This window comes from Mytilus californianus, unplaced genomic scaffold (genome assembly GCF_021869535.1).
Source record: "Mytilus californianus isolate M0D057914Y unplaced genomic scaffold, xbMytCali1.0.p SCAF_18, whole genome shotgun sequence".
Taxonomy (NCBI): Eukaryota; Metazoa; Mollusca; class Bivalvia; order Mytilida; family Mytilidae; genus Mytilus; species Mytilus californianus.
The window spans coordinates 1023308-1095396 of record NW_026262666.1 but is presented as its reverse complement, the minus strand read 5'-3'; the positions used below and the strand labels follow the sequence as shown (position 1 = coordinate 1095396).

Genomic DNA, 72089 nt, shown 5'->3' with positions numbered 1-72089 from the left:
GGTGTTCCTAGGTTTGGAACCCCCCTTTTCAAAATGGCTGTATCCACACATTGTACTGACTCAACTTCCCTAATGTAAAATAATATACACAAATGACTTCTCTGAGCATGGTCCCTGGGTCTTACTTTACAAATGTATAGCTCAATTGGATCATGTAGTTTAAATTCTTTCAAATTTGTAAATTCATTTCATATGAGTTACCTCCCCTTCACTCAGTGAAATTTTTAAATTTTCTATCATCATGGAGGGGCATAAGGATTTTTTACAGACTTCAGGTTATTTATTTTTGAAGCCAAAAAAATTCAGTACATGTGTATAAGGACTTTATTTTTCGTGGGAATTTGATTCACCCTTATCAGAACTCTGGAATTAATGAGTAATTTTTCTGACTCAGTGAGTGAAAGCTTTATTCTTTTACACAAATTTTGGTAGCACCCCTTGCTAAAGCCCCTCATAATGCAAGATACCAGTGTTTTCATGGAGTAAGACTGAGTCATCATTATCTTAACTTGACTCACATGAATGTTAAAATAGATAACCAATATTTTCTGTGAAAAAAAGGTGTATCAATTTAATAAATTTTGGAGCATATTTTTTTTTAAGTTAAATTGAAGTTAAAATTTTGTCAAAAATGAAGATACTTCAAAATAACAAACAAAAGAATAATAATTCTAAAAAACTATATTTGAAAATTATGTGCCATCTTTATCTTGTTACATTTAAAATTTAGAATTGAAGAAAGAATGAATGAAAAAAACACCCTTGACTTTGTCAATTTGTAAATTTGTTAACATATCAATTACTTACCCACTTCTGTCCTGTCCTGGTAGTAAAAAACCCATCCTAGTAGAACTTCTATCCTGGGTCACCTGAGTTCATCCCCTGGTCTCTGGTTGGCTTGATGTTGTACATTTTTAGTTTTCAGTTTAGTGCTTTGTAGACTTTTGTCTGTAATTTCTTTTGGTTCCAACTTCCTGGATCACCTGAGTTCATCCTTGGTCTTTGATTGGGTTGGTGTTGTACATTTTTAGTTTTATTGTTTTGTTTATTTTTGTCCTTTCTTTTGGTTATGGGGAAGTCTGTCTTTCTTCATCCATACTTATAAAGGAATTAAATTTATTTTCGTCTGTGTGTTTTATCCCATTGACATTAATACCACATACTATTTCTTTATGACAAACTGACAAACATAGGACCAAAAAAAATAAAAAATACGGTATACCTATATTCTCTGTATAAACTCTGTAATGGAAACAGATAATAAAGATAAGTGATGTATTTGAGAAATTTGTTGTTAATTCCATCGAAGCAGATCTCTAATAAGCCAAGGTTTATGACTGAATCTGCCTCTGGCCCCCATCTGTAACAAAAATTAAATTTACAAATTAGTAGTGTTGGGGAATGTTGGCGTCACTTCTATCAAACAGGCCCTTTAACAATCTCAGAGTAGAATGATCTTGTTACTATTGTATAGCGTTACGAGAACTATATGCTACTCTCCCTAGTCTGCTACAACGGAGTCTATCCAAGGTCTATGACTGAAACATCCTCCCAGCTGCATCTGTAACGAAAATAAAATTCATAAATTAGTAGTGTTGGAGAACGTTGGCGTCACTTCTATCAAACAGGCCCTTTAACAATCTCAGAGTAGAATGATCTTGTTACTATTGTATAGCGTTACGAGAACTATATGCTACTCTCCCTAGTCTGCTACAACGGAGTCTATCCAAGGTCTATGACTGAAACATCCTCCCGGTGGCATCTGTAACAAAAATAAAATTTATAAATTAAATGTCTGTGGTAAACCTTAAAATGAAATAGAAATACATATAAAACATTACACATAAAAACATAAAATAAAATGGATCAACCAACCTTATTTCAATTCTTTGAAGTAACTTTACCCCCTGAAATGAAATATAAATATTTATTATACCTCAGTTATCATTTTCTATATAAAATAAGTACACAATATTTTGACTTATAAGCTTTGAACTATTGGACCAGTCAATAGCTTCCAACTATTGGACCTCGTTGAAACTATTTGACTGCAAGCTTCATTATATTTCGCGGGATTTCCAATGCAGCTATAATGGAGGATTTTGAAAATACCAGGGAGAGTAATTTTTTACCTATTGTATCTAGGGTTGACGTCAGTGCAAGACGTAGCCTTCGCATTTCAGAATATTTATGAAGTAAACGTTATGGTTGGGTTTCTGCTTTGTATATTACGATAGTTGATTTATCACAGCCATTTATTGTCTGTTGTCTTTTTTTTATATAATAAAACACTTACGGACTGGATATTTGTGGAAAAGTAAGTTTATTGTCCCCTCGGATACAACTATTGCCCTCGGCTACGCCTCAGGACAATAGTTGCACCATGAGGGACAATAGTTGCACCATAAGGGACAATAAACTTACTACTCCATTCATACACAGTCAATAAGTATACAATATGGATTACACATAAACATATAAAAAAAAAAAAGATTATTATATATAAAACAACTTTTTTATAGTTCTTTTAAGTAACTTTAAACCTTTATAGAAGTTTTTTTTACCTCACTTTACCATACAATTTGCAGGGAATAAGACTGCTGTCAAAAAACAATATCAGATTTTTACTTTCAAGGAAAATTCTCTCAAGCTAGTCAAAAATGGAAGCATAAAAATTTTCGTTTTACCTGTGAAAGAATATTTTATGGGGACCAAATTAGTCAGGGATGCTGTTATTTGTGGTTGCTTCCTTTTTATTAAATTTTGACATTTCTTTCCTTTAAAGATCTGACCATGCTGTACATGTGTGCAACCATCCACTACTATTGGTCAAATTAAATGTTGCATGCAATACAGACCAAAATAAGGTTCAATTTTTGTCTTGGAAAACAATAATATATCAGCTATGTTTTTAAGCTCAATTTTACAAAATTTACCCAAGTGGCTGCTTAAATCAAATTATTACTTCATTATTTCATTTTAATTAATGTTTAAAAAAAAATCCTGTTACCCTTTAAGGGATAAATATTTTAAATGTATTTTTTTTCAAACTTTAAAAAAAGAGTGGAAGCTGGCTAAAATACACAATATAATTAAATGTTTTTTATAACCATTTCAACCTCAAAGAAAAAGATAGTCTTTCCTTTTTCAAATTTGTTCGTTCATTTTTTGTTGAGGAACAGTGACAACCTCTTTGTCCAAAAAAGTTTACTCTAGTGCATAAACCCTCAGCCTTGCTATCAAAAGTAAAAAATATAAATTAATGGAATATTGAAATCAAATCTTCTCAACACTTGGAATAGATAAGCTGGGTTTTGATCAAACTCATTTAAACTCTGCAGACACTAAAAATAAGTCTACAGTCAAAGTCAATCAGATGTCTGGCAGTTATAATGCACTGAACATTTACATGAAACTAAGGAACATATGTTTCTATGTGAGACTTCATCTAAGAGATCAAAGCACTTAAAACTACCAACAATGATAGAGTGCTTTCCACGTCCTAAAACCCAGTCGGCAATAGTTCATTCAACTCTATTGAGTACCGGTACTTGTTTGTCAGAAGTCTCTGTGCATCAGTCAAAGTGCTGGCGAAATAGTCTCTATAGAGTAGAAATGAGTAAAATCTTTTAAATAAAAATTCTTTTTCACAAACTTAATTAATTGTATATTAACATTATTGAATAATATTTGCATTATGAAGTAGGATACACTTTTGACATGTTAGTGTGATGATGTGGGTCTCCATGCTGTGATGTTTTGTTAGAATGACATCCTACATCACTGCCTTATTTTTGTGGAAAATGAAAAAAAAAAGTGTTGACGTAAGCATGGCAAAGGGTTATGTTATGTAACCAATTTCTGTAATTCTTTATCTTCAGTTATCAATTATGAATATAAAAGACATTACAAATAGGAACAATTGAGAGAAGATATTCAGTTTCTTTTAAAAATGAAATTTTGCTTCATTTAAAAACTCATAAGAAAAAGCTATCAAAGTTACCTCCCATTGATAAAAGGTGATTTTCATCAAAACAACTTCCATTCACTTGTAAAAATTTGAATAAATTAAAGTACCGGTACCAGAGCAATTGAAAAATTAACAATGTTAAAGGCCAATGATAAAGTATTTAAAAAAAATAACAGGATTGAAATTTTTCTCTTGGTGTCATCTCATAGATTTTCAAAAATGTTTCGTTGCATCTGTTTTGTTTAAAAGAACATAAATTAGCAAATCTAAACTTTGAAGCCGTTAAAAATAATTCTGCTTGAAATTATGTAGTTTGATTTAGGCATTGCACAAGTTTTCATATCAACAGGTCTAAAAATTTGAGCATTCTTCAATTTATTTTTAAGGGTGGGCTTTGAGATATGAAAAAATACTTTCGTTGGGTTGCTGCTTCATTGATGTATACCTGCATCCCTTTTTTTCCTAATGAGGATCTAAGAAAAAATTATAGTGTCCTGATGCATAAATTTTAATCAACAAAAAAGTACTTACCATGTATAATTATAGACGAGGTTCTTACCACACTCTTTGGTGACTACAGAGATGGATATCTTACTGTACACATTGCTTACTCTTCAAGGTCATTGCTCAATTTTTGGGTTTCTGAAAAATATCGGTTTTGTATATAATATTTGAAAGGGTGGAAACTTATATTATTTCTGGTTCTTTAAAAAATTTCAATCTAAGACAGTCATCATGGTCATATGTTTTCTTTGATGCATCTCCTTTAATCATTGCTATCTTTCACTTTAATTCTAATACTGTAAATTTAGAAATTATTGCGATGTTTTTATTATACAGGATTTCTAAAATGACAAATTCGCAATAATAAATGCACGCAACAATTTCTGAATTTACAGTACATGTATATTTATCTCAAAAAGATATTAATATTGTCCCGTAAAAATAACTGATCAAAAATGTTTTTGCATGCAAGTATCATTAACTTTGATTATGGTTATTGTTCCATGACCTATGGCTGTTTATAAAAAGAAATTGTCTCAATAGCAATCATACCACATCATCTTATTAATACCAGTATTATTTATACTGTCAAACCCAGTCATTTGTTTTTTCTTTCTGCTTATAGGTTGAACCTCTGTAAATATAGACAATGCAATTTCCAAAAGAAAGGAACTCCTTTTAAGGATAAAAAAAAAAAATTACTATAAAGTTTCGTAAATAGACTGTTATCATGGAGAAATGTCTCGCTTTTTTGTAATTTCAATAATGCAAATGTTGAAATTAAAATAGCAACACTTTAACATGCAAGTTTGGCAATTATTCAAAGTAAATGAACCCTGACTGAAGGTACATGGCAAAGCAATTTCCATGGAAATGAGATGTACCAAAGCTAATACAACTGCATACCAAATACCATTGACTTATCATAAGTAGTTTCCTTTAAACAAACTTAACAAAAACTAATACATGTAAACTTAGCAAAATTTCAAAGTCAATAAACCATAACTGAGGGGGTGGGGTCAAATAATCTTGATGGTAATGAGATGTGCCAATGCTAATACAACTGCATACCAAATATCATTGACCTACCACTAGTGGTTCCCCATAAACAGACCTAATCACAAACTAATACATGAAAACTAAGCAAAAGTTTCAAAGTCAATAGACCATGACTGAGGGAGCAGGACCAAATAATCTCCATGGAAATGAGATATGTCATTGCTTATACAACTGCAGACCTATTATCATTAACCTACCACTAGTGGTTCCCCATAAACTAACCTAATCACAAACTAATACATGAAAACTAAGCAAAAATTACAAAGTCAATAGACCATAACTAAGGGGGCAGGGCCAAATAGTCTCCATGGAAATGAGATATGCCAATGCTTATACAACTGCAGACCTATTATCATTAACCTACCACTAGTGGTTCCCCATAAACTAGACCTTATCACAAACTAATACATTGTTGACGTCACCGCCGCCGAAAACAGCATACCTATGTCTCTCTTTTTTACTCTGTCAAGCTAGACAAAAATCATATCCTGGAATCTTAAGTTCATATGCACTGTTATTTTTTACAAAGTTGAAAACACAGGGCTGTGCAGTATATTTTCAACATGTTTATGCCTTTCAAAGCCTTTTTAATAAACAAGGTAATTAATATTGTACTTAAAAAAAAAATCATTTTAATGTTGAAAATTGATGAAGGGAAATGTAATATTCAACCAATACAAACCTTATAGATGAATGCAACTGGCCGATTCTTTTATATTGTTGTATATACTATACAGCCTAGGTTTTCTGTAGGTCTTCTTTAAGTTTCTGTGGTTTAACAATTCATCAAAATGAGAATGTTGTGGATAGTCTTTTAAATTCTCTGAAATACAAAATTCAATTTACTTTTCCATATATATATGCCTTTTTCAGCTGCACTGGTTTTTCTGTGATCAATTTGCTGTAACATTTTCAAAAGCATACACAAAAACATTATGATTGGTTTAAAAAAATCTTAAAAATGGAAATTAATCAATGATATAATGTTGTTTTTTTTTTTTGGTGTACAACCAATGAGATTACCCATAGTCCTTAGATTTTGAAAAGGAAAATTACATTTGTTGCGTAAACACAGCCAACTTTGCTAAATGATTATGATGAACTAAAACCAAAGGAAATTACATATTATAAGCTTTCCAAATAGATACCATGGTCCCAATTTATTATATTAGTAAACTCAAGGAGATGGTGTTTATAACCTCCTTGTTCAATTAAATGTCTTTTACTGACCTTTGTGGCATTTTAAATAGCTACTGAAAGTACAATTTCTTTGAAAAATATTGATTTTAGTTGAAATGATAGGACGTTTTTTCAGTGGAAACTCACTTTTGTCCTGACTGTATATACTCTGAGTCTAGCATTGTTGAAAATCTATATAATGGCGTATAGTGTCTGGTTTTCCTATCTAATACCAATTAAGATGACTTTAAGTTCCTAGAATCCAAGAACTGAAAAGAAACATTTAATATTAAAACAAGTCAATGAAAAAATGTTATACTTCTCAAATAAATAAACCAACTTGAAGAAATGGTTAAGAGTCATCATTGTGTTTCCCATCCAACCTTATTATGTATGAAAAATTTGTGAAATCTTTAATTCTTTAAAAGTAATTTTCTGGAACTAAAAGTTTGAAATCCAGAACAGAATACATTAAGGTTTATGACCCCTTCTGTAGCCATCTGAATTCGAAATTTTCAAACTGCAATAATATCAAAACAGCAAAGATAATGTACAGTAGAGATTAGCCATTTTGTACATATACCAAGGGGAAACTTCCAACAAAGCATTATTATTTATAGTTTCATTGCATTCGATAGAAAATGGGAATTTTGAGACAAATAAAACCAGATTTTTGTAGAAAATCCACAGACTTTAATACTGAGATTTTCGTTATAAAATTCTAAACACAGATTACTTACTTGTTTGTCCATGGTGTGCTAGCGTTTATTGTTTACAAAAAGTCCTAAATAACCTTTTAATTCCAAAAAAACTCGTGGTGAGTCATTAAAGTCTAGCGCACCCTAGAAGGTGTACTTGAATAGGTCCGTATATACATTTGTTTAAACCAACATCTTAATTTATAATTTTGTTTTAAGGAAATCATTGCTAGCACTGCATGCAATTATCGTCTATCAATCAAGCACCGAATTGTCAAATATTAGATTACAAGGGGAAAGGCTGTGGATTTTCTATAAAATTTCCATATGTTTAGCATTGAACATGTTGAATCAACAGAAGGGTACATAATCCTTAAAGTAAATAATTATTACTACATTAAATACCTTAAACTCGTCTTGAAACTTTAAACTTTTTCATGTCTTCAAAAATTTTAAGGAAATAATGCAAGTCTTTGTCCAAGTAAAGATCAAACTAATTTGAATTCAAATCCTAACCTGTAAGTCACATGATCATACGTACAGGTAAAAATCTTTTCACTTGAAATCTGCTCACTTCATACTTGAGTAACTGGCTGGGTAGAAAAGTATAATAAATGAAACCTGACACAAGGTGTTTCACAAAATATGTAACAGAATTTTGTTCAGATAATAAAGCATTCCCCTAAAGGGAAAATGAACAGTAAAATCTAAAAACATGAGGCTCCAATAACCTGCATAATTTTTGAAAATTTTGCATGATATTGTCGAAAGCATTTAAATGAGTACATATCTAAACACTGATATTTGGGTTAACTCAGTTAAAAAAAAAAGTTTTTACAATATGAACAAAGTTAATTTTGGACCCTTTGGGCCCTTATGTTGACCCATAGTAAAATGTGGCTAAAATAAAAAAAATCCAAAAACAGTTAAATTCAGCATATCAAAGAACCTCAACAATGCAATTTTTGATGACACTTTAGACCCCAATGTGGACCAATTTGAAACGGGGCCCAAAATCTGAATACAAGAGTAGATTCAGCATATTTTAAAAAGTTTGATTGATTGATTTTTGGTGTTTTGGTGTTAATATCAAGATCAGAATAATGTGATAAAGAAGAATAGTTATACACCAAACACAAATCAGAAAACGTTTTACTATCACGGGGGTCATAGGACAATTTCAAAGTCAGAGTGACCTTACTTTGGTAAATGATACACCCCAATCTCCATGTTGTATCAGCATAACAAAATTAGTCTACCTAAGTTCTATGGTACAAAAATTATGAGTGACCTGACTTTTGGATATGACACATCCTTGAAGCCCATGATGCAACTGCATACCAAGTTTGGTTAACGTTAGTTGAATAGTATAAAAGTAACCTGACACAGACGGACAGACACATATTACTAAATTAGATATGTGTAAGCTGTTCATCTACAGTAGAGACATTATGATCCATTATAATATCCACCAAATCTGTGACTGTTGTGTGGGACCATAATCAGTTCTTTGAATAGCTATTTCCAATATAGAAACAAAGTTGTTATTGGTTGCTTGCAGAAAAAAATCTTATATAAACTTGATGCACCTCATGATAATGTTGGTCAACTTCTAATTCCTCCCACAGTTTAGAATAAAAGTAGATGTTTGGGATGTGTTATAGAGAAAGATCGTGTATTTTTAAAACCTATGGTTTCTTCTTTTAAACAAAATTCTTATTTTCATCCATAAATGGTGTAAAGTAAAAGATTAAAAGAGTAAGACTCTTAAATGAAGATCTAGAGCTGTTACAGTCATTTCCATTGCAGTCTTGGATACAGGTTTTTTGGTAATAATCTTGGAATGTCACCGATTTTATTTCTAATATTTGAGTAACAGACACAGTTGAAATCAATTTGAAGATTTTTTTTGCTCTTATAGTCACATTAATGATTTTGACATTATATAGGCATCTGTTGAAGATCATATCAAGATCTCTTCCTATTGTTTTTGTTTTGTTATGATGTGTCTCATTGGCATATACTCCACATCTCTTTTTAAACTTATTCATTCATTGACAAGTTGTTATTTCAATTTTGAAACTTAAAGAATCGTAGCAAGCATGCTCATGTACCCCATGCCCCCACATTGTCACTGAACAAACAAAATCTCACCAGAATCCTAAGTTCAAAGACTCGTCACTCCTACAAAAGATAAGTTCTTGTAGATATACACATCTACATATTATGTCCTATTTAACTACAAAGTTTCATGAAATTCTGTTATGTGGATTCAGATGAGTTGCTACAACTAACTGTTGCAGTAGTATATTTAGACCAAAATTCTAAGTTCAAAGGGGCATAACTCTAAGAAGAATAAAAATTGAATCATAATTTTCTGTCATTTTGCACATCTATTTACTACGGTATGTCCTTAACAGTAACCTACACAGTTTGATTTTGATATGGTCTCAGAGGGGTGGGATGCAAGAACAGGACTGATGAATAGACAGACAGACTGACACGTCACAGACAGATCTACTTTCAATATTATTATTTTCTTTACACTTTCACCTCAGCATCACTTGTGCCTATGTGTTTTTTATTCATTGTATTATATGTAATTCTAAATATTTCATGAAATTTTTGTCTTAAGTATATTCATCTTATACCCTATAGCGGTTATGACAAAATGGATTAGTAAAAACTGACTGTTGTCAATGTAACGAAAATAAGATACAGTCTGTGTTTGAGGCAATATATGTCAAAAATGAAAATTCTAAAACAGAATATGAAAGTAAATTTTACTAGCTAAAATGAAAGATACAACAATGAAAAAATTATATAATTTGTCCATCACATTCAATTGTAGTACAGTACAGTCTTAAGTTTCTTCTTCAGTCATGGTACATTTAAAATTCATTTATGCCATGTCAAGTTTTTTGTCTCTTTTGATCAGGAGGAGATAATCCATTCTCTTCTTCATCATCATCATCATCATCATCATGATGATGATCTTCTTCATCATTTTCTTCATCATCTTTATTTTTTTCTGCAGACTTTTCACCTATTTAAAATTTTACTTAACATATTATATAGGTAAATATAAAAAAAAAATCTTTATTAAAAATCTATATCTTTGCAATTATATATATATTTAATAGATATATGGAGATGTGGTATGAGTGCCAATGGCAATGATACAACTCTCCATCCAAGTCACAATTTGTAAAAGTCAACCATTATAGGTCAAAGTACGGTCTTCATTTTACCATGTTAATTGTCCATTATCAATACTGCGAACTCTTGCCAATTTCGCATGAGATGCCAGTCTTTTGTCCAGCAATACTAAATTCTTTTAAAAGAATAATCACCCAAATTAAAAACAGTATTTTCTTCCATGAAAAGGGTTCCATGAATAACCTGTTTGCTTGTATTTATTTATTAGACCTTTGTGTACACAGTTGCGGATCCAGAGGGGGGATCCAGGGGGTGGACCCTCCCTTTTTTTTTAACAATCAATGCTTTGGAATGGGGACATATGGTTGGGTCACCCCCTTTTATCCTGGGTTGGAACCCCCTTTTAAAATGGCTGGATCCACCCCTGCTACAACGTATATAAAATGATAAAATACTAATTCATTTGTTATATATCTGTATTTTTTTTTAAATCAAGCATCATTAATTTAGTCATGAATTTAAAAATTAATCAAAATAAAGAACTTAAGTTGAATAGTTAACATGATTCTGTAATTTTTTTTATAGATTTAATTAACGTTTCAAATGTGCTCGACTTCAACACACTGTATGAGGGTCATGATGGATGGTACATTCATGACAAATAAAAGTAAAAATTCATGTCAAACGATGTTAACGGTAATTTTTGGTGCATGACAATAAAATGTACACTTTCTTTTAGACGATAAAAAAAACGACTAATCAGTTTAAATTTAAAAAAAAAGTCAGGGACACAAATTCGTCAGACAAAATAAATTTATAAATATAAGTTAAATTTTATGAGTCGTGGCATATGCACCAGACAAAAGGTGTTTTGAAATACAAGGAAAACCCAACATATCAACGAAGAAGGGCCTTTTTTGTTGTGCATAAGATTAAAATTTGTCACCAGGTCTTCAGCAATCGGCTTTTTAATATTCATTTACAATGACAACACATTCATCATTATAACAGAAACCAACATTCAATGTGTTGTAAGCGTTACATTTTTTCACACAAGAACATTTCAAACAGTGTATTTCTAAAATGACCGAGAGTCAACTTAAATGTGTTTTGTATTGCACCATTAAGTAAAAATAACAATATATAGAAAATGACAAATTAAAAGAAGAAATAAAAAAATAAAAGCAGCAAATTAAACTATCTATACATAGATAACACTAATCAATTTACCTCCATGGTCAAACCAAGGAATTGTATATTTAAATATACAATTCCTTGGTCAAACTAAAGAGCGAGGAACACGATTCCCTAAAAAAGAGTGATTTGAAAGATTTTTTGCATTAGATTTCGAGTTCTCAAATTTGTTTTAATAGTTCCACCACATTGATGTAATGTCATTACAGGATGATACTCACATAACAAACCGTGCATATATTTATTACATGTACATATGTCACCAATTAACACAAGTTGTATTGTTTCAGATTCAATTTAATAAAACAAACAGTGACATCCTGTTGAGCATATATAAGACATCGTAATTGGAGATAGGAAAGACAATCAAGCGATAGGGTGCCTGCTGATAATAAAATTCATTTGACAATATATCAATTTCGAGCTTTTTTAATATACCACCTTTTCATTTTCTTTAAATATTATCGAAATACAAATGATGGAAAAATGTTGTACGGGTGAAAAAAAATTGAACAGCGAATCGTTTATTATTATTTAAATGTAAATGTATACTTTATCATTTATCATTAAATATGTTTCGCCAAATATTTTGTATTCAATATTTATCGTTTCTATTTGAACAATAAAAAATAGCCGCAGTGAATACTTTGAATTTGAACTTATTATGTATTATTTCATTTATTTAAGAACAACTGGAATTTATTTTACATGTATAACAGTATGATCTCGCTAATGTTCGTTGTTTTTGTATATTACATTTGTGTTGGTTATTTTTTTTCAAAGACAACTTTTCAAAACGCCGGAGACCTAAGAATTTCCTAATTTAAACTGACTTTTCTGACATCAAAATATAGCTTTTTGACAGGAGTATTCGACAGTATGTGTTAATAGTATTTCCTTTGCATATTAAGTGTGCTTCAATTTTTTTAGTTACTGCTGTCTCGTTTCTTTTGAGGTAATTCATCGTTATTTACTGATGTGAGTAAGGGAATTTAGATAATGAAATTTAAAAAAATCGGAGACCTAACAATGAGATAAGATAAACTGATTTTTTTTATACCACCAGAAAGGTAAATCTATGTAGAATTCGGTCGTATGTGTTAATAAGAATTCAGATGATTAATAAAAATAATATGAAGAATTGATGAAGGGTAACCATTTATTTTCCCATTACTTTCTATGTTAATCGAACATCATTAAAAACATTGCACCCCGGGTGTCGCTGATAAGGGTAATCGGCCATTAGTGTCCTTCATTCTTGGGTATGCATTGGTGGCCTTGGGCCGTTTTCTGCTCTTTAGTCGGGTTGTCTCTTTGACACATTCCCCGTTTCCATTCTCAATTTTAAGCTTGCATTTATAGACCATTTGACAGTCGTGTCTTGTGGAATCTAGTATTATAAGTATTAAAATTCTGTTTTATTTCACATAGGTCTCCGTTTAAAAGTACCCCCCCCCCCCACCCCCAATCATGGGTATGTTTGGATACTGAACGAAAATGTAACAAACCTTAAGAAGTACCCAGCAAGTCTTTGTTTTATCTTTCAAAGGTTCCAGAGACATGCTGTGTACACTGATATTTGTATCATACACTTATATATAAAAAGAAGCTTTGATAATGAAGGGTTGAGCACTAAAAGTCATTTTTACCAGCACCCCATTCTTTATGTGCCTGTAATTCAATGGTTGTGATTGGTTGCTGTCTGTTATATTTGTTTTTCCTTTAGTGTTATATCTTACTATAGGGTAAAAGGTATAGGTTTGCTCTATAAAGACTGTACAGTGCCCTATACTTGTTTAAATTTTTAACCTTTGATGTCTTGTGGATTTTATCTCATTGGCAATTTTACCACTTGTCCTGATTTTTATATAACAGGCTAAGTGAGCATGTCTCAGTGGCGGATCCAGAAATTTTCATAAGTGGGGGCCCACTGACTGCCCAAGAGGGGACCACTTCAGTCACGCTTCAGTGATTCCCTATATAATCAACCAATTTTTTCCCACAAAAGGGGGGGGGGGGGGGGCTGGGCCCCCTGCCCCCCTCTAAATCTGCCTCTGTGTCTGTCAGATGGGGAATGCTACTTCTTTGGTCAAATGGAACTGAACAAGTGGGAGGTATACCAGGCTGAATAATGTTGTTCAACCTATTTCATTTGTGCCAAGTCAGGACTAAGTTTGTATAAAAAAAATCAATTAGTAAGTATATTTTTCTTTAAATTAGGCTTTTCCATGGTGCTTGTTGTCATTTAATGTCATAAATTGATACAACATTTCAATTATACATTTATTTTTTCAATCAGAATATAGTATCCAATTATATGTGCCATGCATGTAATATCCATCTTAGTTATCAGTCTAGTGTAAAGCAGGGTATATATTCATACAACTTTGAAATGATCTTTTTCTGAATATAGATGTAATGTTAAACATCCAGCCACCAAACCTTTCAGACTGGGGAAGTAATAATTGTAAAAACAATATTTAAGAACATTTTTTATTACTGAAAATAGCTTCCATTAACGAACAAGTAAATAAACCCTTCAACATACAAATATAGCTCAACATAAAATATCATTCATACAACAGGATTTCACAATGCAATGGATTTTTCTTACATCATCAATATATACTGAGAGTCTTAAATAACACAACAGTCTAATTTATTTTCTATAGAATAAAGATGAAATGTAACAATTTTTGGACGATAAAGTAACTAATAAATCATTTTGCATGGTGATTTGGTATAGCAGCTCAACTTTTTACCATAGAACATTGAATAAACATAAAATGCATTTTTTACAACATTTCCACCACATTCTATCCTGATATCAAAAGATATCATATGCCAAGTTCAAAGGTTAAACAAGACACTACATTCATATGCATAATTGTTTTGTCATTTAATGACATTTATTTAAAAGAGTAAAATGTTAACCCCTTTCAACATTTGAAATTTTCACTTATACATCAACTTGTTCTTACACAAAACAATCCATTCCAAACCCTCAGACAAATGAAAAGAAATTTCAACAAGGAACAATTGTTGATACTAAATTAAAGCAGAAGTCTTTAACATATCCTCAATTTTAGAATTATCTCAACAAAATAAAGATCCTATGACTAAGCTTGCAAGGCTCCTTTCTAATTTGTTCTTGATCAACATTTCAGAATACTAGGGTTTTGCCATAATGAAACACATCTTAAAAAAAATTGGAGGAAGACATTTCATTGGTTGGCAATGATTAGAACAGGAAGTAGAAGGGAGTGTTGTCTGAGCCTTGTTAGCAAAGCAAGGGCACAGGATCTATATTTCAATTAGATTGCACTTTTAATGTTGCATCATTAAAGTTCATGTCTACTAATAAGTTCACATTTTGTAGCCTTTTAAGTTTTTAAGCATTTGCTAGTGCTGTTGAGAGAAAAAAAGATGGCCTTATTTAAGTCCTTAAGAACATAATCTACTAATAAGTTCACATTTTCTAGCCCTTTTAATTATTTGCTAAAGCTGTTGAGAAAAAAAAATATGATAGAAAAAAACAAATCAGGCATTTGGAATTTTTTTTGACTATCTTTGTTCCCTCAGCACTAAAATCAGGTAACTCATGTACATGTAAGGACACAATTCTCATTTTAAGTCCCCTGTGGTAAATTAACTAATTTTAGAACAATAGACTAATGAGTTTATACTACAAAATCTTTGTACCCTCTTTTTAAACCTTGCTTCATACACAATATACTCCATACATTAAAAATAATCATTTGTGATTCTGATATTTAAAGTCTAAAAACAGCAATACAATACAATACAATACAATACAATATTTTATTTTTCCAAATTAAAGGGCCCATTAAGAGCATAACATTACTAACAACATGACATAAACATTACAGAGTGTTAGAGAAACATAGAATAATAGTTCAAATGCATGAGGAAAGGGTCAGTGGTCAAAGGGAGATAATTTTGCTATGATTCAACAAACATACATATAATACCTTATAACCATTATAAATAAAATGCTCTGACAGAAAGGATACAATGCAGGTCAATTTAATATACACGAATACATAAAATCATGAATGCTGAGGAATACACTGTTGCAATTTTTTTTTCAGAATATCAAGACTAGTTACTTGTCAAATGTATAACAGAAAAATATCAAACTTAAAAGTCTAAAAACAACTCATCATAACTGAAGAAAAGTTCAGTTTTCTACATCAAATTAAAATCTATTTTTAAATTAAATTACAGCTGCTTTTCTTATATTAAAGATGGAAATATACAATGTGGTGATTGCTGACTTGTTATACTAGCTATAATACCCTTCTCAATAAATATTTGCTATACAGTAAGCAATAGACATATACACTACACAATAATACTTTAATTCAATTGATTATAGAGGATTTAAACTACTCAGGACCATGCATCCGATCCAAATAAACTATTAAAGAACTCATAAAATTGACAAAAACAGATGATTTATTGTCTTTAACACAGTTACACATTGTAAACATACAAAAAGTGTTTCAATATATCCACGAAAACTAACAAATGAATTTGACCTCGTGCATGTGGTTAATTTTTCAGCAGATATGTAATGTAAATTTCTACATCTTGCATAAATATATTTCTAATGTATTTTACAAGTTTCTTTCTCATGATAAATTTCTTATTCAAGGACAATAAATTATTATGATTTAGGGATCATTTCTACACTCAAAATCAGTCAGATTTTTTCCCAATAAAGTTTCATTTGAATTTTTGACAATTTTTCCAACTGAAAACACAACATGTGTTTATAAAAGGAGATTATGCCAGACATCAAAGAGACAGCAACCCATTAACACAAATATTCATTACCAAGATTGGAAGTTATTTCACAAATAGGAACTCCGAAACTGAAAAAATTAAGAAGTATACACCTGGTTATCTCCCTTGTAGCTTAAGAAACTTTGCTACAACCATTGGCACTGTTCAGTTTTCAGTAGCCATTTTTGTGTTGGATTCTGAAATTTGTGCATATATTCAGAACAAGGATTCCCAGAAATTCCATTTAAAATAGCTGTCATTTCATTTAAAGCTATGACAACAAAACATGATCAATTCACAATTTCCCAAGATATAGGCCATGTTTTCCATGGTGGCTGAACATATTTCTTTGACTTATCATTTAACAGAGCAAATGAGTGACTAACTGGTACCTGTAAGTTCTGAACAGAAAGAACAGGCATACCCTTCCCCCCTAATGATTCATTATGCTCAAAATAATTATGAGAATTCAGTTTTACTTCATACGTGGTTACTCAAAACCTTTAACCCATCAAATATAGGGCTTCTCAAATTAGATTAATGTGGGAGGGTAGGAAGGGAAGATTTATTTCTGGACATGGGTAAGTTATGGTTGCATGTCCATTTGATGCATGAGGGTCTGGATGGGGTTGGCAGATTAGAGAATAATGGCCGAAAACCAATTAATGAATACAGCAAAATGCAATCTGATTTAAATACGGATTCTGTATCTTAACTTTGCTTACAAGGATATGAAAATTTTTTGACAACACTCGTTTTTAATTTGTTCTGGTAATTATCACATCAGCCAATGAAATTTCAGCCTTCAAATTTTTGAAGGTATGTATTAATCCCACAGAACCAGAGGATCCCAAAAGGTCTTTTAACAGAAATTAGAACAGAGTTTTAAAATCCTTGTAAGCAAAGCTTGGACATTGAATTTGTATTTTAATCAGATCGAGAAAAATGGGGTGTTAAAGTATAAAGATTAACTGTGGAAAATAAAATTAGGAGATACAAGTATGTAAAATAACTGAGAATATGTTGATTGTGGTGACATGAAAGTCCTTTCCTACACTCCCACATCCATTTAATGGTACAGCCCTTATAAACAGTCATTTATAAAAACTATTATTTGAGATGGTCCTCTAGCAATTGCACTGGATAGAAATACATAATTTGGAATTTCAAGAGAACAGAGAAGAATTTCTTGCATCTTTGTAATTTGCAGCTCTTTTCACAAAAAGTCTTACTCATAAGTCATTAGTATTTCAATTTAACTTAAGATCTTTGTAATAAGAGCAGCAGTACTTTGAAGATGATTCTTAGTCTGAATTCTTCTGTTTACTGAAATATTTCTGAGCTTCCTTAGGATCTGGAATGATCTGAAAAAAGAAAAAAATCATTTAAGTCAGCCTTTTCTTATATACTATAAATGCAGAAATTATTGTGATGAATTTAATTTCGTTTATTTTAAGGATATATATTATCAATAAAATGAAAAACCCAAACAAAAAATTAACATCTAAAGAGTGTGACTTTCTCAAATTGGAAACCACCAAAATAAATCCCAATGAAATCAGTTTAGTGCAAATATCCTAATTTTTTTAATTGTAAAAATCTATAATAAAATAAATGGGGAATGTGTCCACGGGACACAGATGATGCCCCCGCTTGCATATAACCTTATAAAGGGACATAACTCAAGAACAGTAAAAGTGACACTACCCAAATGTGTACTTGATCTGAGTTTTGTGGTAATAAGCATTGTGTATAAGTTTCATAACATTTGGTTGAGGCTAACTTAAGTTAGAGAACCGAAACGAAAAATTTCAGCAATTTTTCCATTTGTAAAGGGGCATAACTCTAGAACGGTTAAAGTGACACCTCCAAAATTAATCCTTGATCTGAATTTTGTGGTTATAAGCATTATGTATAAGTTTCATAACATTTGGTTGAGGCTAACTTAAGTTAGAAAACGGGAACGAAAAATTCAGCAATTTTTCCATTTGTAAAGGGGCATAACTCTAGAATGGTTAAAGTGACGGCACCAAAATTCAAACGTGATCTGTGTTATGTGGTAATAAGCATTGTGTATAAGTTTCATAACATTTGGTTGAGGCAAACTAAAGTTAGAGAACGGAAATCAACTTTGGGATGTACGGACGTACGTACAGACGGACAAGGGTAAAACTTAATGCCCCCTCCGTTACGGCGGGGACATAAAAATCTTGTTTGAAAGACAACAAATACGACATTTCTACTGACAAGAAAAATAACTTTTTCATCCTCTTTCAAACTTAACAGAATTGACAATATACATACTGTATCACTGCCCGGTTTCCACCCAGCTGGGCATACTTCTCCATGCTTGTCTGTATACTGGAATGCCTGTACTAATCTCAATGTCTCGTCAACAGATCTACCGACAGGAAGATCGTTCATTGTAATCTGTCGTAATATCCCCTTAGGATCAATGATAAATAAACCTCTGAAATGATCAAGCCAAATATGGGGTAAAACGTAATTAATACATGTAAATGCATATCTAATATTTGTCATGTGGCATTTGAAATGTAACCATAATGTACACAAAACAAGTTTATCTCTAACAAAACGTAAATAATATATATGTGAATGCATTTCAAATATTTGCCATGTGGCATTTGAAATGTAACTATAAATGTACACAAAACAAGTTTATCTCTAACAAAACGTAAATAATATATATGTGAATGCATTTCAAATATTTGCCATGTGGCATTTGAAATACAACTATAATGTACACAAAAACAAGTTTATCTCTAACAAAACATGAATTATATGTGAATGCATTTCAAATATTTGCCATGTGGCATTTGAAATGTAACTATAATGTACACAAAGGATGTTTAATCCTGACATATTCTTTACCTGCATTTCACAAGTCAAAAAACTGTAATCCAATTGTTGTCGTTTGTTGCTGTCTTCTCAACTTTGCGTATTCATTTAGTGTATATGTTTAAATCAGGCAGTAGGTTTTCTCTTTTCAATTGTTTTATATTTCATCATGTCAGGGCCTTTCATAGCTTTCTATTAAGTATGGATTTTTCTCAATGTTAAAAGCCTATGGTGACCATAATTAATTACATACACTTCCTCTGGTCTCCAATGAGCAGTTGTCTCATTGGCAATCATACCACATCTCCTTATTCATAGGTTTTGTTGATTTAAGAATTATATATGGCGTTGTTTTGGTCACTTGTTTAATATTGTTTTATATTTCAATTCTCAGATAAGATATTCTATACTTGTATTGAAGTAGTGAAAGCTAATTAACCTAATAAATCTAAATGAAATTTGGATAAAAGGGCTTACCTCAAACTATGTCCTAAATCTTGTAAGAATACACCATATGCTTTGGAGATTTCATGTGTGATGTCAGACAAAAGAGGAATTTTGATTGGTCCAAGTCCTCCCTCATTTCTAGCCTTGCTTATCCTGAAATTACATAAATTATACAGAGGGTAACTTTTTATCCCATACACCAGTTGTTACATCCAAGGGATTGCATATGACAAGGATCCAGTTCCTATCCCGTATTGCTGAGGTGTATTTTTAAAAGTTGCTACATGATCCTGCTTTGTCATTTTAGTTTTTAAAGGATTTATTCATATATAACAGCAATGTATTGTATACAAGTAGCCTGCGGATGACAAGGACACATATTATTCGCTAGCTATGCAGTGTTCTTATTCAAACTGCATGGCCTGAAACTTCCTAAAGCTTTGGTTATTGGTTACACCTCTAGTAAATGGGCAATTTAATGGTATCATATATTGTGTATACAGCTACAAGTATGTACAGAAAAACCTGCAGTTTTTCATCTCGTAAGTCATGTTTAGGAATTGAAATTCTTATGAATCAAGCTCTCCCTATGCTTTACATGTAGAATTCAGGGATGACTGATGAATATTAGATGCAAGCCACAGAGTCAGTTAAACTTTTACATCCTAATTCACTTTGTAACCTTGACCTGTGACCTTTTACCTACAAATGGATTGATACACTCCCTAGGTATAGCCATGCTATTAACATTTTTAAACAAAGATTGAATGCAAGACTGCATCTATGGTACCAGCAGTTTGTGAGGAGTGAACAGTTAAGATATAATAACAGATGCATAGATATATACTACTTTCTTTTATCAGTTTTCTTGAAAGAGGATAGAAAAAAGACTTACATCAAAGGGAGGTATGAAAGATTAACTTCATTCACTAACAATTATGTTGTAACTTACCAAGCCAGATGTGTAAATTGTGAATCCACAGAACATGCAATGACCTGAGTGTTGATCTTCTCAAATTCTTTAACCCTATCACTGAAGGCAATAATTTCTGTTGGACAAACAAATGTGCTGTAACAATAGAAAATTTATGTTTTTAAATGCATAACAATTTTGTATTATTCAATCAAAAATGTAATGATTAAATGTTCTTTAAAAAAATACATCTTACTGCAATACTTTGGATGTATAAATATGTAATAGTATTTATGGATCAGTGATCAAGTGCAATGCTTCTGGAACTGACGTTGGTCAACATGTAAAAGATGATGAAAAATAATAATTCTGCTTTTTTATCATATTTGATTATATTATGGTATCTCAAATACTAATTAAAAGTCCTAACAACATGAAACATAATAAAACATTTATATTATTATCACATATTTTTCTTTTAATTAACAGGTAAATAGGTAATTTTTTTCAAAGATAACTAGTGTGGTCTGGCAACATTGTTTAATACCTTTTATCACCAGAGGATGACAAGGTGCTACTTACAAATCAAGAGGATAAAAGAAGAAAACAAGCCATTTCCCTTTAAAATCTACTAGTCTGATATCCTTAAATGCTCCATCTATCACAGCAGTACCATTCCAATCAGGAGCTGGCTTAGAGACTGAAAAAAAATAACACATACCAGTGTTACATATACTAGTAAATACTCTTGTTGTATATATATATGTGTCTTCACTTCAGTGCAGTTTGGTTTATTTTGACAATTAAACCTGTCTATTTTTGGAGTTGTCACTTCATTTCCCATTGGTAACCATTTAATGGACCATTTTTCATGTTTTACATCTTTCATCATAAGAACTGAACATATGAAAATGTGGAAGAAAAATTGATTTTAATATTTTAATAAAATATGGCATTGCTGAAAAAGACTGCATGTTATGGACATAAAATCACTCTGAACTTGGAATCCCAAAACATGCAAAAGGGATTTAAACTTGTGGGTAATTTATATTGTTTCATATTATAATTGTTAATCTCTTTTGGGAATCTGTGTCAGTGTCTGGAGAGATTTTTCTGCCCTCAGAATCTGTTATCAATCTTTATTAAGGTTCATCAGAAGGAATTAAAAAATATGGCTGTGTTTACACCACAAAATATACTCTGAATACAGACAAACATGTGCACCTAGAAAAGTTTTAAAGTATGGCAGGAACTAGGTAAATAAAATTTGAATGCATTTTATGTTTCAGATAAATCCTTAAATTGAATTTGAGATTCCTTTTTTATAAGTCTGTAGAAGGCGATAAAATAAACAAACACCTGAGTTTCATTTGAAATAGTCCACTCATTTACACATGTACAGTTAAAATCACCTATTTTTGTGCAGATATCTATTGTCCATTTAAGCAATGCAATTCACTACAATTATTATCATAGGGGAACATCTCAAACGTTTTTCCAACCTTAGTTATTTTGGCATCTTCTGTGGGAACAAAAAAAAAGCATTCTCAAAATCCAGAAAAATTATAATTTTCTGAAACATAAAATGCATTTAAAATTCAATTATCCAGTTCCTGCCTCGTCCTGAATATGCATGAAATATTTGCCACTGGACGTTAAGCAACCAACAATCAATCAATCAATCCAGTTCCTGCCATGCTGTAATTTTTTCCAGGCGCACAGGTTTGTCTGTAATCAGAGTAAATTTTGTGGTGTAAATACGGCCATATGAGTCAAAAGGTAATGATGAACCTTAACTATATTTAGGAAAATTTTGATAAACAACATACCTCACCTTGTACCATAATCCCTTTTGGGATTCTGAGTTGAGAGCGATTTTTTGATTTGGCCAACCTTAGAAATCCTTATCATTTAAGATATCTTACCTTTAACGGAAGGCTTGATAAGGGATTCTGATGGCTGCCAAATAAAAAAATCACTCCTGACACAAATGCCAAAAGGGATGTAAAGTACACATTAAAAAAAAATTCAATAGAGGCTACCTTGTCATCAACAACAGCAAGACAAATCTGAAGATTGGAGATAACATCATTGTGGGTGTCGGTTAAAAGCTATACAGAGCTTTATAATGCAATTTGTGATAAATTTGTACAACTTTAAGTGTAGTTTTATTAATCAATTAATCTAAAGGTAAAACATACTGACAGCTTGGCTCCACTGAATTGCATGTCCTGACGTTCTACGAGTTTCCTGAGGATAGACATGCCCTCCTGGAGAGGCATAACACTGTCTGTCACCACCAAATGTGTAGCACTGTCCGTCATCGGCTAAAGAAACTTGCAAAACACCGACCAAAAGGGAGAAGCAGACAGCTGACAACACATGTACCATTTTGCAACGTAGACTTCCGTTTTGAGGATCTCTCTAGCTTTTACCTCAGACTCAGTGGTAACATCAAAGCAGCTTAGTATAAAGTGTTAATTCGAGACGTTCTATCTCACATCATCGGACAATCATGGGTACCAACTGTACACCCGTGTCTTTGATTCAAATTCAATCAAATATAGCATACTTCTTGCAACGTGACAAAAGGGAAACGAAACGAAACACAAGTTAATATCATTTTGTTGGGTATTATTTCAATCACCAAAACAGCAAAAACAAACAAACTGAGAAAAATACTTCACTTGCCAATCACGGCTGACAGGATATTCAAACATTTGTCATCATATTGATTAACTGTTATACAGAAATCGGTGTTTTTATAAGTCTTTATTTTGTCTTAAACTTTATCAGAAATGTTTTCACATCACACAGTGAGGTATGATTACTGGTAAATTGATTAATTTATAAATTGGTTTGAAATATTTTTACACACTATAATTTCTGTAAAGAATATGATATGAACATTTCACATAAACTGTCAATTTCAGATAACCATATCACGCATAATTCAGTGTTTGAAGATGAACAAAAAATCGAACTTGGAATGAAACTAAGTTTGATATTCCTATATATATAATAACTGAATTGAAATGTTTCGTTAAGATTATAATATTATTGTATAGGTGTGAACAGTATATAATTATGCATACACATATACATATATAATGCGTTTAATGATAGTGTATGTCTGTATAATCAAATTATGGTTATTAATACTGAAATATATTGTCAATTACAAATTACAACCAATTTCTTAAAAATGGTGATTAATTCATTATTGTCAATTACAATTAATTTTTCAATTACCACATTTTATGATAACCGTCGGTAGACTCGCACTCATTTCCAATGTAGGTATTCCATTGACACATGTTTGCTGCATACAACCATTAGAATCAGCAGATCCTAATAGATAAACAGGCGCGGATCAAGCAATTTTGAAAGGGGTCCCGTGAATCCCCGGAACACCTTGAAGGGTTCACATAATTAAAAGAAATCGAAAAAAGGGTGTTCTAACCCCCGGACCCCACCTTCCCCCTTCCCTCTGTATCCGCAAATTATACGCTTTTTTTAAAGTCGTACGGTCGTCATAGTGTTTTTGATTCCTTCAATTCTCCACCCCCTTAAATTCTCAAGCTTTTGTGATAAATGTAGAATCTTATTTGACTTACATCTAATGTAATGCTTAAATCTTCCTTCTATTGTACAAGTCCTCAGTGAGTATGCATTAACATTACGTTAGTTCAGTCTGGGTCCCATAAAAGAAAACTATATAGATAAAATATTAAGTGTAAAGATATGATTAAAACAGAAGAAACTATAAATGATAAATATCGACCTGACGAATGAAGCCCTTTTCGCCTGGTTTTACCATAAACAGATAAAGAGATTATCGTTGTTGTAACACAGCTCTCCAGTGTAAAGGATTAATATGCTCAAAAACAGGTGGATGTCGTCTGTCAAAATTGTTTTTTGTTTAAGGATATAAACTTAATCAGGACGTTAGATTTCAAATTTGAAATATATCACATTGTGTTCACCATGCCTATTATAGCTTATGGGTTTAGGATAACTTTAATTTAATTCAATATATAAATGACAACTGAATACTTGCGAAGGTCAATTTAACGAAAAGACAATTTTATGTATTTGTTATATTAAAATTTTGTCTGTTGCTACATTGCCGACACTCGTGTACATAGATGTCTTTTAGTTAATCGCTGAGTTGCTGTCTCAATGACACCCCTAAATCTGCTTTGTACGTTACAGCGTTTGTTGACATGGATTGTTATTTTGATAGAGAAAAATATTGAATATTTTTTGTCATTGAAAGTACTGAGAACTTATTTTGTCAAAATGAAAAATGTTCTTTGCCTTTCTCAAATTGTTTCAGCATTAACAAAGTTAAATTAAACTAGTTACATATATGAAATCCTTAGTATACCTGAAATATGATTAACAGAAATGATCAAGTGAGTCCAAAGTTCATGCTGACAACTGTACATGATGTTGTTTTAAAATTCCCAGTTCTCATTTGTTGAATCACACATATATAAAACTTATAAATTTTAACACCCCTTCACATTTTGTAAATATCCTTGTAAATATTTGTGAAGTGTTAAACCTCTATTACAATTGGGAGTGCTCTGATATATAACGGAGGGTACATGTACAGAACAGAACATACCGATGCCTTTTACGCATTTCTGTACGGTATTTGTTTTGCTCATGGTTGAAGGTGGTGCATTGCTCCATAGCTCTTAACATACTCGTCCAATGGTCTCTGGTGGTAAGTTGTCTCTTTGGTAATCATACCTCATTTCCTTACTCATATATCAAATTTCATAAAACACGGTTGTAAACCAAATCTTCTGGATTTTGGAGACATCTAATTAATCAGATTTTAAACAAGTTTATATTTACATACAGTTCATACAACTTTAGTGGTTTAAATCATTTCCTCCCATCCCTCGTGAAAAAAAGCTCCTATTTAACCCTAACCCAACCATATGTGAAATCATTAGTGATTTCGATGCAAAAATTAGTTTGCATACATTTTGTATCCCGGGACACACGGACAAAATAATAAATTATAAATAATAGTACTATAATAATTCAGTTTAAGGCTTGATAATTTTCTGTTTTCTATGCATTGTGTGCGGTTTTGTCCCATGTACATTTACTCCATATCCTTTCATTTTCTATTGATATCACACATTTGATCGTTTTTAATGTAAAATGCCACAAATGTAAATTTTATATAGATACGCTTTTCTAAAACACAAATTATAAGTAATTTAGAATTGGCATGTGTAGGCACCGGACACAGCCATATAGGACACCAATATCAATAATACTCAAATAATTACTGTTTTATGCTGTAATTCATGATCATGACAGAGATTTAATCGTCTGTACAAATTTATGCCTTAATGTGAAATTGTATGTAAAGACTTTGGCAAAAATCTATCATTACGGAATCCAGGGTAACCGTTGGGACTAGTAGAAGGATAGACAGTTTCCTGATTTAAAAGACCGACAACAACAGGTTGTGGTAGATAGGTGAAATATATTAAGGAAAAAAATCTTCATGATATTGTTACGGCATATCTTATGATTTGAAGAAAACAAGGCATGACCACTGCATAATGTGGTCACGGTCGACCATCTGCATAATGATTATCTAGCGTGAAGACTTGTTCACTGTGTACCAACTGCAGATCCCAAACTGGACGAACGGAAATGTCAAAATCGACTTGAAATCAGTGTAGTGTATGTCTTTACATAAATATGAAAAAATGTGACGTGACTTTAAATTACTTCTGTTGTTTTGTGTCGTTGGATTGATGTTTCTTTGGAGTTTACCTTACGTTTCCCTTTATTCAAATTAACTTTGATTGTCAGAGTCTTATTCAGCTGGTGTTTGTCTTGTTTGCTTTTTAAATTTTACAAAAATTGCAAAAGTGTCGATGTAAGATGTTTTGTGAATTATTTTTATACCAAAGCTATAGTTATATTATTATTATTATTATTTATGGTGTTTTAACGCCACTTTTAAGCACCGCGTTTGGGCTATTTCGTGGCGGCCAGTTTTTATTGGTGGAGGAAGCCGGAGTGCCCGGAGAAAACCACCGACCTTCGATAGGAAAACTGACAATCCTAGTCAATTAAGATTGGAGTCGAGTGCACCCTCACGAGCGGGGTTCGAACCCACAACCTCAGTGTTGACTGACTAGTGATTACAGTAGTAACTACTTAGACCACTCGGCCACCGAGGCCCCGCTATAGTTATAACAACAATCATGATTTTCAAACACATAACAATAATACCAAATTATCTTTTGTAAATACCAATTAGCAGCTATCATAAATAATTAACATTTAAGAATTAATCATCTAATCACAAAAAAGACCCCAATATTTCATTTAGAATATTCACGAAATAAAAAAGTTCACGTGGTGCTTTTCTTTTTTTAATTTACCTTACCTTACCGCTGAATCTTTCTCCGTCCTTCAGGACAACCTCTTAGTAGAGTGCATTAGTACATACGACCCTCCACCATCCAGAATATCATACAAATATATATATACAGTTATATACAGGTCCGCAATTGTTTGTTTAATTGCTGTCACTAGTTCTGTTGAATCAGTTAATACTCAATCAGTATACACTTATTTTGAGTGTTTCTTCTGCATACTTATGGTTCTAGCTCTTATACTATGCAGTGCATAGCACAACTTTCTGGAAATTAGTTCACACAGTTGTTCTGTTTTTCTATCCAATAATAAATCTGGTTTCTGATGTCTAAGTTTAGTACAGTCCATAATTAATTGTGTCTGAATATTTGCAGACAATTTGTAAAAGGAAATGGACGCATCTTTAAGTATATTTTCTTCAATTTGATTTATGAAGGGACTTCTTATAGGTTCTAGAACCTTACATTTTAATAGTAGATGTTCAATATCTTCATCTTCATCGTCACAGAGTTTACATAAAGGAGATTCACTTTTTGTAAAGCTAGCACGTTTGATTTGTGTCATAAAAGTTCCAGTGACTAATTTAAGTTTAATCGCAATCGATAGCGCACCTTTTGACGGATTGTTGTCAATATTGAGATCAATAATTGGATGATTTTTTCTTGGTAAAAATATATCACAATTTAAATATGTCAACGTTGGATATGATCTACTGTTTTGAATTATTTTATGGATCCAATACAGATCTACTTTTTTCTGTATGATATTTTTCCATTCAAGTTTCTTCGGAGGATTATCAAGGAATTGAATGATATCAGAAAAGTCATATTTATATAATAATTTCTTGATGGCTATATACCAACTATTGCTATTGTCTGGTTTGATAAGCAGCTGTCTATATGCAAGTTGTTTTTCTTTTGATCTATCATTTTGTCTGCATATGTTATTAAATAAGGTTAGACTTTTTGTGTCAATTTGTGCTTCTATAGGAAGTAAACCTGAGATAACGTAGATTGCTGGATCTGGGGTATTTGGAGGTAATGACAAAATTTTCTTCAATATTGTTTTTTGAAACAGCTCTAATTTTTGCATATTTGTTGAGTTCGGAAGTACTACTTCTAGACCGTACGTTAAGACAGGTTGGATGTATGTCTTATATATTGATACAGATGTTATCGGATCTAGACCGTTATTCCCATGAAAACCGGCTGATAGTAAACTGTATGCTGTTCTGCGAGCTTTTGTGATATTTTGTTCTATATTGTGATTATCTGATTTTGACTTAGTTGTTGAACGAATTATTCCTAAATGTGTGGATTTGTCCAAATTTGGCATTTCTTTGTTATCAAGATTAAAATTCCAATTATGATTAGCTGTTTTCTTTGCTTTGTTCTCTACTTGGATAATGACACTTTTTTGAGGTTGTAGAGTATAATGATGGAGTTGACTGTATTGTAAGGCATGGTTAACCAAAATTTGTAGGTCATAAGGATTATCACTGAGTAGTGCAATGTCATCTGCGCATGCAACAGCATTGATATTGATGTTACCTATCTTACAGCCTAGTGTTGAGTTTTCATATAATGATAACAAGTCTTCTATGTATAGTTTATACAGGTCAGCACTTAACAATCCACCTTGTTTGACCCCTTGATATACTTTGAATTCCTGGGATAGTTGATTCTTCCATTTGATACTACAGCTTGTATTTTTATGAAGTTCGTCAATTATGGACCAAGTTGCTGGGTCTATATCTAGTAAAAATAACTTTCTCATCAGCATATTTATGATGACGACATCAAATGCCGACTTAGCATCGAGTAGCGCAATGTAAAAAGGACTATTACAGTCGGTGTACTCTCTGTATATTTCTTCAAATATAATTGCTGCATTTAATGGGGAAGTATTTGGTGTAAATCCTCTTTGTAGTGGGGATTGTTTTTCAAGTAATATTGGTCTAAAGTCTATTCTGGCGATATATTCAATGATTTTACATAGAATGGGTAACACAACAATTCCTCTATAGTTCTTAGAGTCATTCTTACTTCCTTTGTTTTTAAATATAGGAGATAATAGTCCTAATTTAATTATTTCAGGTAATAATTTATCATGAATAATGTTATTAACCAGACAAAGTAGATAATCTGTGAAGTCATCTCCTGCATTTAGAATATGCTCAATTGACAGACCAAAGATATCTTCTGATTTTCCTGTATTTATAGATTTAATTGCCTCAAGGAGTTCTGATTTTGTTACTATTCTAGGTGAAGTTTGACTGCATAGGTATTTTATTGCTTGATAATCTACATCACATAATTTCTGATGTTTGGAATCATATGTACTATTCTGGATTGGTTCAGCAAGGGTTTTAAAATGATTGTGCCATCCATTAATCACCCCCTCATTTTCATATGTTTTATCTGATACATGTAAATCATTAATAAAGATGTTTTTGTTATTTCTTTGTTTTTTAATAAGTTGGTAAAACAGTCTTTTATTCTGCGTATTTGCAGTTATAATTCTGTCTCTTTCTATATGTTTGCGCTTATTTTCTTCCTTTCTCAGTTCAGTTCTAAATAGTTTTCTAGTTTCCTTTTTTTCTATAACCAGTGGATGTTCAGGGTCATTCGGTCTATCCGCATTTTTCCAATTCTTGTATGCTATTTTATTTTGATGTAAAGTATGTTTAATCTCCTGATTCCATAATTTTAATTTCAGTTTGTTTTTCCCATACGTTTTTTGAGCGGAGCATTTCTTAGCCGTACTTGAAAGCATTTCCATGGTTTGTTCTATTGTGGTCGTAACTGAATTTTGTTGATTCTGTAATTTTTCCTTTAACATAGGAATTTCTTGTGCTATAATATTAGTATATTGATTAATATCAACTTTGTCCCATCTAATTCTTGATTGTACATTACTCTCTAATATGTCATCTTTCTTTAAAAATTTACATGGAAGTGTGATCATGATCGGATGATGATCAGATACATTGGATGCTACATCAGTTAATCTTGAGGTTTTGTGAATGACTTCTGTCTTGTATATGAAGTAGTCGATTTCAGAGATTTCTTCTCCTTTAACATTGATGAAGGTTGGACCTTTAAAATCTACTTTCATGTTACATTCATCTATCAATTTTTTCAATTTTAATGCTCTTCTTGAGTTATTTATTTTTGAAATATCCTCATTGAAATCTCCTCCAATTACGAGGTTATGTGTAAGCTCATATTTTTGAATAATCTCAAATAGTTGGTCTATACATTCACTGAACTCTTCAAATTTGTCATTTTCTGCTTTTGTTGGCAGATATGCAGAGACTAATAAAATCGGATTTTTTAGGGCTAGTTCAATACATTGAATTCTATTGTTTCCATCAATTATGGGTTTTACATACTGATCAATTGAGCGGTCCCATATTATGGCCACACCTCCATATCCCCTGACTGATTTTATCAATAAATCACATGTGTTTTTCCCAGAGTTAATCGACTTTCCTTTGCCACAAAAATGTGAGTTTAATTCATCTAAGAGATTAAGCTCATGATCGAATAACCAATGCTCTTGAAGTAATATAATATCTACTTGATTTCTCATGTTCTCAATAAATGGGGCTATAGTCTTTACATTTTTACAATTAAAAGATAAAATTCGTAGTTCACTCTGCTGTGGAGTCGTCTTAATAGGAGTTGTGTTCAATCAACACTTTATCACAATATCTTTCATGCAAAGCTAACGAAGCACCTGCTGGTATTTTCGAATAAATAGATCGGTAATTTTTCAAAAAGATGCTTCATTTTAATTTTTCATTGATTATATTGTATGATATTATTTTCAATATATTTAAAGTTGAAGTATAAGAAAACAACAAAAAGTATGCATTCGAAACCGTGGCTTAATTTAGAGGAAGTGAACATTACCAAGGTATCGCCGTCCAAACAACATAAGCGTATCCGCTTCAAAGTTATTTCCGTTTATTTACATTTTATTGACTAAACCGATGAATTCATGACATAAAACAGGTAATACACTACCCATTTATATACAGCACATATCAAATTTGTCGTTAAAATGTCTCCGTAAAGGCCAATATTGATTTGTTCCTACTTGACAACTAGCATGTGCGTGTTCAGCTTCTCATTTGTATTTACCAAGCAGCTTACATCTGTGCATGCCAGTTCCACGATATGAACGTAATAGTATTCTGGTCATTTCTAAATTGTAAAACAAGATAACATTATCTGAGATTTTAAACAATAAGGGAACTAATTACCAGAAAAATAAGACAAGACAAAAGTACTTTTGTTTATATTATGAAGAAGGTGCTACCTAATGAGACAGAGCTCCCAGAAGATTATTGGTGCATGTTTGTTTTATATATCGTCATATCCTATTTGGTTATCAGATATATAAGTTTGCTGGAAATCGTATGCTTCTCTATAAATATATTAATTATGATGTTTACGAAAAGAAACGAAAACTAATAGAGATTAATCTTCCTCTGTTGAAGGTTTTTCAGTACCAAAGTGGTATTGGAAGCAAGTTACCTCGTACCATTGCAAACTCATACCATGTCAACTTGTACCAATGTTAACTCTTACCTCTGTGAATTCATACCACTGCCAACTCATACAATAAAAGATTATGAAAAATATAATATATATACAAATTCTTATGAATTGTTTTTTATTATCTTTACATTACTTTCTATTTACCTTTCTCATCAATGCTCATTGATAAATTAAATTCCTTTAATTGTGTGCTTATGTCTGTAGTTAACTTATCAACTTGTTCAATCCAATTATTGAATTATGATTGATGTTACATGTATATAATTTTAAAGCTTGGAATTAATTGTATAGTGTTTTATTATCAAATAAAATTCCTCATTATTAAAACACTAGAGTCCTGTAATAGTTTATGTATGCTAAATGTTGTTGAAATTGTGGCCAATAAAGTATCAAAATTAAAACTTATTCTTTCTAACGTTATCATGGCTCGGACTCGGACTTCTTTTAAACTGAGTTTTACTGTTTGTATTGCTGTGTGTTTGTTTATTCTACATTGGCTAGAGGTATAGGGGAGGGTTGAAAACTCACAAAACATGTTGAACTGCGCCACATTTTTTGCGCCTGTCCCAAGTCAGGGCTTTGTTAGCCTGGAATGTTTTTTTAATTTTAGTTCTATTATATGTTTCCAAGTTTAGTGTGACTTCCATTTTCACTGAACTAGTACACATTTTTGTTAAGGGGTCAGCTGAAGCCCGCCTCCAGGTGCGGGATTTTCTCGCTGTGTTGAAGACCCATTGGTGGCCTTGGGCTGTTTCCTGCTCTTTGGTCGAGTTGTTGTCTCTTTGACACATTCCCCATTTCCATTATCAATTTTACTAAATAGAAAAATACAAGTAGACACAACACAAAAACACATCTGAACATGCTGAACTAATTTACCCTCTATTTTCTTCATCCAATTAACCAAGGAACAATCAGCTGCAGATTGGTCAATGTGACTTTCAAATTATATATATACCTTTTAGTATTATGAGGGAGTTATTCAGTTAGATTTAAATATATTCAACATTTAACACCATTTGAATGCATTGAAGTAAGTTGGTACGAGTTTCAAATGGTACAAATTTACTGTGGTACAATGCAAGTTGACATTGGTACGTAACGAGATAACTATAATTTGTGGTATTGACCCTTCTATCATTTATGGGGCCTTCAGGCATTGCGTCAGGACCATAGTAAGCTTTTTTATTTGGCTATCTTGTGAAATCTAAGGTGACAAAATGATGATTCATTCAAATGACACGTGTAAAAGAGACAATAGCAGTTCCAATAGGACAATGTTATATTTTGGTAATCCTTAAACATTTATCAACAGCAAAATTGTCTCCGACACTACATGTACATGTAGTTTGCTATTTGTTATATATATATGTACTGCAGAGTTCTCGAAAAGTGGTGGTCCGAAGGTTTTTACCACCAAAATTTCCAAAGGACCACCACAATTTTGGTAATTGGCAATAGAAATATTAGTGAGAACAAGCAAATTTTCTTTAAGGACCACCAGGCGAAGAAAGATTTTGAGAACTTTGCATGTAGCATGGTGGTAGATGGGACTGCATGACCTCCTACTTTAAAGACTAGCATGTTACCATGATACCATCTTGCCATGATCTAGGAAGTTTGATCTTGTTAAAAGCAAGGTTCATATGTTTATTATAAAGCATGTTCTTGTCCTGAATCTATGTAATATTTCTCATTGGACATGAAATGACGAAACATCCAATCATAATCAATGTTATTTTTCATGTTTTTTAAATTCATTATTGTTTGTCTAGACTCAGGTGATGTAAACATTATGAGTTTAACTGCGTATTGCTATGTGTTTCTTTATTCTACATTGGCTAGAGGTATAGGGGGAGGGTTGAGATCTCATAAAAATGTTTAACCCCGCCGCATTTTTGCGCCTGTCCCAAGTCAGGAGCCTCTGGCCTTTGTTAGTCTTGAATGTTTTTTAATTTTAGTTCATTTATATGTTTGGAGTTTAGTGTGATGTCCATTTTCACTGAACTAGTACACAATTTTATTTGGGGGCCAGCTGAGGACCAGTTCTTGGTGCAGTATTTTCTCGCTGCGTTGAAGACCCATTGGTGGCCCTCGGCTGTTGTCTGCTCTTTGGTTGGGTTGTTGTCTGCTCTTTGGTTGGGTTGTTGTCTCTGTGACATATTCCCCATTGCCATTCTCAATTTTATGGTATAGACATGATGGATGGTTGACCAGTGACCACTTTGACCTTTTGATATCTTAAATTTAAATAAAAGAAATAACTGGGGGACCTCATGTGAATTACAATATACTGTCAATTCAGAAATTATTGCGTGCATTTATTATTGCGATTTTTGAAGAATGGACTAAAATGCGAGATTAATTATTGCGATTTCAGGAAAATCTGCATACAGATATAAGTATCAGATATCAGAATGCGAGTTCTTATTATTGCGACCTTCATCCACTCTCATTATTCGCATTAATAAAAACCTCGCAATAATTTCTGAATTTACAGTAGACGATTTGTTCTCTGTTCTACTAATTGACAGGGAAATTATAGGTCAAAGTATTCGGCTGCAATTTCTATTTCTTAGTTTTGATTGTTATATATTTTTTTTTGTGTGTTTTTACCTCTGATTTTGTCTTTTAACCAATTATTTATTTTTTGTGAAATCTACATGTAGTTTGTAAGGGCATATATGAACATGACACACAGGATGATTCTGTTAAAAAAAGACAGTTGCTGGTGGAGAGTGTTTCAGAGTGAAAAAATGTAATTGCTGGTGATTTAGAGTGATTTAGAGTGACAACAATATATTACCTGAGTGTTATTTCTAGAGGTTTATGTATGTTGATGCCCATTTAAATTAAAATTATACCCCCATTCTTTAAAACTTGAACTGCCCTATTATAATTAAGCCCCCATCCTTTCAGTTAATCCCTGATCCTTCAAACAATTTTTAGGAAAAACCATGATCTATGTTAAATACAAAATGATACATTGTATTTCAGAGTGAGCCACCAACAACCACCAGTATTCACGGTGGAAAATCACCAGCAAAGTGATTTATAACTGAATCACCTAATGTATACTGTACAATTGTATTGTTTTGTAGATCACATGACAACAAATGAGAATTATTTTCGAGGTTCTGTCAATAACATGGTGAGATAATTCCATGATTTATTCATATCCTTCATCACTTTATGTCCCATGATATCGCTTATTATTGATCTACAGACAAAATGATCATCAAATTAATTAATCGAATGGCTATGCATTTTTTAGTAGTAATATTTCTCGATTGGAAATTAGATAATGTCATTTTACTTGCATGCTTTATTTTCGTTAAATAATTTAATGGGAGATTGTATTGGAGGGAAGCATTAATTTAAATTTATGAAAAACAAATTTAAAGAGTTCTTTTTTTTTTCATTTAATAAGTGCTAGTTGATTAATTACAAAATTAATGAGTTGGTTTTCATTTGGGAAAATGTATTTTTGACTCGTCCAGGGTCATCCTACACATGTGAAATTCCTTATAAACATTATGATATTATATATATCAATATAAAAGTCTTAAGATTTGTGTAACGATACAGTCGTACTGATGAAAGATAAAAATATACCAACAAGATGAAATTAAATCATATTGACAGACATTTCGGCACAACAAGTGCCCTTCATCAGTCTCATTCCTTTTTCAAAATTTTATAAAACAGTGAGTTTACAGGGTGTTAAAAGAACTCACTCATACAGGTAGACATGTGTTTTGTTATCTTGTAATTTATCCAATAAAAAAATTAAAAAATTAATATAAAGGGACATGAATGCTTAAGTTTAAATACTGCACTTTTCTTGTATCCCTGGTGCTTTCGACTAGAGAACCGTCGTACACAAGCATCGCACAAGTTGGCACTCTGAGGCGGGTGGGGAGCAAGAAGGTGAACTGTGGTTTATTTTCATCAATAGTACAGCTTAAGTCGACGCTGTCAACTGTCAAGATGAAGAACAGGAATAAAAGCGCTATTCATTGATAATTTTCTATGTTATCTATGTATTGTGTGTGATTTTGTCCCATATACATTTACTCCATATCCTTTCATTTTCTATTTAGGTAGGATAATTATTATACATGTACAAAGATTTTTCACCACAATCAGACAACTTTAAACTGATGTAATTACTTTCATACAACTCTAAAATTCATAAATTAGGATCCATTCTACTAATAGAAAGAAGAAAGAATAATCTTTTGGTGGTTTCAAATATATCTGTTTTACTTGCTCCACTAACATAACTATGCATTGCCGTTAAAACTGCATTTGCAACAGTCAAATCACCAATTGATGGTGGCAAATCTTCCAATTTCAGGACTGTTATTCCTTAAGTTGATGTCTGAAATCATGATATAAATCGGTATTTAGCTGCAGTCTTCACGATGAACTGCTAAATCTACAGGCCCGGAGCTCAATTTTTGAAAATTTTTAGTTAGATTCTGTTGGCTTGTAGATATGATTTTTACAGGCCCGAGAGCAATATTACAAGCCTGGGCTGCCTGGGCTGCCACTCAGCGTGAAGACTGTAGCTGACTGTCAGTTTCTAAGAAAAACTCTGGTGATAATTTGAATTCAGTTATAAAGTATTGAGTAGGTGTTTTATCACTAAAATAAGTAATTAATGGAATTCAATAACCTATTAATAGTTAATGTTATGTCTAAACTATTGATAATAATTAGTAGCTGTAAACTGAAAAGACAAGGATATATACAAGTGAACAGGTTACTTTTCACTGGAACAATCCTGTAACAATTAAACATGACGTTGTAAGGATATCAGATTGAGATGGATATAAAATCGTCAATTCATTTTACTGTGCATCCTAACCACACCAGAAAATGATTTTTATATGGTAATACAAAGTTCCTATTTATATTCAAGTTTATTAGTGCTAAATAAGTTTAGAAAGGTTTACATATTTTTAAAATTTTAATTCAGCTTGTGATTTAAAACGTGGATAATGTACATTTTATATCATATTTTGATTTCAGTAGTTAAATAAAATTTTCTCCTGTCTTTGTGGTCTTTGTATAAAACATTTTTCATAGGGGATTTAAAAAAATAATGTGCAATTGAATTGCAACAGATATATCTCAAACTTTGGTCTTCAATTATTGAATCTATACAGAGTGTATATGAATATAACAAAGTTAAAAAATTAAGAATGTAAATTGAAGTGAACATGGTGAAGTCGGCTATAAACTGTCAACAAAAATAAGCTGGTTTACAGTTATGTTATCGGTTAGATTTTTCTCCCGACTTTGTATCTATATTTTTAGTTGGAAGTGGTTAAAGTGTCTTAGTACCTTGCATTTGATGTTAGTGGTTAAATTTTTCATATATTTGTATAGTATATACCCAGCTCCAAAGATGAGACAGGATATACTGGTTTATCTCCATTCAACCTTTTTTCTGAAGTACATTTCTGTTGCATTTTTTTCAGCAACTACAAGTTATAGCTTTTGATAAATAGCACCAAGGTTCAATTGCTTATACAGCACTGAATGAAATGTTCTTTGTTCCTTGAATATGTATATTCTACTTCCTCTTCGCAAATAATCTTAAAAATGTCATGCACATGTATGAAATTTTTGTTACATTTTTCTCAGCAACTACATTTGTATCTTCTTTAGCCATGTTAGATTTGCCTGAGAATAAGAAGCGAGCAATAGCTCACAGTACTCTCTTATATCAATGTACATGATGTACGTTGTATAAATTGTAAAGCATTTGTTTATGTCTTTTTAATGGTTATTGTGTAGTAGGTTAAATTTTGAATTTCTGTTTTATATCATGTTTATAGTGGGACTCATTGGGGTGTAATCATGATGCGGGATTTGCTGATATTTTGTTAGCGTGACATGTGAAAGTCAAATTATTTTGCGTGAAAACGGGAAATGAAGTTTGGCGGGACACATGAAATTACAAGTGCTATTTTTACCATGATAGGCGGACACAAGATTTTGACAAAACAATAAGTGGGATCCGGGATCAGAGCCCCCCAATGAGACCCCCTTTATAGTGGATGGTTAAAACGAAATAAAATGGTGTATTCATTGATAACACAAAATAAATATGTGGACTTGAAAAAAATTAAAATCTCTAGAATACCTTTTGCTATACCGTTCTTCGTCCGAAAGTCACAGTTGAAGCCTTCAACATGAAGCAAAAACTCTCACATTACCACAATTTCAAAAAGTCCTAACCACTGGTTTGAGCTGAATTGTTTGCAAATTGTCAATTTGCTTTCATTCATTCTACACATGCATTGGGTAAATTTTCTCTTTGTGTTTTATAGAAGACAGTCAGGATGACCACTACAGAGTCTCCAAAAATTGAAGTCACCAGTTTTGATGATGATGACGATGACGAATTAGAGAAAGAATTAGACTCATTTATAGAAGAAAATGAAAACAAGAAAGAAGATAAAGAAAAAGAAGACGATGAGTTGTCAGATAAAGATAAAGGAGAAGATGATGAGGTATCTTTCTTTCTTTCTTTTTTTTTTCCCCCTTTTTTTGCCTTGTTTTTTTTAAGACAAAGTTCTTAGACCCTACCTTTCACCACCTGAATAGAGAATTTTGTAACGTGTTTATTTTTTTTCAATTTTGTGTAAAAGCGTTGAACAACATTGCCAGTTTAAAAAATATTTCAAATTCATAATGAATGCATTGTTTCCAAGAGCACTTCTGAAGAAGGTAAATTCAAAAAGAAAAGTAACTGACACACCAAATTTATAAAGTGTTTTTTTTTTTTAAATTAGTAAGTCTGATTCAAGTGTGTGTTTTGATATTGATTCATGTGTCAGATTCAATGCAAGATAGTCATATAGTCAACTCTCTGAATTTTCTCCCAAAATTCTTAACCATAACTATTAATCTGAGAAGGTAAAACTATTTACTATTGAATCGAAACGATTAAATTTCAGATTCAAATTAATTTATTTAGTCAAGAATTTCCTTCAAAGTAACTTCGCCAAAATATGCAGTATACTGTAAACATGGATATTTTTCACAGGTTGTTTATTAGTTTTTCATGAATACATTTTCTTTTCACATGGGGATTAAGTTTGCACATCAACAATAAATTTGCACTTCACATCGATGTTTTTGCCTTCTAAAAACTACTTTTGTGCAAATGATGTGAACGCGAAAATTTCCATGTCTACAGATGAATGAAAAATTAATACATGTAGCATTTTATATCTGATCTAAAATTATGGAAAATCTGTGATATTATTATTTAGACTCATTTATTTATGTGCATACTTATTTTTGGTGATTGAGGGAATATTGTAGTGGATATTTGATATTTTTGGTTTTTGTCAGTCTTCATAAATACCTATAGTAAATTTGTACTTCTTGCAATGTTAAAATTTGTGGTTTGCCTTTACCAACAAAATCCATGATAATTTGTATCACACGAAATATTAATGAATCCACTCTGTGACAATGTACACTAAATTTTATTTGATGATATTTATTATTTTTTTAAATCGAGGAATATGGAGTAAATGAGTTTTTTGACAAAAACTATTAATGCATCTCTTCAGAATATATTACCTATGTAAAGAAAACGGCTTACATTATTAAATGCATTCCTTGTTCAATAATAAAATAGCACTTAAATTACTACTATATCTTTATTGTTGATCTGGCTGCCAAGCTGTGATTTAAAGGAACATTAATTTTAAAAAGAATTAATTTATGTATTATGTAAATTGATATGGTAGGTATTTAACAAACAAATATATGTCATGTATGTAAATAAATGATCATGTATGTATAAAGAGGTGATCTAATGGTGTATTCAGTGCTGAAAATGGTACTGTACAGTGTTATACCCAGATAATTTTATGGCCCAGCTGTAGGGGATGGGGGCATTAAGTGTTACCCTTGACCGTCGGTCTTTCCTTCCTTCTTTCCGTCCGTCCTATTTTTGTTGCAAAGCTTGAGCAGGGGGCATTCGTGTCCTTAGACACATTCTTCTTTTATCAAGATAGTTAAGTAGTTTGTAAAATCTTCTTTTCGTATGTCATACTATGAACTGATTTGGATCCTGGCAGTGTTGTCTACTGAAGAGTTGCTAGCATTGAACTGTAATGTGAACATTTTTTTTTTTTTAGCTGTTCTAATATGTTTAGTAATTTATAAAAGGCGGGAGAGAATGTTTTAACTATTCAGATCAAAATGGGACATAGAACTAATACAGAATTTACCATGATGTGGTCTGGCAACTGGTCATTGTTAAAGTCTGAATTGTGACAATGAATAAAAGGGGGGTGTATTTTGATGATCTAGTTAAGACTTAGCCGTTTGTATAGCAATTGTTACATTTGTGCTTGAAAGCGCTAACTAATTTTTAGCTCACCTGACCTGAAAGGTCAAGTGAGCTTTTCTCATCACTGCGTCCGTCGTCCGTCGTCCGTAAACTTTTACAAAAATCTTCTCCTCTGAAACTACTGGGCCAAATTTGAGCAAACTTGGCCACAATCATCATTGGGGTATCTAGTTTAAAAATTGTGTCCGATGACCCCGCCAACCAACCAAGATGGCCGCCATGGCTAAAAATAGAACATAGGGGTAAAATGTAGATTTTGGCTTATATCTCTGAAACCAAATCATTTAGAGCAAATCTGACATGGGGTAAAATTGTTTATCAGGTCAAGATCTATCTGCCCTGAAATTTTCAGATGAATCAGACAACCCGTTGTTGGGTTGCTGCCCCTGAATTGGTAATTTTAAGGAAATTTTGCCGTTTTTGGTTATTATCTTGAATATTATTATAGATAGAGATAAACTGTAAACAGCAATAATGTTCAGCAAAGTATGATCTACAAATAAGTCAACTTGACCAAAATGGTCAGTTGACCCCTTAAGGAGTTATTGCCCTTTATAGTCAATTTTTAACCATTTTTCGTAAATTTTTGTAATCTTTTACAAAAATCTTCTCCTCTGAAACTACTAAGACAAATTTAACCAAAATTGTCCACAATCATCATTAGGGTATCTAGTTTAAAAAATGTGTCCGATGACCCTGCCCGCAAACCAAGATGGCCGACATGGCAAAAAATTATACATAGGGTAAAATGCAGTTTTTGGCTCATATCTCTGAAACCAAAGCATTTAGAGCAAATCTGATGGTATAAAATTGTTCATTAGGTCAAGATCTATCTGCCCTGAAATTTTCAGACCAATCAGGCAACATGTTGTTGGGTTGCTGCCCCTGAATAGGTAATTTTAAGAAAATTTTGCAGCTTTTGGTTATTATCTTGAATATTATTATAGATAGAGATAAACTGTAAACAGCAATAATGTACAGCAAAGTTAGATCTACAAATAAGTCAACATGACCAAAATTGTCAATTGACCCCTTAAGGAGTTATTGCCCTTTATAGTCAATTTTTTACAATTTTCATAAATTTTGTAAATTTTTGTAAATTTTTACAAAATATTTTCCACTGTAACTACTGGGCCAAGTTCATTATAGATAGAGATAATAGTAAGGAGCAAGAATGTTCAGTAAAGTAAGATCTACAAACACATCACCATCACCAAAACACGATTTTGTCATGAATCCATCTGTGTCCATTGACATTGTTTAATATGCACATAGACCAAGGTGAGCGAGTTTAATATGCACATAGACCAAGGTGAGCGACACAGGCTCTTTAGAGCCTCTAGTTTAAAGCAAGTTAAAAGTATTTTAATGTTGAACAAGTATTCTTGATTATTAATATTTATCCAGATTTATCCAGGAAGGGTGTTTATGGTCTTGATATCCTGTTAAGACCACCTTAAAGAGACATAACAAGTACTGAGAGGGTACAAAAATGTACAACACATTTTGAAAATTAAATCAATTTACTACACATTTTTAGCTCACCTGGCCCAAAGGGCCAAGTTAGCTTTTCTCATCACTTGGCGTCCGTGGTCGTTGTCGTCCGTCATCGTCGTCATCCGTCGTCGTTAACTTTTACAAAAATCTTCTCCTCTGAAACTACTGGGCCGAATTTGACCAAACTTGGCCACAATCATCATTGGGGTATCTAGTTTAAAAAATGTGTCCGGTGACCCGGCCAACCAACCAAGATGGCCGCCATGGCTAAAAATAGAACATAGGGGTAAAATGTAGATTTTGGCTTATATCTCTGAAACCGAAGCATTTAGAGCAAATCTGACACGTGGTAAAATTGTTTATCAGGTCAAGATCTATCTGCCCTGAAAGTTTCAGATGAATCAGACAACCCGTTGTTGGGTTGCTGCCCCTGAATTGGTAATTTTAAGGAAATTTTGCTGTTTTTGGTTATTATCTTGAATATTATTATAGATAGAGATAAACTGTAAACAGCAATAATGTTCAGCAAAGTAAGATCTACAAATAAGTCAACTTTACCAAAATGGCCAGTTGACCTCTTTAGGAGTTATTGCCCTTTATAGTCAATTTTTAACCATTTTTCGTAAATTTTTGTAATCTTTTACAAAAATCTTCTCCTCTGAATCTACTAAGACAAATTTAACCAAACTTGTCCACAATCATCATTGGGGTTATCTAGTTTAAAAAATGTGTCCGATGACCCCGCCCGCCAACCAAGATGGCCGACATGGCTAAAAAATAGTACATAGGGTAAAATGCAGTTTTTGGCTCATATCTCTGAAACCAAAGCATTTAGAGCAAATCTGATGGGATAAAATTGTTCATTAGGTCAAGATCTATCTGCCCTGAAATTTTCAGACCAATCAGGCAACACGTTGTTGGGTTGCTGCCCCTGAATTGGTAATTTTAAGAAAATTTTGCAGCTTTTGGTTATTATCTTGAATATTATTATAGATAGAGATAAACTGTAAACAGCAATAATGTACAGCAAAGTTAGATCTACAAATAAGTCAACATGACCAAAATTGTCAATTGACCCCTTAAGGAGTTATTGCCCTTTATAGTCAATTTTTTACAATTTTCATAAATTTTGTAAATTTTTGTAAATTTTTACAAAATATTTTCCACTGTAACTACCGGGCCAAGTTCATTATAGATAGAGATAATAGTAAGGAGCAAGAATGTTCAGTTAAGTAAGATCTACAAACACATCACCATCACCAAAACACGATTTTGTCATGAATCCATCTGTGCCCTTTGTTTAATATGCACATAGACCAAGGTGAGCGACACAGGCTCTTTAGAGCCTCTAGTTTTAGTGTTGTTATTAAATAAGATGCCATTGTTTATTTCTGGGTTCATATTTAATATATCCATCATGTGTGGTAAAAATCTTCCTTGATCACTTTTTAAACTTTTTTTTATGGGGGGTGGCCTTTTTTTCTTTTGGTTGGTAAATTGCTATCTGAATGATATTTAACTCTCATCTCTTTTAAGGGGAAATTTTTTTAATGCTTATGTACATAGAGATTTACATCGTGTAAAGAATTATAGTGATTTACCTGAATAACTAAACAAACTTAATTAGCATTGTAAATTTAAGTTTTAAAGGATTATAAGATTAAACGGTTTGAGCATTATAATCTTAATTTGAAGAGACGGACAGGTGTCCTTTTCACACAAACAGAAAAGTTTGTAGTAAGTTTTCTTTTTAAATATGGATATAAAAGGTGTAAGTGAGATATATATTATGTAATTTTTACATAACATTTTTAGTTTGCTAAGATATGACAATTGTAAAGTGCATAAGGATTCTATGTACTGTAAATTCAGAAATTATTGCCAGGTTTTTATTAATACGAATAATGCAACTGGTTGAGTATCGCAATGATAAGAACTCGCATTCTAATATTTGAGAAGTAAATCTGTATACAGCTTTCAAGAAATCACAATTAATCTCACATTTTTGTCCATTCTTTAAAAAATCACAATAATAAATGCATGCAATAATTTCTGAATTTACAATAAACTGTTTATTTTTTACGATTGCTGATCAACAGAGAAAAATGTTAGATTAATTAGTGCAATTTTAGTAAATGCTGCATTCTAAAAAATGATGTTATTCATAATGGAGACTTTTCCTCTAACTTTTTTTATCAACATTAAAGAGAAAGCAGCCACACTTTCTGATTTTATGATATTTTACATCAAAATTATGAGGAAATGCATGTCCTAATAATTCATAATTTTGAGACGGAAATTCTATTCAAAACTAAAGAGGTTAAACCTAGAACTGAGATATTTTTATAAATTAATCTTTATTTATATAACATACTCATGCAAGAATGATAAATGGACAAATATTTTCTAATCAATCGGTCATCAATTTTACAGTCCTATTATGATAATTATCTCCCTTTTATGATAACTTTATGACATGTGTCAGGTCATAAAAGAACTAATAAAGACTTCATACAAAAGTTTTCAAAGACTTTCAGATTTATGTTTAGATAATCATTTTGTAATGAAAGTGATGGCATTTTAAAAAGATATGGGATTTAAATTTCAATGATACCTTTGTATCACTTTGGGAAAATTAATGGACTTATTCTTAATCAAAGATAAGGGGACATAAATAGTTTATGTTAGTAAAATGAAGTATTTATGATCCCTAATAAAAGTTTTTTTTGGGCTATAGAGGAAAGATGATATACATACTAAGTCCGAGATATAGTTAAATCTGCTTTGTTCTTCCTGTGTTAGAAAAGCAGTGGTCTTTTTTACTGTTAATTTTTTTTATCCAATACAAAAAATGAGGGCATTTGGTATGGGGGAAAGAGGATAACATATTATGTCCTAGTAATAGTTGAGTCTGCTTTATCCTTTCTTGTGTAAAAAAAGGCAGTGGTCTTTTTTAATGCTAAATTAGATGCCCCCGCTACTTTGGAGGATGCATTAAGTGTTACTCTTGTCCGTCTGTATGTCCATAATCTGTATGTATGTCTAGAAATGGGTTTCTGTTCTCTAACTTTAGTTTGCCTCAACCAAATGTTATGAAACTTATACACAATGCTTATTACCACAAAACACATCTCAAGTTTGAATTTGGGTGGCATCAGTTTTACTGTTCTAGAGTAATGCCCCTTTATAAATGAAAAAAATGCTGACTTTTTTGTTTCCGTTCTCCAACTTAGGTTTGCTCAACCAAATGTTATGAAACTTATACACCACAATATGTGATCAAGTTCAAATTTGGGTGGCGTCACTTTTACCTAGAGTTATGTCCCTTTATAACATTATATGCAAGCGGGGGCATCATCTGTGTCCCATGGACACATTCTCCATTTATTTTTTATCCAAAACGAAAAGTAAGGAAATTTTGGTTTGGCTGTTAGTTTTGTGCTATAGATTTCTGGATTAAAGGGAAAATAGAAAAAAATAATTTTCTGAAGTTTTTGCAGTGTTAATTTTCTTGGTCAAAAGATAGAGTTAAGGAGATGTAGCATGGTTGTAATAAGATAAAGGTTTTACTAAATACATTTGTACCTAAAGGTCAAGGAAATAACAAGACATCTGAAGTTGGCATTGCACAAGAATGACAAGGTCATGTTTTTCTCTGACTGTTTATGACGTCTTTACACTAAATCCATTGGATGTTGGATGTGTACGGATTGATAATTTAGTCTTAGATGCATGATTTTTTTATACGACCGCAAAAAAATTTTTGTGGTCGTATATTGGTATGACGTTGGCGTCGCCGTCGTCATCATCGTCGTCGTCGTCCGAAGACGCATTAGTTTTCGCACTCTAACTTTAGTTTAAGTGAATGGATCTCTATGAAATTTTACAATAAGGTTCAATACAACAAAAGGAAGGTGGGGATTGATTTTGGGGGTTATGGTACCAACAGTTAAGGAATTAGGGGCCAAAAAGGGGCCAAAAATAAGCATTTTCTAGTTTCCAGACAATAACTGTGGAAAGGTGTATGGATCTCTCTGAAATTATACTACAAGTTTCCATACCACAAAGGGATGGTTAGGATTTGCTTTGGGGGGTTATGGCTCAAACCGTTTAAGAATTAGGGGCAAAAAAGGGGGAAAAACAAGGTTGTCCTGGTTAATGGACAAATACTTTAGTACAAAACATAATTTAAAGCAGTGTAAGGGAGATAAATCAAATACATCATTGAAATTATCTCCCTTACACTGCTTTTAAATTATGTATAAAGTAATGATTAATGAACAATTAAGATAATTTAAAACAGTGTAAGGGAGGTAATCCAAATACGTTTTGGTTACTTCCCTTACACTGCTTTTAAATTGTGTTTAAAGAAATGCATATTTATAAAGGAAGACCAGTAAAAATATCTGCAAATGTTGCATCTTTTTTTTTTACAACAAAATCCATATGAAAGATTTGACACTATATTTTAAATTCTATTATAAAATAGATTAAGTTAGCACTATGGTAAATTTAAATGGGTAATTATGGTTGCAAACTCCATTGGAAATTTGAATTGAGATTATGACCATATCTTGAGGGAAAGAATTTTTTGGGGAAAAGAAGGGGAGGGGTTTAAAGAAATTGTGGGGGGTCAATTTTTTCTCATTTCAGATTTCAGAAATTAAAAAGAATTATTCTTCAAATATTATTTTTTTTTCAAATTTCAAATATTGAAAAATTTCAAGAAGTAATCTTTAATTGGACAGTATGGCGCTTTAGATTTGTAAAATCTTTGACCACATTTATTTATTTGTTATGCCGAATCTAACCGTGTATTTAGATTTTTAATTTTGGGTCCAGTTTTCAAATTGGTCTACATTAAGGTCCATAGGGTCCAAAATTAAACTTTGTTTGATTTTAACAAAAATTGAATATGTGGGGTTCTTTGATATGCTGAATCTAAACATGTATTTAGATTTTTGATTTTTGGCCCAGTTTTCAAGTTGGTCCAAATTGGGGTCCAAAATTAAACTTTGTTTGATTTCAACAAAAATTTAATATATGGGGTTCTTTGATATGCTGAATCTAACCATGTATTTAGATTTTTTATTTGTGGACCCCGCTATCAAATTGGTTCATATTGAGTTCAAAAGGGTCCAAAATTAAACTTTGTTTGATTTCAACAAAAATTGAATATATGGGGTTCTTTGATATGCTGAATCTAACCATGTATTTAGATTTTTGATTTTTGGGCCCCGTTATCAACTTTGTCCACATTGAGGTCAAAAGGGTCCAAAATTAAACTTAGTTAGATTTTAACAAAAATTGAATTCTTGGGGTTCTTTGATATGCTGAATCTAAACATGTGTTTAGATTTTTGATAATGGGCCCAGTTTTCAAGTTGGTCCAAGTTGGGGTCCAAAATTAAACTTTGTTTGATTTCAACAAAAATTGAAAATATGGGGTTCTTTGATATGCTGAATCTAAACATGTATTTAGATTTTAGATTTTTGGCCCAGTTTTCAAGTGGCCCAAATTGGGGTCCAAAATTAAACTTTGTTTGATTTCAACAAAAATTGAATATATGGGGTTCTTTGATATGCTGAATCTTACCATGTATTTAGATTTTTGATTTTTGGGCCCGCTATCAAATTGGTTCATATTGAGTTCAAAAGGGTCCAAAATTAAACTTTGTTTGATTTCATCAAAAATTGAATTATTGGGGTTCTTTGATATGCCAAATCTAACCGTGTTTTTAGATTTTTAATTTTGGGTCCCATTTTTAAATTGGTCTACATTAAGGTCCAAGTTGGGGTCCAAAATTAAACTTAGTTTGATTTTAACAAAAATTGAATTCTTAGGGTTCTTTGATATGCTGAATCTAAACATGTGTTTAGATTTTTGATTATGGGCCCAGTTTTCAAGTTTGTCCAAGTTGGGGTCCAAAATTAAACTTTGTTTGATTTCAAACAAAAATTGAATATATGGGGTTCTTTGATATGCTGAATCTAACCATGTATTTTGATTTTGGACATTGGACCATAATAGGTAAATTAAAAAAATTGAAGTTCTTAGACCACATTCTTTCTGTGTCAGAAACCTATGCTGTGTCAAATATTTAATCACAATCCAAATTCAGAGCTGTATCAAGCTTGAATGTTGTGTCCATACTTGCCCCAACTGTTCAGGGTTCGACCTCTGCGGTCGTATCAAGCTGCGCCCAGCGAAGCATTTTAGTTTTTATTAGTTGTTAGTGGCTTTTAACTAGCTATCAGTAACTGCGTGTACTCTCAGATCTGTACTTAGTGTCTTTTTGTTGTTTGGATGTACAAGTGCCCGGCCACGTCCACTTGTATTTGTAGTATTTGTATTTTTATCCATCTGATGAGTTAAGCCTCTTTCAACTGATTTTTATAGTTCGTTCTTATGTTGTACTGTTACACCACTGTCCCAGGTTAGGGGGAGGGTTGGGATCCCGCTAACATTTTTAACCCCACCACATTCTGTATGTATGTGCCTGTCCTAAGTCAGGAGCCTGTAATTCAGTGGTTGTCGTTTGTTTATGTGTCACATATTTGTTATTCGTTATTTTTTGTACATAAATTAGGCCGTTAGTTTTCTCGTTTGAATTGTTTTACATTGTCATTTCGGGGCCTTTTATAGCTGACTGTGCAGTATGTGCTTTACTCATTGTTGAAGGCCATACGGTGACCTATAGTTGTTAATTTCTGTGTCATTTGGAGAGTTGTCTCATTGGCAATCATACCACATCTTCTTTTTTATATTTACAACAAAACCTATAAAATGTGATGTTATTAAAGAATTAACATTTTTCCTCAGTGTTTTTGAATCCCTTGATTTAAGCTGTAATCATGAAAAATCAGCAGAAATTTATGATTTATTGAAACAAAAAGTAATCCAATTAAAAGTGCTTCTACATCTATAAGTGAAGAAAGAAAATATACAAAATAAAATTGAAAAATAATTTATAGTTTTAACCCTCATAAAATATAGGGTTCATGATAAAGTCTTTTTCAAAACTATCGAAGGTCGGTGGTTTTCTCCGGGCACTCTGGCTTCCTCCACCAATAAAAACTAGCCGCCACGAAATAGCCCAAAAGCGGTGATTAAAAGTGGCGTTAAAACACCAAAAATCAAATCAAATCAAATCTTTTTCAAAATTGTAATTTGTATTTGTTTATCATGGAAACAATCAACAATTATGTGACTATTTTCTGTTAATTTTTGTTATAATTTGTATTAATATTTTTGGATTTTGCTGAAGGATGTGATTTAATTAAATTATTATATATGACCTTCCTCTGCCAACTTTTAGGATGAAGAACAACAAAAGAATTCTATGAGATTTTTATCTAGTGTCGAACATACTCAGTACATCCTATTTTTCCCAATTACATAATGTATGACAAAAAGTCATCTTTAAATTCGAATTTTGTGTCATTGTCATTGCATTTTGTTGAACACGATCAATTCTCAACAAGTCAAAAAAAGGTGCACTAAATTTAAATACACGTTTGTGAATTGAAAACTTAATTAGTTCTTGCTCCGCCTACCAATAGAATTTTATTTTGATAATGTTTAGGTGACAGCTTTGATCAGAAGTATGATATTTATGTGATAATACCACAAGGGAAATGTCTGGACGAAATCAATACAGCGCGGTATTTTTTGTGTCAATAGCAACAGATAAATCCGAACATCAAACATGAAAGACTTTTTAATACTGCCAAGTATAAGCCTAATAACTGATAACTGGTTGTCAGGCCAAATTTAAACATGTTGTCATCGGTAGCTGTATAGAATAAACAAATACAGAAGAGCCAGAAATGTTGACAAGTGAATGCCATTATTGAATTATCTTTGTTATGCAAATATTAAACAATTAAGAGCATTTTTCTGTTGTTTATGATTTTATCTGATTTATTATTAATACTTATTTGTTCTTTGGATTAAAAATTATTTTAATTTTACAGTAAAATCTGTATTAATCATGTAACAGGTCATTGCTACCTCTTTATAGCAAGTCTATGAAGGATGGTTTGATTCCCTATTTTTGAAGATAGCTGACTAGTGAAATTGACCTCCGTATAAAGACCATCCGTTCATAAGCCTACATAATTCTCTTCCCTTGGTTGTCCTTTGCCTATACAGGTTTGACTGTCATTACTTTTAAAAATATTTTGGTTTTTATTTAACCAGATTTAACATGCAATGTTTTTCATTTGAATGGTCAATTACAAGTTTTTCCAACTCATTAAAATGAAATATTTAAATCTTTTTTATTCCTTTAAAATATTATTAAATCTCCAAGGATGTAATTGAATACAAGACAATATTTATTAATTCTGTTACAAAGTTTTTATTTATAAATTTTGCCTTTTATAGATATTAGACAAATAATTTATTTCAGGCCTGTAGCCATGATGTCTCTGAGGGGAGTTATTAGGGGTCCTGACACTCTGATTTCAATATACAATTTCAGTCTGAGTCTTGGTTCATAAATTTGCAGCACATTTAAAAATCAATTGAAAACTTCTTTCAAAATTTTATTAGATAGTAGATTTTGTAATCCACAAAAATTGGTACCAGAGGGATTTTACTATTTCACAATAATAATAAACATTTAGTAAAACATATTTTGTGTAAATTTTCCAATAATTTCAATGTTGTATTTGGTTTTAATTAAATTTTTATTTAGTTTTCTATGCAAACATCAAACAAACACATGCACGCAAATTATGAAATATCACGTGTCCTTTCATTTATGTTGAGATTTTTTAAAGTGTTCTTGATAATGTACATTTAGAAAGTAACAAAAAGAAAGAAATTGCATAAAAAAGGTAACAAGAATAACCAAAGTAATTTGACCTTTCATAGAACACACCATGGACCAACCAATAACATGTGACTCCTGGGAAAAAGTAGATATACAAACTGAACAATACAGGTACAAAATGTTGTTGGGTAAAATCAGTTATACATGCTGACAAAATATGGATATATGGTATGATTGCCAATGAGACAACTATCCACCAAAGTTCAAATGATGTATATGTTAGCAGTATGCAACTGTACGGCCTTCAACAATGAGAAAAACCTGTACCATATAGTGCTGACAAATCGATCCCTTTTTTCGTTTAAAAATATGGATATGTGAAATGATTGCCAATGAGACAACTACCCACCAAAGTTCAAATGACATATGTTAGCAATTGTAGGCAACTATATGGCCTTCAACAATGAGAAAAACCTGTACCATATAGTCTGTTATAGTCTGTTATAAAATGCCCCGACATGAAAAATGTGAAACAATTCAATTGAGAAAACTAAAGGCCTAATTTATAACAAAACAATTTAGGAAAAACTTCCTAGACCATTTATCATGAATGTAAAACTGCATTTTCATACCTCGTACTGGTAAATTATATTAAAAAAGACCATATGTCCCCTCATTTGGTCTCTGGTGGAGAGTTCCCTCATTGGCAATCATTCCATCTCTTATTTTTATATAGTATCATGAAGGTTTATAAAGATGATAATTTTGTCATCTTATAGAGACTGATTGATAAATGGAGTAGACATTTTATTGTACAGTGCAGTGTTAAATAGTCATAGATAGATCACACCATTAAATGTTTACTATCATGGAACATCACTTTTCATGATGCAACATGTATTGTTAGTATCTATATAAATAGTTTTACAATTCCAGTTGTCTCTTAGAGATTGGTATCTTTAGGCCACAGTTTGTAATTCTCCAAAACTATTAATAAAAAAGAAAAAGATTTACAAAGATAAAAAAATATTTAGACCAGACAGATGACATAAAAAAATTTCACCTCCTTTTAATAACGTTTCTTTTTTTTATTACTTTGAAAACATTACTAAAAAAGTGAAGGCTCATCTGCTGTGAAATATAATTTTGTAACTTTGGCCTAGTTTTATATTTATTGTTATAAATGTGTCTCTGCTGAGATGAATTTCCTAACAAAGAAAATGTTTTATTCTCCATTTCATTATCATTGAGATTTTTCCATCATTTATTCAATTCTAAGCACAGTTCATTTAACTGGCAAATGTATGTTTATTTCTTAGTAATTTATCTTAGTGTTTTTAATATTAATATCTGTTAAAATGGAGAAGAAAGCAGAATTATTTGGAAATAGTTAAGAAATGATAAAGAGACTTTTCACATGAAATAAAGAGATAATGCTAACTAATTCAAAGGAAAATGAGGAGGATTTCAGATGCATGGAATTACATCTTCAGAAAAGTAATGTCATTAATTTGGAAATCGGCTTAGTATTTTTAGAGAAAATGTAGTTAGTATGATATATGGATTATATCTGTCTGCGGAAAATGGAATATTGACATTCAGACAATTTATATGGTTGATTGGTGTATTTAAATTGGAATGAATTTAGTGCAATTGTTTTTCATGTTTAAAAGTTAGAATGGTAAAGGAATTGTAAGATGTTTCATAATATTGATGATTTGAATATAAGGAGATGTTAGGTATAGCATGCCACCCAACAACAGTCAATCCAAAAGACAATTGGAGGGAAATAATACAAACAAACAAAAATTTTTGCGAGGTTTTTATTATTGCGAATAATGCGATTCCTTGATAATCGCAATAATAAGAACTCGCATTTTGATATCTTGAACATATAGCTTTGTATAGCATTTCCTCAAATCGCAATAATTAAATTCGCATTTTTGCTCATTCTTCAAAAATCGCAATAATAAATGCACGCAATAATTTCTGAATTTACAGTACAGTAAATTCCGAAATTAATGCGAGGTTTTTATTAATGCGAATATTGTGACTTCTTGAGTATCGCAATAATAAGAACTCCAATTCTGATACTAGTATATGATACATATACATGTATATATATATGTAAGAAGCTTTTCCTTAGATTGCAATAATTAAACTCGTAGTTTTGTTAATTCTTCAAAAATTGCAATAATGAATGCACGCAATAATTTCTGAATTTACAGTAATTCATTTTTATATGGTAGAATCTTACATTTTGAAGCTTTACCATATAATAGGGAAGCAGCATCATTAACACAGACAATTTGTGCAGTGCTAAATTATAAAATTTCTCTTATATTTTAGGATAATGATGAATTGAAGAATAAAAGAGATAAAATTGAGACTGAATCTCCAAATAAAAGTGACGATGAAGAAGACAAAGGTCAAAAAGGTCGTTCAACTGATGATGAGGATTCTGAGCTTGAAGATTATAAAATAACTGAAGATCAGAAGAGAGCCTTGGAAGAAATGGAAATGATGAAAAGTGAATTAGGGTTACCAGGTAAAGCAGACTTGAAGACTGTACAGGAACCTATAATTGCTTATATCTACTTATTTGAACTCTGGTGGATAGTTGGCAATCATAGGACATCTCCTTATTTTTATAATCGATATTTTTGTGGGTTGTTATTTTGGTGATTTTAATGCATGAACTTTTCACATTCAGGTTGTATTTGCACATTGAACAAAAGATGCTTTGACCTTTGAACTTAAAATAGGTTAATTGTACAAGTTATTGATGTAGTGGATATTTTGGGGGATTTTTACCTGATTATGTATATTTTCTTATGCTGTTTGGGGATTTTATTAGATTGCCTATTTTTAGATACCTAATATTTTTACTTATTCCGTAAAAATGAACAGATTTTGGCTATATGAGATACGATACAAAAAAGAATAAAATGTGACAGAACAACTTGAATTAATAACATACATTGTAGACTTGATTATATAATAACATTATACAGAGAGTCTATTGAAGCCTTTAGGGGAGAATCTCATCATTAGATTCTCAGAAAAGAAGTCCTGAATTGATGTATTGTTAAAGGCTCTATGGATATTCGCAAATGTAAGTGATGGGTGGAATGTGTTTTATGGGTTAGTCAAACTCATGATTATCTATACTCTCTATCCAAGAGACAAAATTTCCAAGATAAATAGATAAAAAAAAAAAACAAAAAAACAGAGCACCCTGATTGCTGTTCTTTATCTTGTCTTTTTACCTTTTGTAGAAGAAGACCCTCCTGAGTACGATGTGAAAGAAAAATTGAAAGTTTATAATGAAGAGTTGGCCAATGACCCGACTCCACTGGACAAAAGGAAGGATTCAAAAGTTGGATTCAAAGACACTTTAGTTGATTTGGTGGTGCCCCCTAGTGATGATGATGAAACACCACGACCCTCAGAGAAATCAAAGCCAGATTCTGAAAATAAAAACAATAATAGTGAAAAAATTGTCATAGAACAAGATGGAAAATTTGAAGTTGTAAGTAGCGATGATGTTAGAGCCAAAGAAATGGGACTACCACAGTTCATTGACGAATCGTTAAACGAGGATAACAAGGAAAATCGTTCATCATCGTCCTCCCGACAACCCACACCTCCGTCCAATCCACGTCCATCAAGCACTTCTTCCAGTTCTAGAAGAGTTGTTCGCCCTGGTTCATCAAAACAGCGTGCTCAGTCAGCACGAACAACACAAGATTCTCATAGACCATTAGAAAATTTTTCATATAATTCACCTTATGCAATGACACCGGAGGATAAGAAACGACTGAAGCAGCAACAGGAAGAAAAAGAAAGAAGAAAACAAGAGGAAAAGAGGAGAAAAGAAGAGGAAGAATATACAAAACAACGAGATAACGATGACATTTTTCAATCTTGGTGGTCGAAAAAGAGAGAACAAAAGAGAGAGCAACAGAAACAGGAAGATCAGGAAAGAAAAAAGAACGGAAATCAAGAAAAAGTAAGTATGATATAAAGATGTATGGAGGGGGTCTAGGGTCATACAACTTCAATAATAAAAAAATTCAAGGTCAAACCAGATGGACATTAAAAATCATTTAATTTATCATCAGCTTTGGTGATTTTTTCTCATTGTTTGGTAAAAAGACGCAGTCCCAATGAGAATTATTTCAAGATGAAGTAAAATTCTCAGATTATTACTTTTTACTTCTTTATTGACTTTGGATAGGTAGTCAGAGTAATTTTGACTAATGTTGCTGTTTGAAATACCAACTAAATGGATCATAAAAAAAGAGGGAAGAAAAAACCAAGTGACCAATAAAAAATCATAAAAAAGAACCAACACCATGACCAAAAGAAAAAAAAAAAAAAAAAAAAAACCAACTGTCCTCAATATAATACACAGAAAACTAAAGATTGAGCAACACAAACCCAACCAAAAACTGGGCAAATATCTCTCCTTAGAATATCTTCCTCAAAATATGACACTTATGTATAAAGCCAAGAAATAGAAATGTCGTCTTTTCAGTTACGAACCTGAAATTGATAGGGTCAAACAGGATATTTTTAAAATTTTGTTTTCAAACTTTTTATTTGATCAGGCGATTAATTTATCTTATAAACTATTGAAAAGTTTGAAGTCTTTCAGGGAAACTGTTTTTGTTGTTAATGTCAACGTTTTGATGTTTTTCACCCTGTATACAGAATTTATGAAATATGTTGCACAGTAGCTGCTGAACTGCAGCTCTTATGGTCCTTGAGATATTTTTTGACAATTTGCGGGCAGCTAGTTACACAGAAGAAGGCAAAACTGAAAGTTTTTAAGTCTTATTTTTACAGGAAGTTTCACGGTGTTGTTGTCTAATTGATGTTTACCCCATGACCCTTTTTTCCGTATTGATGTTTACCCCAATTCCCCTTTTATTCATATTAACAGTATACGTATCATTTATTAATTATCAATTATTTTACATTTTTTATTTGGCTGGTTGTATCTATGATAACAATGTATTTTTTCCACTAGTCATCTGTAATTGAATTAATTATTGCCAACTTCACAACTGCTGCTAAACTATTTTTACAGATTTTTTTTTTTTTAAACATATGTAATTCAGTTCTTCATTGTTTGAAATTCATTTCAGATTTTCCTTCTTTTGCAAAGACAAAAAAAGGCAACAATGCTTGATTAAGCTTTATTGAAAGAACAAAATCTGATTGCAGATCATTGTAAGAAAAAAGATAAGGTTCAGATCAGAGAGGATTTTTATTTTCTCAGGGGTTTGATTGAAAGCCGTTTCAATGTAATGGAGTATAAGATAGTTTTAAAATTCATATTCTCTCATCATGCTCATTCATAGCAGATTCATCCATTTCCTGACCTGTTTATTATTTTTTTTTAAACAACATGTAGTTTGTTTGATCTCAGTTCTTCATTGGTCAAAATTCAATAAAGATGTTTGGTTGACCATGTCTGATGACCTCACATAAAAAGAACACATATGTTTGCAGATCATTGGAAAAGAAAGATTAATTTTGTCTGCATATCATCTGAAAGCCATTAGAAAAACAGATTCCACTACCAAATCTCTTGCAATATGATATTTCTCCACTCTCGATAGTTAAAGTTTATACATTTACAATTGTTTCTGAACTATTTTACTTACCAAATGCCCTTGTTTTCCTCAGAAGTTGGCAGCATGCTATTCTTTAACTTTGTGATTTTAGCCCTATACTTTTTTGTCAAAATATTCTGAAAACTGTCTTAAAAGTATTTGCTTAAGATGTGCAATCTGCTGTCTACTTTTAGGGTAACACTGACTTGATATTCAGACAATTTTATACATGTACTATTTTTAAAAAGGTGTTTAGAAACTAATTGATTCATTACCAAATACAATGTGGGCATTTCAATCGTTTTTATAACAGCATTACTTGTTTTTTAAATTCTTTCATACACATGAATCATTGCTTTACAGAAGTCTATATACGTTTGACTTGTTACACACTGGCGTGCATGTCTCATATATATACATGTATCTTAAATATTCCATACAAATCGTAGTTGCAGGCATGTGTGCTTGTTTGTAATAAATATTTAGTCTTGCACTGATAAGGCCATAATAAAAAATTCCTGGATTAACTTTTCCCTCCCATCCTGCTTTTTTCAGAGCATAAACAAACTAATTTTTATTTCTGACTATTTCTTTTATTTTGCTAGAATTTTCACAATAAATAACAAAAAATAACTTCCCTCCTTCCCCCTCGCACCAGTTGGATGAGAATCTAGGATTTTTTTATAGGTAATGGCCTAATGTTCTTAGCAGCTGTAATGAAGTTGGTTTTAATTTTGTTTGTGGTTGACTGTATTGTATGTATTTGCTGTGAACTAATATATTTAACTATCTGACTATAGAAATATCGCAGAGACCAGCAGGATGAAGGGTCAGATGATCATCTCAATGACGACGATGATGAGGTAGGACAAAACTTCTCACTAGAGGGCTCTGTTGTTGTTCTTTTTAAAATTCTAATGCTTGTAGCATGACATTATACTTCTAATATGGTTTCTGGGTCTGACCTGTGCAGTATTCCTTATTACCATGCATGAGAAATTGGCTCACTTATATCTGTTTTCAATTTCTTCCATTTTGTAGGCAAACAATAAAAAAAACTTAAATGTTAACTGAAATTGTAAAAATTTTAGTTCTTGTAATTATTTTTTCTAATAAAATGTTAACTATTACCATGCTAGTTAAGGAGATTTAATCTTCCAAATTATGCAATATAAAAAGAGAATTCAGCTTTGTTTTGTTTTCTTTTTTAGCATTTTATGATTCACATTTGGCATTGGGAAGCAAACTATCCAGCTTATGCAATAATTTCTTTTTAAGAGATGAAATTAAAATTGTCTTTCAATTAAAGTTTTTTAACCAACGATGTGATGCAGCACCCTTTTATAAAGTATTATTAACTTTAAAAAAAATTGAAATATTTCTCATTTAAAAAAAAAGGAAAGAAAAATGAAATGTTATTCAGGTTTTTATCATTGAAATATGTAATACAAAACATGCAAAAAAGACAAAGACATATTCTATTTTTTTTTGTTACTGTGCAGATGAATTACGACTGAAAATTGGAAGATTAATAGTTTATAGATTTTTACTCTTCATTCATATGAGGTTTCCAACATTTTTATTGACAGTTATTTTACAGTGTATTTTATATATCTTATATTACTACATGTATGTGCCCTGGAGACAAATCAAAATTAATCTGGATCCCAAACAAGATATAAAAAATTATTTGTAGATCCTTTAATAAAGTACTGTTCATATACAGTTGTCCTAATTGTGTTTGGATTTGTGATTTTGCTATTATGTTAATTGTACTTTTATAATTTGGAGCCCTCTAGGAGGAGCAAATTTTGGCTAACAACTAACAGCACAACTTTTCACTACTCTCATTCAAAATAAAAAAAAGGAAATATTTCTTTCAGTTTATCTCCATTAATGTTTGTTGTTTAACTATAAATGTTGACCCAAATTATTTTAATTTCATATTTTGGACCAGCATGGAGATGAGAATGAGTCCATTACTGAATCAGAGGTAGGCCCAAACTTTATACTGTAAGAGAACATAGTCCACTGACACCAATTTGAGTGATTTGTGCAGAATTGCTTTATTCGTCTGTTCTTGTAAAGCTTAAGTCTAGAATTTTCATTTTTTGAGCACTATTGCTGTATATCCTGGTCCTGTACACCAGATATTGCTTTTAATTTGAATCCAAGGGATTTTTATGAGACAGGGATTCAGTTTACTGTAGATTGTCACTGGATCCCTGCTTGATAATTCTATTGTTAGCTGAATGCTTTGTTGGTTGCCAGTAAGCAGCAATGTCTTTGGGATACACAGTGCAAATGATCTAAAACAATACAACTTACACAAATTGATAGATGATATTTTTTTTTGCATTTTCCAAATTTTATTTTCTGGTTTTTAATTTAACATTGGTTGTCTCCCTTTACAAGAGGTATATTATACATTTGTATTACAGCAGGTATTACATTACAACAGACTTTTTCAAATTTATTTAAGGAATGACTGTAATATTTTTTCTGTCTATGAAGAAATAACATCAAAAATGTGGTGCACACTGAATAACCCGCATAGCTGGTTATTCAAAAGTGTGCACCACATTTTTTATGTTATTTCGAATAGACAGAAAAAATATTAAAGTCATTCCTTATAATTTAATTCTAAAAAGGAGTAAATAATGATAAAAACGTTGATGACGTCGCGGTCACATGACAAAATTATGTCTATGAGCTGATAGACAGAACACTTTCAGCCAATCAGAAGACATGTTACATCCAAAATTAAATTATATAAAAATGTGAGCAAAGAAATGTTTTGAACCACCTTGTATACATTGAAATTAAATTATACTGTGTATTCATTATTATTTGTTGGATACCAAGTTTCGTTGATTTTGTGGGTACAGGTGAACCACGAATTTAAATGTTCAACGAATTACAAATTTTCTAAAGGAATGTATGCAGACTTTGCCAAAACAACGAAATTAAATATCCACGAAAATGCAAGTTTTCCTCAATCCACGAAAATTGGTACCAACGAAAATAAATGAATCTACAATATTTTAGGATTACTGTCTCATTTATGTTTTCTAGACATATTCCTAATGGGAAAATTGAACTGAAACAAATTAATACATTTATATGTTTCAATTAGATAAAAATATTCAAACTTGTACTTCCTGTAAAAAGTAGTTGATTTGTCCTTTAGCTAAAAATATTTACCTGCTGATATAAGAAATACCTCTAATAAAAGGGAGCTAGGAGACATTGTTAATTAAATGATTTTGAGGAACACTTCAAAAATTTAGATTGGAGAATGTATCTTTGCTTTTTTGCTATAATTCATTATTTAATTCAAATATTTGTTATCTTTCATATATATATTACACTTTTAATTTAATTTTGCACTTCTTCGATCTACTTACAAATTCTAAGATCTTTTAACACTGAGCTTGTGAGTTCAAATCCCTCATGTGGCAGGTGCATTAGACTCAAGTCTTAATTGACAAGGATTGTGGTTCTCCCTGGCATTATCTGGCTTCCTCCATCAATAACAACTGACCGCCACAAAATAGCCAATAGCGCTGAAAGTGACGTTTAACACCAATCAATCAACCTAAGATTTTTTTAAGTCTTCCTAGATGTTTGTTCATCACATATGAAAACAAATGTTAAAAGCTTTTTACTGCATTATATGTAAAACAATACATTTTTATTGATTGAATGAGGGTAGTGATAAATTTGCTGTTTTAGAAATTACATTTTGAGTCATAAACGATTACAAACAGTCAACCTCCTTGCTTCGGTTTGAGGACATAATTATTACTTTCATATATGTTTTAGTTTTGGTCATCAATGCTAATAAATTTTGGCATCAGTCTTAGTGTTACCAGACACTATGATTTATCACTCCTGATGTAAATCTGTCACCAGGGATTTCAGTTTGTCATCAAAAATGAAGATTTGTCATAAAAAATGTTTCAGTTTGTTATTGTGATAAAATTCCTGAACAATTTGAAAAAAAAAATGTAAAGGTGAAAGTTGTGAGTTATTAGATTATTTGATTTCTTGTGAATATTTATATTTAAAGTTTTTAATGACATTTGATTGGTTGAATTGATTAGTGACTGAGGTGACACATTAAAGTATTAAGCAATACATAGATTTGAATTGCTGGTGACAGATAGAAGTCAACACTTACTTTTAAAAGTCATAAGTCATAAAAAGAAGTTTTGGGTGACATTTTGAACTCTCTATTGATAATTTAAGGTTTCTGGTATCAGGTTGAAGGGGCTATTGACAGAAGTCACAATGGAAAGTCAGAAAGAAACCATACAAACAAGGGAAACTGTATGCTTTAAAACTGGGTTTTTAAAATCTTTGAGATTATTATGATTATAGATAAACCATAGAGATGAATATGGAATCTAAGAGATGATCATGATAACAAACGAATCAAAGTATTGGTCATTTTTATAAGAAAAAACTGTCATATCATTATTGGATTATGTTTATTTGTTTTATTTCAAACTCACTATTGAAGTTGCTTTTTTTTGTCACAGGCATTTAGCATTATCAATACAATTTGTTCATTTATCATTTGCAAATTAGATGTTTTCTTTGAAAAAGTTGAAAAATAATATGTTCCATTATATTTCTGTTAACATAAAATTGCAGTTGAATTATTTACTATTCTGCTTCCAGGTTATTTCACACATAGCTTTAGACATGAATGTGCTCTGTTCATTAATGTTGGTGTGTTTTTGTCTGTATATCTGTCTAGTTGCTGATTTCCCTACATCTGTCTTGTTGCTATTGTCTGTAAATCTATCTTGTTGTCATCTGTTGTCTGATGCCTGTCTTTGTCTTTTAACTTTTACAAAGATCTTCTCTTTTGAAATTACCAGGCCAATTGCAACCAAACTTGGCCAACTCATCCTTAAAGTTTTAAGTAGTAAGTGTAAAATGTATGCTCAATGAACCTGCTGACTAACCAACATGGGCCGGCTACCAAGGCTTGAAATAGAACATTGGGGTAAAATGCTAGTATTCTCTATTATCTAAATCCCTTAACAATAGAGAATATCTGCCTTGGTAAACATGTTTAGAAAGTAAAGATGTACCTTCTGCCCATTTTGTCCAAAACTGTCAGATGTCTCCTTATATGAGTATTGCCTATAGATGACTATTATTACAAGTGTTTTAATTTTTTGGCCTTTTTTTTTACAACTGAAATAGAGAGAGCCTTTAAAATGCAAAAGTTATCAGCAAGAAAAGATCTTCAAATTATTCAGATGGCAGTATTGGTCAGTTGTTTTTTATGGGAGGTATTGTCCTTTTTTTAGCCTTTATTTGCGATTTTGGATATTGTCTTGAAAGCTATAAAAGATAAAAAAAAAAAAAAGAAGAAACACTTTAGTTTGCAAAAATTATCAGCAAGAAGATCTCCAAAAAGTCAACATGAGTGAAATTGATATTCAACCTCTTCTAGGAGTCATTGCCCTTGAAAGATGATTTTTACCCTTTTTTAGCTCACCTGGCCCAATCATCATTGGGGTATCTAGTTTAAAAAATGTTTCAGATTACCCAGCCTGCCAACCAAGATGGCCGACATTTTTTGGCTAAAAAAAGAACAATGGGGTAAAATGCAAGTTTTGTCTACTATTTTCAAAACCGTTATAAATAGAGAAAATCTGACAGGGGGCAGAAATGTTCAGAATATTGACCTCTACCAATTGTTCATTTAAGTCAAAACTGCCAGGGGACTTCTTATAGGAGTTATTGCCCTTAAATGATAAATTTTGCCTTTTTTTTTTTCATTTTTGCCTGTTAACTGGAAAAATAAATTAGATACAGAGAAACTTCAAGTGCAAAAATGATCAGCAAGACAAGATCTACAAATAAGTCTGCATTGTTGAAATCGTCAGTCGACTCCTTATTAGAGTAATTGCCTTTTGATGACGATTTTTACTAATTTTTTGCGTTTTTGCTGTATATCTTAAAAATTATGATAGATAGATAGAAACTTAAATAAGCAATAAATAAGCAGACAATATTGAGGAAATTGTCAGACGACTCCTTGTTGGAGTTATTTTTACCATTTTTTTTGCATTTTGCCCTACATGATAAAAATTAGAATAGATAAATAGAAACTTTAAATAGCAAAAATGATCAGCAAGGCAAGATCTACAAACAAGTCAAATTTTGCTGATATAGTTAGTAGACTGTCACTCTTTATAGGAGTGATTGCCCTTAAATGAGGATTTTTTTTAACCTCTTTTGTGTTTTGAGCAAAAACTAAAGAAGATAGAGAGAAACTAAACAGACAAAACGATCAGCAATACAAGATTTACAAAAAAGAGATTTTTGTCATGAATTCTATTCTCGTCTACAATGTTGAAGAGTGTCCTCAGTTGAATATGCACATAGACCTAGGAAAGCGACATAGGCTCTTTAGAGCCTCTAGTTATGTTTTAGGCTAGTATCTTGAAAAATATAAAAGTTAAAGAGAAATCTGATTAACTAGTAAGTGACAGATGGAGTTTTACGTTATATCTTATTCATACTTTCACCTAGGGTGACTTACTAAAGTCGAAAGCATTTATATTATATCTCATTCCTACTTTGAACTAGGGTGACATCATTATATTACAGTCAAACCTGTATTAACCAGGCACTCTTGGGAAGTATCAAAAGTGACTGCTGAAGAGAGGTGACCTGTAAAACGAGGTTCCAAAAAAGTCAAATTCCGACATCGCCCTTAACCGGGATCGGGGGAAATTGTTTTAGTATTTCCAATTGTCAGAGTTATCGTCCTTGCGAGCAGTGAAATAAAAAATATTAGTTGAGAAATAAGTCGGGGATACTGTTTTCAATAGAAACTGAAAGGTTGGAACACGGGGAGTTGACGAATCCACCTTCTATTACGTGACATTGGTTGCAAACGTATTTCGATTTTAATTGTAACTTCGACATTGACATAAAAAATCTTTGTTTTGAAGATTTTTTGCAGTTTAAAACATTATAATGACCATTGTTAAAAGTTGAAATTACGATGTCTTTCGAAAATTAGATGACTGCTGAAACGAGTTAAATTATATAGAAAAAACGTTTGGGAGGGTCTAAAAGTGATCATTAGAGGCAGTCGACCGCTGAAACGAGGTAACCGTTAAGGCAGTTTTGACTGGATATCTCATTCCAACTTTCACCTAGAGTGAAAGCATTTACAATATATCTCATTGTTACTTTGATCTCGAGTGACAGCATTTACAATATATCTCATTCCTACTTTCACTTAGGGTAACAGCATTTACAATATATCTCATTCCTACTTTCACTTAGGGTGACAGCATTTACAATATATCTCATTCTTACTTTCACCTAGGGTGACATCATTTACAATATATCTCATTCCTACTTTCCCCTAGGGTGACATCATTTACAATATATCTCATTCGTACTTTCACTTAGGGTGACATCATTTACAATATATCTCATTCTTACTTTCCCCTAGGGTGACATTTACAATATATCTCATTCTTACTTTTGCCGAGGGTGACATCATTTACAATATATCTCATTGCTACGTTCACCTAGGGTGACATCATTTACAATATATCTCATTCCTACTTTTATCTAAGGTGACATCATTTACAGTTTATATCATTCTTACTATCAACTTAGGTGGCAGCCTTTTCAGTATATCTCATTCTTACTTTTACCAAGGTTAACAATGCTTTAGCATTGTCAGTCAGTCATGGTAAAAAATCCTTATTGCAGATGACTTGGTTTTCATTCTCCAGTTGACAATTTCTCACTTTTCAGGAAGCCTAAACTCATTTTCTTCTAAATATTGCAGTGGACAAGATTTTTTTTTTGTTCAAATATTATCATAACGGTCTAAATATGATACCTCAAACTCCTTAAATATATATAAATAAAAGTGCTATCAAAGGTCTGCTTGGATAAGTGGTAATGGTTCATTTGATATAATTGAATTTATTTTTAGGCAAAAGAAATAGAAGAGGCATATAACAATTGGTTAAAGACAAAATCACGACAAGTAAGAGAAGAAAAATTGCTTAAAAGACGTCAAGAGAAAGAACAGACTGATGGATTTATTATCAGGAGTAGAACAGATTGTGACCAAGCTTTCAGAGGGTATGTGTATACACGGTGGGCAAGTGGGAAAAGCAAAATCCATGTGGTCTGTTGTGTACCTTTATCTTGATTTATTTACTTTTTTGTCCATCTAAAATTACTGTTTCTTCTACCATTTGTTTGTTTGTCCTTTCTTACTTCTGTTGATTTATTATTATTCATGAGGTAATAATTTTCATGGATACAGGTGAACAATAAATTTCAGGTTAAAAAAAATACAAATATCTTAAAGGCTTAAAGGTAGAAATATTACTGTATCTATTAAAATACAATTTTGCCCCAATACTTGAAAAAGGGATCCACATTTATTTTTGCGACTTCTGCTGAATAAGAGATGATTTCTGTGACCCTTTCAGAAAGTCCTTCTCCTAATGGTTTTCTACAAATCTTTTATTATTTTTTGAAAGATTAGTAGTGTATCTGGTAGCAAATCCATACCTTTACTGGACTACAAATCGAGTTTCAGTTTAGTTCTGGTTGAGAGTTGTCATCCTTGGACTTATAAAATTGATTAAAAATATAAGTTTTTAGATAAATAAAATCCTTATATGCTTCAGGTGTTAGGCTGTAGTTGTTAACAATACCAGTATAATTAATAAATATTGTGACCCATTTTATAATAAGATGGAAATTTCCTCACTACATCAGTCACAAACAATGCTTCTCCCATAAGGTTTAAGTGGTTATGGTAGCATTTTCTTAAATTCCTCTGCTTATAAACACTTGGATATCTATGGTGGCTTGTTTCAAAGCTGAGACATTTTCACATTTTAGAGGTCTGAAGTGTGATTAATTTTTCTGTAATTTGGATACCCCTAAAAGCCCTTTGTAATGATGTTTCTTGAGGCAAAAAATCCCTATTTTCACACAAAAATTTGTTCTGATAATTCCATGATTTGCAAACGTCTAATAGCTACATAGTTTTTACACCTTTATTCTATAATCCTCTGCTCTTCAAAACATTACAAATGGTTTTGCTTAGTCATTTGTTAAAAATAACAACATGTCCAATATCACTTTACAGAGACTTTTTGTTCACAATTTGAGGTGCATTAGGGATATTGATCCATATAAGTGTAAACACATCCAATGTAAAAGTTACAGCTAGTAGGGGATATTGTATTGCCTTTGCAATAGCCTCAGAATGCTTGTACCTTTGATTGATTTATTTTGGTGGATACTAATTTTCATGAATTGAGGAAAACTTATATATTTGTGGATATATTTGTTTTTGTGGTTTTGCCAAATTCTGCATACAAATCTATAGAAAAAAACATTTCAATTCATGGTTAACCTATAGCCACAAAATCTACGACAATTAGCAATAAAATAATAATAAATCCACAGTAGATTAATAAAAGGAGATGTAAGGTACACATCAGTGAGACAGCTACCCAAAGTGAAAAATAGTTTATGTGATTTTCATTGTGAAAAAATGCCAAGAATCACCATAAAAAAAAATATTAACAGAAATACCAGGCTTATTATTTTGTACGCCAGACACAGGTTTTGTTTTCATGAGACTCATCAGTGATGTTCTTTGGAAAATAAGAAAATTGCATTTCATCCAATGAAAAATTTTATTAATATAATCTTTTCCTTTTTAGATGGTTGAAGAGAAAGAATTTAGAAGCAAAAAGACACAGACAGGAAGAGAAACAGCTAGCAAGAATGCATCGCCTTGCAGCACGGAAATCAAGGAAATCTCTTGCTCTCGCCAAAGCCATAAAACAATCAAATGCATTTAAATATGTTGACTATTATGGCTACAGATTTTAATCATTGCTATGGAAACTAGCGTGAAATATGCAAGGGCTTATGGGATGTCTGACTGACAAGGAAGAGAGTAGATCTGAGAATTGCTATGGTTACCTCATTATATCTATTACTGCCAGTTTCAATGGCAACTATGATGTTTCCATGGCAAGGTACAAAGTTTCTGTGATATTTGATTAAATTTATCTCTTTAGGAATGGTGTAGAATGTTGATTGTAATTTGTTACTATATTTTTATCAGGAAAATCATGTTCACGATTGATGAATGTGTGTGTAAGTATGCCATATTCTGTATTCATGGAAAACTTTGAATGATGCCTTCTTGGGGCAGGAGATGGAGAGCAAAAGATATGTATAGAAAATCGAGGCATCTTTCAAAAGACGAAAAATTCAGAAGAAAATAGAAACATTTTGAAGAAATTGAATGTTTTTATATTTTTTGGTAAAAAGCTGAACAGAGCTTTAAACTATGCTGAATTCAAGTTAAGTTTTCTATGTTTATGTATGTGTATAAGAATCCATGTTTTTCTCCCCTTTCCTGCTGAATACAGAGTATAGATTAGAGTATAAATGCTTAATTAGCCATTAGTATGTATATTTTTTTGTCAACTGGCCACATTTTTTACTGTTTAGGAAATAGAAATTTAGGAAAAAACATTCCATGTTCTATAGATTTCATAATTCTGGTCCTTTAAATCATTATTTTTTTTTATAAAGTTTTGTCAAAGAAGAAAAAAATTTTGCTGTAGTGCGATTTTTTCTGTAACTTTTTCCTGTTATTAATTTTATGTTGCTTTAATGTATAATGTCATCGTCAATATAATCTACAGAACAAGTGTTTAGCCATGTCTCGTAGAAATAGTTAGTATGTCATTTTCATTATATGTTTTTTTTTTTCCAAAGTGATAAAAAGTAAAGTTTCGTAGAAAACAGTTGTAAAATAAAGTTATTGACGATATGAATCAAAATTGCAGTATTTGAATGGGTAATTTCATTTCTATTTTATGTACCCTGACCTCATTGTTTTGGAAATATTTGAAATAAATACAAAACTAGATTTATTTATTGGTTTAATTCAGTTGATTTATATATTTGATTTGCTGATGATTTTATTTTTGTTTTAAAAAAAAAAAGGAAATGTCAAAATAGTAAAATAAACATCAGAGAAATCTTCTAATGGATCAGGATTTGATATAACAAAATTGACAAGAAAAGAATTCAGAACAAAATTCTTAAATATTGTTTTTTAAAGAAATAAAGAGTTGGAGAATTATGCAGACCAAATATTTTCACTCATAAAACTGGGAATGGAAATAGGGAATGTGTCAAAGAGACAACAACCCGACCAAAGAGTAGAAAACAGCCCAAGGCCACCAATGGGTCTTCAACACAGCGAGAAAATCCTGCACCCAGATGCGGTCTTCAGCGGGCTCATAACTTTATATATTATGGCTTTAAATTTTTTTCAGCAATTTAGCAATATCTGTATTCATTTGATAAATTCATGAATTATTTTTTAATGTTTACTCTTATAATTGTGCTAGATTGTCCTGAATGTCCATGAAATACTTGCTACTAGACAATAAGCAAGCAGCAAGCAATCATTCTTATGCTAGAGAATAATTCTTTTATTACTAAAAACAATTTCATGGTTTTAATTTGAGGCTTTCTGATTATAAACAGTTAGATTAGAATTCTGATACATTTATTTTCACATACTTTAAGCATAAATGTTAACACCTATGACCACCATACATTATTTCTAAAAAATAGTAGAGTTTCAACTTCAAAGTAATGTGTTAGATGAAAAAAAATTATTGGGGTTACTAGGAAAATATTGTTCTATTGAATAAAAAAAAACTAGAGTAGTAACACAACACAAATGCCAACAGCCTTCACACAAATTTGCACAGGATCAAAACATACTCAAATCAAGTCTGTTAATTTATTTAAATACTTGTCCAGAATGGGCGATATTTACCTGAGTTATCTCCCCTAACTTGTTGTTGTACAATTCATGTTATGCAAACGATATCTCCAGTTGGCAGATTTATGTTACTGCAAATTCTAAATGAAATCCAGTGTACATTGTGATAGATTGATTTGCTGCTTTCCTGGTGCCAATTTTAAATGACAGATCAGCACTAAATTTTACCTCAAGAGATAATTTAAGGCTAATTAAAAAAATTCATTTATCTCCTTGATATTTGATTTGTGAATTTTCTGTTTAAAAAAAAAAATTATTGCATGGTTCTTTTCGGTAAAAATAGTGCTCCCTTCCTCCATTGAATATTTATTGTTGTTGAAAAATGTAAAGATTTATAGTGTATGGCCTTATATAAATGTTACTTCTACGCATTATGGCCTATTTTGAAAATTTAACCTTTTTCTTGGGTATGGTTCCTTGAATAATTAAGAACAGATGACATTTTGTTTTAATGATATTTAATCATGTTTTAATATGTACAATTCACACAAGGTTATTCTAATAAAAATAACTATTGTTGGTAAATATTCACAGTGAATGGTGAGATTCTGCCCAATTCACTGAAATATCAGTTTATCTTTACCTTGTGGATTGTAATACATAGATAGAAAAAAAATAAAGAAATTGTAGAAAAGGGACTAGCATAAATATTTCTTTATAAAGTAAATCTGAAAAATTATTTGTTGTATTCCATGGACATAAACATGAATTTTGGAATAAAATTCTATATGACCCCTGTATGAATGGGTTTGACTTTACAAGGTGTTTGTTTAAATTACTTCTTAATTTGCTTTTTTAACATGTTTCATAGGTAATCTGTATTAGTGTGATCATGAGCATCAAGAGGAAAAATTACATTAAGAAAAAATGGTTTCTTAAATTTGTTGATCAACTTGCAGAATTTATTGCAGTATGTACAAGTGACTTACCACATGTTGAGTTACCATCTCAAAATTAAACAATTTATTTCCAACTTTTGAGAAACACTCATAAGTAGGCAAAGCAGACATTAATAAAAGGAGATATATGAGGGAACTGAAAGGATATGCAAACGATTACTAGTTTTCAGTTGTAATTGTCATACAATGCAGTATTGGTTTTGCTCATTGTTTATTTCAGTACTGTGACCTATAGTTGCTAACTTCTACATCATTTGGTCTCTTGTGGAGAGTTGTCTCATTGGCAAGCATACTACATCTTCTTTTATTTTGATATAGTACTAAAATTCAGTCATCAATGTTGTGCTTTTTTTTTTCTCTCACTTTTATTCAAGAGAAGTAGATAGACAATTGGAGTCAACTAAAGTTACATTCCTTTAAAGTAATAACATTTTAAGATGGACCCTCTTAATAATTAACTCATGTATCTGAATTAATGGATTTTACTGTAGTTTAATGAATTATTTATACTTATTATGCATACAATTGTTTTTATATGTTTATTGTAACAGAATGTGTTTGGAAGTGAGTGCTGTCATCATACTGTGTCATTTTATCTGGTAGAACATTTTACAAATAAATAAATATTTTATAATTATGTCTGTGTTCAAAATGTGTGTGGAAATAAGTGGTAGGTTTTGAATCATCCTTCCATAATACTGAAACTGAAAAGGCCATATAATATGATAAAAAGATATTTTGAAAATGTCAGAGACAGTAACCAAAAAACATACAGTCAACGTTAAATAACACTTGACAGAAAAATCAAAATTTAAATCTAAATGTGGTTTCTGTTTTATATAGGTTATGCATGTATATCAGGAGACGCTTACTTTGTTGAAAAACCTGAACTCACTGTAATTAGAGTTTTTGATTTATTCCTTCATGATATCTTGTAATCTTGATTTCATGAGCTTTAATGAATTGATGACATTTGAGTATCAACAGTCTTCAGTGTTTTAGTATATTGTTTTTGTTTTGTGTATTGATATGATGAGTTGAGACCTTTTCAGTATATACTTTCATAGTTTGTTCTTATAGAGTGCTGTTACACCACCGTTCTTCCAGGTCAAGGGGATTGTTGGGTGTCCACAAGCTTGTTTAACCGCACCCTGTCTGTATGTGCCTGTCCCAAGTCAGGAGCCTGAAATTTAGTAGTTGCTGATTGTTGCTGAATACCATATTTGTTTTTATGCCCTGCCATAGCGGAGGGGGCATTAAGTTTTACCCTTGTCCGTCTGTAAGTACGTACGTATGTACTTCCGTACATCCCAAAATTGGTTTCCGTTCTCTAACTTGAGTTTGCCTCTACCGAATGTTATGAAACTTATACACAATGCTAATTACCACAAAAAACAGATCAAGTTTGAGTTTTGGTGGCATCACTTTAACTGTTCTAGAGTTATGCCCCTTTATAAATGGAATAATTGCAAAATTTTCAGTTTCCGTTCTCTAACTTAAGTTTGCCTCAACTAAATGTTATCAAACTTATACACAATGCTAATTACCACAAAACACAGATCAAGATGGAATTTTGGTAGCGTCACTCTAACTGTTCTAGAGTTATGCCCTTTCATAAATGGAAAAATTGCAAATTTTTAGTTTCCGTTCTCTTAAGTTTGCCTCAACCAAATTTTATGAAACATATACACAATGCTTATTACCACAAAATAAAGATCAAGTTTGAATTTTGGTGGGGTCACTTTAACCATTCTCGAGTTATGCCCCTTTATAAATGGAAAAAAATGCTAAATTTTTAGTTTCCTCTCTCTAAATTTAGTTGCCTCAACCAAATGTTATGAAACTTATACACAATTCTTTTTACCACAAAACAAAGATCAAGTTAAATTTTATATTTGAACCTATTATATTTCTCTCATTAGTTGGTACAGGTATTTCAAACTGGACAGTGGTCACTTTCATTGGAAGTTTCACTGTTTTACGTGAAATTAATGCACATATCTTGGTGACAGAAGTTGTTTGTTTTCGTTCAGTGGCAAATGTTTTATACATTTTTAGGACGTGAACAAATTGATTATAAATCAAATAGGTAAGTTCTGCAATGGATTGATCGGATAAAGGACAAGGAAAAAGTTAAATCCCAAAAATACTGAACTCCTAGGAAAATCCAAAATGGAAAGTCCCTAATCAAATGGCAAAATCAACAGCACAAACACATCAAACGAATGGACAACAACTGTCATATTCCTGACTTGGTACAGACATTTTTCATGTAAAAAATGGTGGATTGAACCTGGCTCATATGACAGTCGCATCAAATTGCATTATATTGACAATGATACGTAAATAAAACAAACAGACATAATAGGTAAAAATGTAAAATAGGGGTACAGCAGTCAACATCGTGTCACAATCTTAATCACAACAAAAATGAATAAATATTTAACAAAGAAGTACAAAAAAGCATATATTACATTTAACCACCTCGTTCATTGCTTACTTATTTTTGTATTTTATTTATGTATGCCAAATCAACCTATAAATGATTGAGGGATTTAATGCTATGGGACCAAATCGTAAATTTAACATTAACTCTGACGTAGAATAGCGTGTTTGACGTCAGAATGTAAACGTCACACAGGTAGAGATATAAAATAATTTTGTCGTTCAAAGTATGCAAAAATTCTAATAGAACAATAACACAATGGCGGGATGTTTAAAGTACAGAGACACGTAATATGTATCAAAGAAACATAAAAAGTCCCACGGACAAAGCACACAAGTAAAAATGAAAAATAATGCAAAGAACACAATGGCAGACATGGGGTAATTGAAATATGTAATTGTAATTGGCTGTAATTAATTATAATTTTTCAAGTAATTGAATGTAATGTGTAATTGAGCATTTTTTAAATTACAAGTAATTGAAAGTAATGAATTACAAAGCCAAAATTGTCTGTAATTGACAATTACTTTTCAATTACAACTCAATTACATTTGAAATTTGGGATCAGAAAGATTGAATCTTGTGTTTTCTCAAAAAATTATGAAAAGCCATGACCTTAGCAAATGTAGTTAGCTGACAAATCAAAGCCTACACAGTATACCTTCTGTAATTACACAACCATGGAAGATTCTTTATTTTGTAATGAATGAAAAAAAATTAAAAAGAAAAAAAAAATATTGTAGAAACATGCCATAATTTGTGTTTAAAAGA

The 72089-nt window shown here is 31.6% G+C and overlaps 2 protein-coding genes across 5 annotated transcripts; one reads left to right on the top strand and one right to left on the bottom strand.

Annotated features, from left to right (window-relative positions):
- Nucleotides 1–14242: 14242 nt before the first annotated feature.
- Nucleotides 14243–23224, bottom strand: LOC127726541 (peroxiredoxin-2-like). Its single transcript, XM_052233931.1, has 6 exons — nt 22993–23224; nt 21374–21491; nt 20831–20947; nt 19909–20031; nt 18877–19042; nt 14243–17936 (listed from the first exon to the last, which is right to left on the bottom strand). The coding sequence occupies exons 1-6, from the start codon at nt 23180–23182 to the stop codon at nt 17877–17879; spliced, it is 774 nt and encodes a 257-aa protein (XP_052089891.1). The 5' UTR covers nt 23183–23224; the 3' UTR covers nt 14243–17876.
- Nucleotides 23225–31119: 7895 nt separating this feature from the next.
- Nucleotides 31120–69509, top strand: LOC127726530 (coiled-coil domain-containing protein 181-like). Of its 4 annotated transcripts, XM_052233909.1 has the most exons (8): nt 31120–31233; nt 38127–38309; nt 52794–52992; nt 53723–54456; nt 56869–56931; nt 58026–58061; nt 64059–64210; nt 65818–69509. In XM_052233909.1, exons 2-8 carry the CDS (start codon nt 38139–38141, stop codon nt 65987–65989), a joined length of 1527 nt encoding a protein of 508 aa, XP_052089869.1. In that variant the 5' UTR covers nt 31120–31233; nt 38127–38138; the 3' UTR covers nt 65990–69509. The 4 variants fall into 4 exon arrangements, with proteins under 4 accessions (XP_052089869.1, XP_052089871.1, XP_052089870.1 ...); XM_052233911.1 differs by lacking the exon at nt 56869–56931; XM_052233910.1 differs by lacking the exon at nt 58026–58061.
- The last annotated feature ends 2580 nt before the right edge of the window (nt 69510–72089 follow it).

Excerpts from the sequence above, each read along its gene's own strand:
- LOC127726541 (XM_052233931.1), bottom strand. The coding sequence starts at position 23,182 with ATGGTACATGTGTTGTCAGCTGTCTGCTTCTCCCTTTTGGTCGGTGTT. Across the intron at positions 21,492-22,992 it reads TCAGTGGAGCCAAGCTGTCA|TCTCTAAGCCAGCTCCTGAT; the intron begins GTATGTTTTACC and ends ATTTTTTTTCAG. Across the intron at positions 19,043-19,908 it reads GATTTAGGACATAGTTTGAG|AGGTTTATTTATCATTGATC; the intron begins GTAAGCCCTTTT and ends TGATCATTTCAG.
- LOC127726530 (XM_052233909.1), top strand. The coding sequence starts at position 38,139 with ATGACCACTACAGAGTCTCCAAAAATTGAAGTCACCAGTTTTGATGAT. Across the intron at positions 58,062-64,058 it reads AGTCCATTACTGAATCAGAG|GCAAAAGAAATAGAAGAGGC; the intron begins GTAGGCCCAAAC and ends ATTTATTTTTAG. Across the intron at positions 64,211-65,817 it reads TGTGACCAAGCTTTCAGAGG|ATGGTTGAAGAGAAAGAATT; the intron begins GTATGTGTATAC and ends TTTCCTTTTTAG.